Source organism: Camelus bactrianus, chromosome 11, assembly GCF_048773025.1.
Source record: "Camelus bactrianus isolate YW-2024 breed Bactrian camel chromosome 11, ASM4877302v1, whole genome shotgun sequence".
Lineage (NCBI taxonomy): Eukaryota > Metazoa > Chordata > Mammalia > Artiodactyla > Camelidae > Camelus > Camelus bactrianus.
The window spans coordinates 26,883,635-26,955,059 of record NC_133549.1 but is presented as its reverse complement, the minus strand read 5'-3'; the positions used below and the strand labels follow the sequence as shown (position 1 = coordinate 26,955,059).

Genomic DNA, 71,425 nt, shown 5'->3' with positions numbered 1-71,425 from the left:
GCCTAGTATCCCTTCCTCTGGCAACACGACCAGGTCAAGAGTATTGACCCAAGCCGGGCCCATCAGCATCCTTTTCTGGAACTGACATGGGGACCATGGGAGAAAGGAACTTCCTTTTGCTGTCTGCTCACCAGGTTGAGGCTGCTGGCTGCCATGTCTCCTGCCCCATGGAGCAGGCCTTCTCGGACCAGAAACCCAAGGGTTACTCTGTCCACCCCCTATGTGGGGTGAGGCACGAGGACCATTTGGCCAGATCTGAGGTTACATACAGCCACACCCATGAGACTGAAGAATGGTTCTTGCAACAACTTCAAGTTTGTGCCCCTTAACTAGACCACACCACATGCCCTATGGATATCTTTTAAACTAATTCTGTAATTACACTGTAAATAGCACAATTAGATGGCGCTTTATTTTGTGTGTGGGCTAGAAGTATGGAATTTGTTCGGAGTCACCATTTCTTTTAATTCTACAAATTATTTATCCTTATGGGCATTCTTTATTTTCTTTCATCTAAAAGCTTTAAAATGACCAGACCCAGGCCTCTCGTTCACTCTAAGAGGTCCGTGGAATCTCTCAAAGATGTGCCAACCCTCCCCCCACCGACCAACACACACACAGTCCTCACCCAGCCCCGCACCTGACCTGCCCTGACTCTACCAGGAACCATCTGATGCTTCAGGTGGACAGTTCCGCCTCCCCAACATTCTCCTGGCTGATCCACACCCAGGTCAGAGCCATAATCTACCCCAGCCAGGGCAGAGAGTGGATAAATGAATTTCCCTCTAAGAGAAAATTATCCGTAAGTACCATAAGTACCATGCTTTTCCTGTGGGTGACTGTGATCTGGTCTCAGTTTGCTGCCAGCTGCGTGACCTAGAGCAAGTTTCTTCCACTGGGCCTCAGTTTCCCTACCTATAAAATGAGACTGGATAAGCCCTACCCCTCCATTCTCAAGCTGGGGCACAGAGCTGTGACCGCAGTACACAAGGGACATTTTTCCAGAGCCTCAGATTTGCTCCATGGTAACTTGTTGAAAATATTATTTTTCTATATCCATAAACCAAAAATTTATGGAGAGAAATTCAAGTTTGCATGAAATCGTAAGATAAACCAAATGACTCTGCAAAATACTTGTACTTGCTTTGGACCATTGGGGCAGTGCCCCTGGCTCCCTGCAAGTGTTCAGGACCCTTTCCTGGTCATGGGAGATGGAGAAGTACTGAGCTTAGACGACAGGGCAGTTCCTCCCAGTTCCAACGATCTGCCTGACGTCTGCAGCTTGGTCTGCTTTTGTCTCCCACCTAGCCTCCTTTTATTTTCTCATTTACCTAAGGGTTGCCATCGCTAATAATCATTGTCATCAATGAAGAAATGAATGAATGAAGGATGAACAGTCCCAAGGGTACCATTTACATTGTGCTCTACGTACTCCCTGGGATTATGAAAGCCAAACGCTCTGTGACTATAGTTGGGTGGGTGGCCGGCCATGGTCCTGTGAACAAGACATGCCTTGTATGCAGATCCAGCAGGGGAATCTGTTGTTACAAAGGGAGTAAGAGCCCAAGAAAGGCTGGATTTTATTACCATGATCTCAAGTGATCAGCACAACTACCCAGCAAGGCAGGGCTTTTACCCCATTATAGAGACGAGCAAACTGTGGTTTGGTTGCTTAAGTCACCCACCCAAGGTCACACAGCTAGGAAGTGGCAGGGCTGGGACTTGAACCCTGCTCTGTCCAGCCACAGAGCCCATTCTCTTTCGAGCACAACAGGAGCTGAGCATCGTAGTGTCGCCTCCCATACGTGAGCTGTCTTCCTCCACGGTCTCCCTGTGCCTGACACCCTGACGCAGCTGGCCAGAGAAGGATGCAGAGGCTCACCCGTCCCCACCGCCCTCGTAGGCTCTTAGCTGGGATAGCCATCGCTTCTGGAGGCTTCGCTCACGCTGGGGACTGAAGGTCTTATGTGGCCGCAAGAGACAGGAACCTTGTGGCACTCCAAAGTCAGAATGTACTTCCAGAAGTCTGGGCCAGGCTCTGAGGTGGCCCAGGACCCCTGGCCCCGATGCCACCGTGGACCTCCCCTGCTGTGGGACCCATCTCCCCTCCTCTGGGCAGTCAGCTTCTCCCCCTGTTCTCACCCATCTCACCCTGGACCCAAGCGGCTGCTCTTCCAGTCCTCAGAGCCTCGCTGACTCCTGCTTGGCATCTCCTGACCCCTCCCAGCCTCTCTAGATCATCCTCTTCTCCTGCTGCCAACTTTCCCAGACCCTCCACATGTCCCACTTCAAGTCCCAGAGAGAGACAGAGCTCGATGGAGAATGAGAGGAGCCGGAACATGGTGGTTCTTTTTGGGAGAAATGTGCCCCCAAGGCCATCTCGTAATGCTGGCAACCTGCCCCTTGGCTGCCCCTTCTTGGTGAATCCCTGCTGCCCCACGGTGGGAAGAGGGGGCAGGGAAAGTGGACTGGCCTCACGGGATGTCAAATATGGTTGCTCAGGACCATGCTGCGGGCAGGCTCCCAACGCTGGCTCCTGGACACTCCACCTGCCCCCTCCCCACAGTTCCCACCGGCTGTCTGGAAGCCGGGAGGATGGACATATTGCAGCCAAGGTAAAGGACAGGAGTCCAGTAGGGTCTCCTAATACAAAGTTTATTTTCATTTATGGTTTGCATTATTATTGTTTTAAAATACATTATCAGTGTGCTCCAGGCCAATACAACCCAGGCCACAGAGTCCCAAGTGTCAGTGGTTTCCAACCGAACTTGCCCCACCTGTCAGTCCCATCCTACAGCCCTGCAAACTGGGTTTAGATTTCTGACCTCCGGAATAAATTCGTGTTGTTTTCAGCCACCAAGTTTGTGGTAATTTGTTACAGCAGAAACAGGAAACTAATGCAATTCTTGACATCAATATTCATTGTATTAACAGTGTCTTACCCTCCTATTGTGCTTTATTATTTACCAAACATTTTACATCCTTGTCGCCCTAACTAGACCGTAAATTCCTTAAGGATGTGAAGTGTCTTTACTTCTCTTGCACCCCAATACTGTCGGCCCTCCGTATCTGGGTTCCACATCCTCGGATACCAAGGGCAGACTGCAGTGTCTAGCATCTAATGGCTCTAGGAACTTAGAAAAGGAGGAGGAGGGAAGGGAAAGAGAGATGCTTCTTCAGCATACATTGTGTCCCAGGCACTATCCTAAGAATTTCACATGTTTTATCTCATTAAATCTCCACACTCCTTTAAGGGGGGGAGGCGGGGGCGGGGCGGTAATGAAACATTACGCTGTACACCAGAAACTGATATAACGTTGTAAACTGACTCCTTCAATTAAAAAAAAAATTTTTTTGAAAAGGAAAAGAGACACTCATTTTTTAAGTCCTCATGTTTCCCTTGTTTATTTCCCTTTGGGCCTTGCGGGTTGTCACTAAAGTTCCAGTTGAAAACCTCTGTCCTTTAAGCCAAGGGAAACACAGAAAAGGGACCACTTCGACCACACTTGGCCAGAGAGAAGAAAGAGCCGGTCCAGAAGGGGGTTGAGAACGAGGCTTTGAGCCAAGAGAGTTGGGTACAAGACCAGGCTCTGCATCTCACTGGCTCCATGAACTTGAGCAAGTTACTTACGTTCCCCAAATCTAAGTCTCTTCTGCTGGAAAACTCATGCAACCTTCACTCCATGAATGTGTAGTGAGTTCTTTCTGTGTGCCAGGCCCTGGCCCTGGCCCTCGAGATGAACAGCTGAACTAAAAAGGCATAAGTCTCTACTTCCATGGGGCATACCTTCTAGAGGGGGATAGAAAATAAATAAGACACATAAATAAATGTGTAGCATCTTTGTCAGCAATGCTGAGGGGAAACAAACATCCTTCAGTAGGTGAGCAGTTAAGTAAACAGCAGCCCACCCAACATCAGCAATAAAAAGCCAGGAACACACAACAGTTTGCATGCGTCTGAAGGGCATTCTGCTGAGCGAGAAGAGCCCATCTCAAAAGGTCCCACGCTGTGTGATTCCGTTTATATGTCATTCTCAGAAAGTCAACATTGTAGACATGGTGAACAGATTAGAGGTTCCCCAGGGTTAGGGGTGGTGGGTATGTGGGTGTGACTACAAAGAGCGGCATGAGAGAGATCTTTGCAGTGATGGAATATTCTGTATCTTGGTTGCAGCGGTGGTTACCACGTCTACACAAGTATTAAAAAGGGTCTAAAAACAGCACACACACATTGGACCAATGTGAATTTCCTGGCTTTGACGGTGCACGATGGTGACGCCACTGCGGGAAACGGGGTGAAGGGTGCTTGGGGCCTCTCTGAACTTTCTCTGCAACTTGCTGTGAATCTAAAATTAGTTCAAAATTAAAAGTGTCTTTAAAAATATGTAAGAAGATATAAACTAAAGCAGGGAAGAAGGATGAGCACTATGTGGGCAGCAGGTATCGAGATTTTTGGACAGGGCATCACAGCCTGTAACTGCCTCAGGGGGTAGCAGGTGGTTTAAATGCGATGTGATGTGGACCCAAACATGCCGCAGATACTCAGTAAATACTTTATCATTTTTTTATTAGATAGTTTAGGGTTCTGTTTCAGTAACTCCATTTTTTTTTTTTTTTTTTTGGTTTGATGAAATTGCTGTGGTTGTATCTTTTTAAGTCCATAGTTTTTGGAAATGCATGCTAAAACATTTACAGTTGATATGATAGGAGATCTGGGAATTCAAAACAAAACACAAGGCTGAGAAGTAGAGGGATGTGGATGGTCAGGACTGGCAAGGGTTTTGGGCTGGGAGGGGCAGGCTGTGAAGGTGGCGTTGTCCCTTGAATTCCGACACTAGGACACAGCAAGCCCTGGTCCCAGACGGACTCCAAGCACAGCCGGAGCCACTTGTCCTGTGGGTCCCTGAGGTCGACACCATGCTGATGTCATCGGCTTTTGGTGTTGCAGAGCAGGGGACGTGCCCTGCCAATCCAGGGGACCCACGTCTTTTGGGGGGTCTTTAGGAGTCGATCTGAAAGGGCTCCTCTTTCTGCTTTTTTGAGGCCCTTTCCTGGTTTGCAGTTTGAAGCTGGTTTTAGGGTTCATCCCTGTCCCTGTTTCATTTCTTGATCTGTTCACTAGAAAGCCAGGTTCTGAGGGCAGGCAGGACAGCAAGATGTGTTTTCCCCAAACTTTTCTTCCCACAAACAAATCTTTATGAGGCAACCAAATGTATAAAACAGATCACCTTCGACACTTTTACTGCACGATCTTGGGGAAAGTGCTTCTCCTCCCCTTCGGTTTCTGCACAGCACTGCACTGCACTTTACAGTTTATCAGTTCGGCTCCAAAAGTCAGGCAGGCTAGACGAGGGCCTGGCTTGGAGTCCAGGAAACTGGGAGCAGAGGTTCTGTTATTTGCTCCAAGCCCCGTGGTTGCTGAGCAGTGGGGCCACTTTCTTCCTGCGTCTTCGACCGTGGCCGTGGAAGGGCGGATGGGCGGTCTCATCCCTGCAGCCCTAAACACAGGGCCCAGCGACGCATGTCAGGGAAATGACAGTGTGTGCTCCAGGCAGTCAGAGCCAGACCATCTCCAGCTGGAGAGAACCACCTAGTTCAGGCCCTCAGTCGGCCACTGGCCACCCAGGGGACATTCGTGGCACCCACGTTTCTTGGAAAGAACGGAGTCTGACACAGCCTTCAGGCCTCTAAGGAACAGTGGCTTGTGCAAGGGGTCTTTATTAATAAAAATAATTAGCAGTATTTATTGGGTCATGTGCTTAGCATGCATTTCGCATTCAACTCTCCCAACCAACCGCCTCTTTGGGTGTCACTATGATTATTAACCCTATTTTACAGATGGGAACACTGAGGTTTAGACAGGTGAAGTAACCTTCCTGAAGTCAGACAGCCAGTAAGTGTTGGAAGCAGGACCCAAAACTCTGGTCCCGTCTGATTCCATAGGCTTTGCTTTTCCTTTTCAATTTTTTTTTTAAATCACAGAACAATCCCCCTCCCCAGTGGAAGAGAGTTTTCCTTCTTGTGTAGTTCTCTGGAGCTATTCCCTGCACATATATTCCTTTTAAATCTTACTTAAAGTGAGGACAGTACACAGTACTCTCCACTTGACTTTTTCATTCAACAGTGCATCTCTTTTTAAATTTTTTTAAATTTTATACAACTTTTAAAGATTCCTTCTCATTTACAGTTATTATAAAATATTGGTTATAGTCCTGTGTAGCCTTGTAGCCTGTCTTATACCCAATAGTGTGTACCCCCCTCCCCGACTCCCACACTGCCCCCCACCCCCGCCGGTAACCACTAGTTTGTTCTCTGTGTCTCAACAGCGCATCCTGAGCAGGGTCTGTATCAGCACGTACGGATTTGCCTCCTCACTTGTTACCTGCTCGGTATTCTGTACGTGTGGCCATATTGATTCTTCTCATCAGTCTTCCATAAATGATCGCTTAGGTGGGTTCCAGACTTCTTACCCCTAGCACTACCAGTGCTGATGCCCACACTTGGCCAACACTCCTGACTGCCTCTTGTCAAGCGACGTGGCCATGACCCAGCTCTGGGCTAAGAGTCCTTCCAGTCCTGACTACGGCCTCTGATCCTTCAGCTGGAGAAGGGCTGGGGCAGGTGTTCTCAATCGCTCCTGGTGTGAGTCAAAGGTCCTGCGGGAGGGGAAGAGGGCTGGTGAACAGTCGGCTGGTCCATTTGCCTCCTCCGTGCCTGGCCGCGTGCAGACATCCCCGAGGAGACCCACTGGGCACACTCCTCCCATAAAAGAAGAAACACGTGGCACACACCGAGGGCCTCAGGCCCGCATCACTGTTTCCTGCCCTTTTGACTTGGGCCTCAGCCTCTAATCCCCCTTTTGCATCTTGTCACCTCCGGCCGACTTTCCTTCCTCATTTCCTCATGTTCCCTCTGCAGAGGGTGGAGCAGATGGTGACACAGTTCTCCAGGGTCAGCGCGGCCTCTCCTGAGAGGTGGCCTCAGATGGCTCAGGGTCTTCACGTTGAAGAGGGGCTGTTGGTAGACAGCAAGTTTGGGGCCTGGGACAGGAGCCACTTGGGCACAAAGCAATGGCAAGACAATGTGGCCACAGGCAAGTTGGAAGTCATCTCAAACCCAAAGTGCCCCCCAGCGTCCCAGCCAAGTCAAATTAAGCACAAATTGAACCACGCCGAAGCTTTAGTAGTTCTCTTTCTATTCCTACAAAGTTTAAGAGAAGCAGGAAGAGGGAGAGGAAAGAATGTATCCTTCTCAGTGTGATGCTGAAAAATACGCACCTTGGGAGCAGAGGGATCTGGGCCTGAATCCTAGCTCGGCAACACGCTGGCCATGTGACCCAGAGTCACCCACTCTAGGCCTCAGTTTCAACAGCTGTAAAATGCGGTAAGAATATCAGCCTTATCCTGTGGAGAAAAGGGAACCCTCCTACACTACTGGTGGGAATGCAGGTTGGTGCAGCCTCTGTGGAAAACAGTTTGGAGATTCCTCAAAAAACTAGGAATAGACTTACCATATGACCCAGGAATCCCGCTCCTGGGCGTGTATCCAGAAGGAACCCTACTTCAAAATGACACCTGCACCCCAATGTTCATAGCAGCACTATTTACAATAGCCAAGACATGGAGACAGCCTAAATGTCCATCAACAGGTGACTGGATAAAGAAGGTGTGGTATATTTATACAATGGAATACTATTCAGCCATAAAAACTGACAACATAATGACATTTCCAGCAACATGGATGTTCCTGGAGAATGTCATTCTAAGTGAAGTAAGCCAGAAAGAGAAAGAAAAATACCATATGAGATCGCTCATATGCGGAATCTAAAAAAAAAAAAACCATAAATACAAAACAGAAACAGACTCACAGACATAGAGTACAAACTTGTGGTTGCCAAGGGGATGGGGGGTGGGAAGAGACAGACTGGGATTTCAAAATGTAGAATAGATAAACAAGATTATACTGTATAGCACAGGGAAATATATACAAGATCTTATGGTAGCTCACAGAGAAAACAATGTGACAATGAATATATATATATGTTCACATATAACTGAAAAATTGTGCTCTACACTGGGATTTGACACAACATTGTAAAATGACTGTAACTCAATAAAAAAACTTATAAAAAGAAAGAAAAAGAATCTGAAGCTGTCCACCTGAAACTAAAACAATATTGTAGATCAACTAGAGTTAAATTTAAAAACCAGCTTAAAAAACTTCACTAATAAAATTAGTATTTTGAAAAAAAAAAAAAAAGAATACCAGCCTTATCAATTACTGTGACAAGGCAGGTAAAGCATTTTCCACACTGCCTAGCACCTAGTAAAAACTCAGTACGTGTGAGTAATGTTGCTGTTTGTCTCAGGTCAGGTTCTTAGAAGCAGAGCCTGAGACCAGGATTCTCGTGCAAGTGCAGGCACGGGCACACCTTGGAGTTACTGCATGTTTGCTTCCAGACCACTGCAATAAAGCAAGTCGCATGAATTTTTTGGTTTCCCAGTGCATGTAAAAGTTATGTTTACACTATAAGCTATTAAGTGTATAATAGTATGTCTAAAAAAGCCAATGTGCATACCTTAATTTAAAAATAGTGCTGTTGGAAAAATAGTGCTGATGGACTTAACACAGGCTTGCCACAAAACTTCAGTTTGTTTAAAAACAAAGTTAATATCTGCAAAGTGCAATAAAGCAAAGAGCGATAAAAGGCGGTATGCCTGTATTGAGGGAGTAAAGGAAGTGGGACAGGCAGTGGAAGAAGCTGGGCAAAGATAATGGTTTCAGGGGAAGTCCAGCCTCACCCCAATCCCATGGGGAGCTCTGGAGTGTGTGTTGCAGCACAGAGGTGGTCCTGGGGCTGGACTGTTACAGCCCTGCTTCCATCAGCCATTGGCCAAGGGTATCGTTGGGGGTGGTGGGGAGCTGTGAACCTGCCAGGCATCTCAGGATGAAGATGCAGGGGGCAATCTTCCAGAGAAGAATGTAGCTGTGAGTCCTTAACAGCCAAGCTCTGCAGCACTTGGGGTGTGGGTGCACCCCCCTGGTGGAAAGGCTTCTGCACTGGGCACCAGCATCATCTGGTGTGTTGTTACTATCATCAGTAGGAATGGCTGCCTGGTGCACTGTGCTGAGGAAGACTGTGAGGCTGAATGGTGGCTCAGTGGAAAAGAATGAGTCAGTCGATTAGTAATGTCTGCCATGGGCGTGGGAGGGGAAATGATGGCAGTGATTTGTCCATAAACTCGAGGGCCTCCCAGCCCTTTCCAGCCCTCCCTCTCTAGAATTCTAAATGCTGACCAGCTACTCATTCACTCACCATACACTGATAGAGGGATACTGAGTGTAAAGTACCGGACCTCTGCAGGACCTTCAAGGAGCCTGTTGTCCAGGAGGGAAGAGAAGACCCGTTCACACAGAAATAGTACCGAATCACACATGAGTGAGCACAAGCTAATAGTTGCCATCACTGCCAGCCATTCAATAGGGCCAGTCAGGAAGGGCTGTGTTTTCCAGCCATGCAGAGCCATTCTCAAAATTAAGTCTAAACAATTCAGTCCCTGAGTTTTGCTCATTTCCTCTTAACATGTGTCCAACTCTTTGGACCTCTTGCATTGTTCTCCAGGTGCTGTACAACACGTTTATTAAGGCCTCCGGCTTTGGCCCCAGAGAGAGATGGGGTCCAATCCTGGCTCTGCCACTTACTAGCTGTGTGACCTTGGGCAAGTTACTCAGTCTCTCTGTCTGTTTCCTCTTCTGTTAAACTGACCTTACAAGCAGCCATACGGCCAATGTGACATTTGCAGTGATGGCATTTGCTTGCCAAGGAGGACATATGTCCCAAGTGGAACAAGTGTTTCTGCAGAAGTAGGGACCTCCCAGCTCACTAAGGGTGAGAGGCTGGTGGGATGGCCCCTGAGAGGCCAGGAGAGGTGGGACCACCTCGGCTACTTCTCTTCCACTCTTTCCCTCTGCTGGGGGTCAAATATCTACCCCTGCCTCTGTGATTTAGGGGCCTGTCCCCCAGCAGGCTGTGATCTCAGCCCAGTCGGGTGAGTCCCTGTGCCTGTTCCCTCAGTGCTGTCTGGGCTGCAGCAGGAACCTGGGAGCCGCATCCCTGCTGTAGCTGCCAACAAGGCCCCCACACCCAGAGAAAGACCCTAGGTGCAGCGCCAGACTTGGAGGGGCTCGGAGAGCCAGGGAGGCCCTGGAAGGGTGCCGCCCACTCTCCAGCGAGAGGGACTGGGGTGGAAGCCAGAGGGAGACCCCATCGCAGCCAGGTTTGCATTTCTCTGGGAAGTGCCAGGAAGGAGGGAGTTGCTGTGAGGGGTGTGTGCAGCTGGGCTGGGGGCGACCTCTAAATGCCCTTCACACCCCACGGTGTTCTCCAGGGAGGAGAAGGGGGGAGCTGCGTCCAGCCCCCAGGGGACATTCCTGGTCAGTAACTCCAGGAAGCCCACCTGCCTCATCAGACAGGTGCTGGGAGGGGCTGGCGGGAGGAGGGGCGGGCCTCAAGCTGGCCTGGATCGCCTGACAGCTCTTTCTCTCTCGCTGTCTTCATCTCTGTGGGTGTCAGTCTCTGTCTCTGCTCATTTCTCTGCCCCGTGTCCGCTTCTTCTGCCTGTCTCTGCCTCCCCTGTCCCTAGCACCGACCTCCCTCTCATGCCCTTTCCCTCCCACCCCACTTCCCTTTAGCCTCCCCTCACCCCTAGGTTTTTCTCTCTCTGAAAAGAACCCCAGTTCCCTGAGGTTTCGGGAAGGCGGGGTTTGGGACTCAGAGGCCAGGCCCTCAGGACCTGAGGAGTGACGCAATCACCAGCTCCCCCGGGGGCCATGGCCACAAGAGCCACGGCTGTGACCACCCTGTCATTTGGTCTATTTAACTACCTCATTTCTAGCGCGTCCCACATGGAGTAACAAACAACCAGCCCATCCTCTCCCCCAAGGCCCCTTCCTTGCAAGGAGCTTTGTCATAGAGAGCTTCTGGCCTCCAGCACAGGGAGGGCAAGGAGCAGCGAGGACCCAGCCAGCAGGGCTGAGGGCAGCTAACTGGGCTTTCTGGGGTTTTCCCACAGCTCATCCAGCCCAGCTCGGTTTGGAATCAGCCATGTTTGGCACACGCTGGGCTGGAATGGTGTAACGTGTGCTGAGATGCCAGGGGCCGTGAGGATGGCTTGTTAGATGTCAGGAGACCCTCCTCATCGGCTGAAACATATTGGCTGTTGCTGGGACTGGGAGCAAAGGGTGGTCCCTGGTGGGACGTGCTGACCTGTCCTGGCCCTAAGGCCCTGGCTGGTGGCACGACTGGCCCCGGATTCAGTTGGCAGGGTTGGGTCATGTTTGTTCCCTCTGCACCACCCAGTGGCACCCGCTGCCACCTGGCACAGTGGGCCGGGGCCCCAGGCACCTCTCAGCCGCTGGCCAAGACCTCCTTTGCAGTTTGCAGGTCTCCAGCTGTCCAGGACCCACTTTAACTGGAAGTAGGTTGGCACAGAGCTAAGCAAGCACTCCCCGCCAACTTCCTCACCGCCCAGCTTTTAATTCTAAAGCCATCTTTATGCCAGTCCCATAAAAGGGAGCCCGCGTCAGCAACAGCAAGGAGGGAGAAAACAACAATCAAAACGTGATGGACTCAGTGGGCTGTTGCACCAGCGCCTGGGGGCCCGGAGAGGTCCTTCTGTGCAGCCTGGGCTCAGCTTGTGACAGGGACGAAGCATCTGGGCCGAGTTACTGGCCCGGCTGCAAAGGCGTCCCCTTCGTAGTGGCTCAGGACTCGCCAAAGATTCCAGAAACAGCAAGAGGGTTTGAGGTTGAAAAGTGTAGTTCAGGGTTTTTGTTCATGTTCTTGTAAATGATACACAAGTAGTCATCCGGGTGAATGGGGAAAGCTTAGGCGAATTAAACATAATGCGAACAAACAGGAGCAAGGCCATCTCAGTCCCTCGTGGGGCCCCGGCCGTGGGCAGTGTCAGAAAAGGCCTGCTCCTCTCTGCAGCTGATCTTGAAGTTGGGAGCTGGGACATTTCTAGAGGACTGGGGGTGGTGACATCACACCTCTTTGCAATGTAATTTGTAGAAATTCTGAAAAGAAGAAGGGATAAATTTTTAAAATAATCTTTATCCTCTAAATAAGTATGGATTTGAGTTTTATCTCCGTCCTAAATCTGCTTATTACGTGTTTGTTCGTTTCTTCCCCATCCTTCACGTACCCACTGCTCTCGTCTGAGTTCATCATTGGCCCATTTTTTTTTTTAATTTGCCCATTGCCTAACCAAGGATGTGCTGATGTGTTTTTTTTTAATGATCCCCTGCCCCCCCCCACCCTGGTCCTATAAATTAAACAGACAGGTAGTTAGATATCAATATCAATCTATCTCTCTATATCTATTTATAGCTCTATGTGTCTATATCCACTGATTGATTGACAAAGGAAACAATCAGAGACCAGGAATTCAAGGTTCTGTCACTTACCTGCCCAGAGCCCCCGATGGTCTTCAGCTGTATCAGAGACCACCCCTGCCTGGGACTGCCCTGGGACAGGGCTGTGCTGGTAAATGTTTAACAACAGGCTCTGAGGGGAGGAGGCTGAAAAGCTCTGATTATAGCTTTCGCCGATTTCTGTGGTGTAAATGTGCCCACCGTGGCTGACGTCACACTACCCGTGTGACATCCCTGAGTGTGAAGCTGGGAAGACATGCACATGATTGGCTCTCACAGGCTGTATTTGCTGGATCCTGCACACCACGTGGGAGATCATTATGAGGTGGATACGCATGGCCCCTGAGGCCAGAAGTCCATGATCCCTCCTCTGTCCCAGGGGTTTGGAAGCACTTCCCCTCAATTCCTGTCCACCTTCCGCCCCTCCTCTGCCTCCAGCAAAAACAGACCAGGGAGGTGACAGTCCTTATCGAGCCGCCAGCCGGACCGCAGCCAGAATAACAGGCCTTTATTTTGTTTTTAACAGGACTATCAACCAAATCAAAAAAAGTATTGTTTTCCCCAGATATGTAAAAGGAAAGAGAGCGAGGGAAGGGAAAGGGTGGTGGTGGCTGAGGGAACAGACCCGCTGAGGGGGCCCAGCCCCAGAGGGTCATGGCCTGTAACTGCGGGGTTTGTGGCCGATGGGGCGGGGAGGCCTCAGGAGAGGCGGCGGCGGCGGGCTGGAGCCCCGGGAGGCCACCCGGGGAAAGGGAGGCCGTGGTGTGCCTGAGGGCCGGACTTGGGGAAAGGAACCCCTGCACCGAGAGTCTCGAGTACGAGGCCACAGCAGAGGCTCGCTTAGTATAGAGATTCAGCTCCACCCACTCGAGAGCGAGAAGCGACCTTTCCAGTAGCTGAGACAATTCCACGCATGGCCCCCCGCGGGGAGCAGACGCCCCGCGTGAGCCTGAGCGGGGCCGGGAGTCTGAGCAGCTGGTCTCAGGCCCCGCTGCACGAGGACATCTTGCCGCTGCGTGTAGTTCTGCTGTTTAAAGACCTGCACATTCCACCCACCCCTGTCCCTCCGCAGAGGTGGCTGCTGGGTTAGCACTTGTCCTCAGAGCCAGGAGTCTGTCCCACCCTGGAGGGAAGCCAGACCGGTGGGTCTTCAACATGGCGCCTTCTTGGGGGGAGCGGTTTCCAAGGAAAACTTTGACAAAGCACAGTTCTCACCTGATGTAAAGGCGCAGGGGGAGGGGCCGATGAGGCTCGTGGACCTGAAGGTGGGAGAGGTGAGGAGGCCATGGTGTAAAGTCAGTCCCAGCTGACCCGCAGTCACCACTTGTCCCTTGTCCCTTAGGGGGCTGAGTGATGCCACCCCCGCACTGGACTTTTGCCCCTCCCCACTTGACGGTGAAATGAAGAGTATAAGGTCCCTCCTTAGGGAAGTTGGGGACCCCTGAACCAGATGGGCACTGTTTCCACAACATAGGAAATGCTTTGGGATGCTGCTCAGACACAGAGTTAAACAACATAAGTCAACATTCTAGAAAAGTGATTTCTTTTCCATTTATTTTTTAATCTTTCTGGTTACTTTGCAGGGAAAGCCTGTATTAGTCTGCTAGGACTGCCACGCACAGTCCCACAGAGCCGGTGGCTCAAACAACAGAAATTAATTTTCTCATTGCTCTGGAGGCTGGAAGTCCCCGAGCAAGGTATCTGCAGGTTGGTTCCTTCTGAGTCCTCTCTCCTTGGCTTGCAGACAGCTGTCTCCTTCCTGTGTCATCACTTGGCCTTCCCTCTGCATGTGTCTGTGTCCTAATCTCTTCTTAAAAGGACACCAGTCAGATTGGACCAGGCCCCACCCTAATGGCCTCATTTTAACTTAATCACCTCTTTAAAGACCCTTTTTCTAAATAGTCACATGCTGACATCCCGGCGGTTGGAACTTTAACATATAAATTTCAGGGGGACACGATTCAGCCCTAACACCTCAGTTTAGTGCTGGCATCACACTGTCTCTACCTTCTCTCCTTTATTGAAAAGAGAGACCTCAGGTTGAGAGATGTGGGGAAGCAAGAGAACCTGAGTCAGAGATAATCAGGTCATGTTTCCATCCTTCGTACAGGACATGGGACACTGATTTGTCACTGACAGCAGTGATTTGATTTGATTTTTGAAAATAAGTACACTTGGGTAAAGCAGTGAGTGAATGCTTCACTATGAGAAGGGCATTATGAAGGCGGTACCCAGAGGACTAAAGTTTGGGGAAATACGATCTAGCCTAAGAGGATCAGCAGATGTGACTGGGTGTGTTAGAGCACGAACAGGAACCCAGGGCCCTACCTCCGAGCCCAGACCCTTCCCAGCATACTCAGTGCTATGCCAGTTGGCCTCTGGCTCCCTGCTCCAGGGCAGTGGAGCTCTGTGGTTCGATTTCTGTTTATGCTGCTATAACAAAATGTCATAGACCTGATGGGTTATAAACAACAAACATGTATTTCTCACAGTTCTGGAGGCTAGAAATCCAAGATCAGGCTGCCAGTATGATTGGGTTCTGGTGAGAACCTTCTTCCAGGTTGCAGATTAGCCATCTCTTTGGGTCTCTTGCATAAGGGCCCTAATTCTTGATGGGGGCCCCACTGTCATGACCGAATCACCTCCTGAAGACCCCCATGTCCTAATCGCGTCCTCCTTTGGGGATTAGGTTTTCAATATATGATTTTAGAGGGGAACATAAACAGTCAAACCATAGCATTTAGAGAGCATGTCTTACAAGTCTTGACCCCACCACATCCATCCAGGCTGTGACACACTGGACATGTTCCTTAAACAATATGTGTTTCTGTGTCTTTATCCACAGGGTTGTGGTAGAATTTAAAAAGCCATTATGGGGGTAGGGTATAGTTCAGTGGTAGAGTACATGCTTAACAGGCATGAGGTCCTGGGTTCAATCCCCAGTACCTCCATTAAAATAAATAAACATAATTACCTCCCCCCAAAAACAAAAAAAAATTTTAAAAAGCTATTACACATAAGTGCATAGGTTAGTACTTTGTCTGTAGGGAGTCCTTGATTAATATTAGCTTTTGAGCACGACCATAAAAAGAATCACGGAACACCCTGTAGAACAACTGAATCCCGAGTGTGCGTATTTTTTTAAAGAAAAAAACCTAGAAACCAACATCCTGTGAGCGCATCCCGTATGACTCCAGCACGTGCAAGCACTCACTCTGAGGAATGAATGGAACCAGTGAGCAATGAACGAGTGACCAGTTTCCATCTGATGCGCCTGGGCATATGTTAAAATGCAGATCCCTGGGCCCATCACAGAACAGGGACCCTCTAGGAGGAGGGCTTGGGAATCTGTTTTAATGAGTGCTCTGTGTAACTCTCATGTGCTCTATGTTTTAGAACCACGGACCCAGAGCCAAACTCATCTGCCTCCATGGCTTGTGGGCCCGTCAGCCTTACCCAGGCCCATTGAGGGTCCCTCCTAGCTACCAGATGAAAACCACCTTTCTCAAAAATGTGTATTGTTAGGAGCATGTTTCCATAATTGACTGTAATATGGAAATACAGGGGTTTTTTTTGTTGTTGTTGCTTTGTTTTGTTTGTTTTTTAAGTGAACTCTTTTATTTTGAGATAATTGTAGATTCACACACAGTGGTAAATAAAAGAGTGAGATCCCACGTAACCTCTACTCGGCTTCCCCCAGTGGTGACATTTCACAAAACTCTAGTACAAACCACAACCACGATAGCGACATGGATGCTGTCAACAGGCAAGACATCCCCATGACCCCAAGGACCCCTCAGCTGCCGTTCCACAGCCACGCCCATCTCCCCTGCCCCGTCAGATCCTTAACCCCTGGCAGCCACAAAGTAAGTGGCAGAAAGGGAGGCCACTGCAGAGGGCACACACTCACTGCAGAAGCACCAGCTCAGCGGCAGGAAGGAGAACCAGTGGGTTGAGGGCTTGGTGGCCTGAGCCAAGGGGGCTCACGATTAAGGAAAATACTTCAGAGACAAATTTATTTAAAAGGAAATCTTAAACAGGGTGTGGGTGAAATCTGCAAAGACCCAAAGGTGCAGCAGGACAGGTATCAGGGCCCCATGCTCTCGGCCGGCAGGGCAGGGGGAGGTAAGATGATTTCTGCCTCTCAGCATCTTAATGAAGGAATAAAGAGATCCATCAGGTAGTAACATATAGTGAAAAAGAATATGAAAACAAATATAGGTATGTGTATGTACGGCTGAAAAATTAGGCTGCACACCAGAAACTGACACAACATTGTAAATTGACCATACTTCAATTTAAAAAAATAATAAAAAATTTCAAAAAAATCAGTCAGCCTCTTCCCACTCTAGACCTCTGTGATACTTAAAGTCAGTTTTGCAAGTTAGTAGCATCTTGGAACCTGTTTTTTTCTACATTAAATTAAAAAAAAATATTCCAGTGAACTGGTTCCATCTCTGAAGAAACTCTGTGGTTTCTACAGCTTGAACTTGAGCAAAACTGGAACATCAGGAAATTCTTCCCTTCTGTGGCATCTCTTAAAATCTTCCAGTGTGATGCCGGATCTATTCCCTCACCCTGTTTCCAGAAGGAGAGCTGGGTGAATGAAGTTTTCTCAAAAATACATTTTATTGTCCCTCTTTCTGCTTCCTGGGCCCCTTCCACCCCCCCAGCCTCCTCTGGGACCCACAGAAGGAGGGTCCTGTTGGAAGGGGAGATCTACGCGCCAGTCGTTTTGAGAGGAGCTGCCAAGTAGTTTATTTGCTTTGCTTTTTCATCTCAACTCCAAACACCGCAGAACCAGCACCTGCCATTTTCCCTAGCACATCCTTTGAACTTGCTGCAAGTTAAACCATAGAAGGTTTCATTTCTCAGTTGCAATGTATGTCGCTTTCCCCGACCCCGTTTGCTTCCAAGAAACAACCCGTCCCTCCTTTCCTACCCCACCTCCCAACAACAACAACAGAATGGGAAGACGAACTTCAACAACAGCACACTTGGCTTGGCTCTGTGTAAACAGCAATGGTGAGAATAAAGCCCTGGCTCCCTCGCCCTCCTCCCTCCCGCCTCTGAGCTGAGAACACCACAAGCAGCAACCAAGCTGAGGGGCACGTGGGCACATCCAGATGGGACAGATGTAATTAGCGGCATCGCTCCTTTGTGTGTGCAGAATGGATAGCAGGATGCCGCCACCCACGTGATGCTTTGGCAAACGTTCTCTCACTCATTTTCACAAATAATTCAGTGGGTTTTTAAAAAGTGCCTACAACAAGCAAAGAAAGGCACAAGGGCAAAAAAAAGAAAAAAAAAATTTTTTTTAAATCACAGAATGACAATTCAGCCTGTGTTCCAAAGTTACCTGAGAGTTGCTCTGGGGACAATGATGCCAAACGAGCTTGATAACTCTTCAAGCCCAAGTTCAGGTGGTTAGAGAGCTTGGTCCACAGGGCAGGCAGTGGGAAAGCACCTGATTCACAGTCAGACAAATTAAGCTTAAATACCCTCATGCTCTTTATTCAGCTAGCACGTGCCTCTGAGTCTTAATTTCCTAACTGCTTAAAGGGCATATCGATAGCAGTGTTTTATCTCTAGACTTCTGGTGAGGCTCGAAGGGGACCACTTGGAACAGTGAGTGCTTTGGGTTCTGTAGGATGGGGGTTGTTGTTTAGGGAGCCAGAAAGGCAAATCACACCTACGACCCTGAGCAGGAACTCCTCCGCGGTGGCAATCCCACTGGCCTCCCCTTCTAAAGGGCAAGGATTAAGAAAGCAACCTTAATAAACCCCAGAACCTACATGGTCCCATCTCAGAGCAGTTGCACAGTTGACAAGGCTCAGTTCAATGTGTTTTCCTTTTATTTTCCCCAAACTCTGAAGGAGCTCCAAACACCAAGTGCTGGGAACTTGTTAAAATCCCATTTCTCTCCCATCCTCCTCCCTCACCCCCCTCCCCCGTAATCACCCTGGCACCTCCCTCTGCTTCCCTCTCCCCTCCTCTCCACCCTCCTGTGTGATAGAGCTTAATTTAGCCTCTCTGGGCTAGAAAGAATCCTTTTTACGTGCAGGGTGGTGATCCAGCTGGCAGTGATGGGATTCTTGAGAGCAGCTGGTGGTAGAGGAAGGCTCCTGGGTTAATATTTATTCATTATGTCATTGTGATTGTTTCTTTTGATGGTGTTCGCAAAGCTCTCCATGGCCCAGACTTAAGAGCTTGTGTAAATGTTGAAAACAAATTATGCCTCTTGGGTTTTTTTTTTCTCTTAAGTCTCCCTTTTAAGCTCATTTCCTGCTTTCCCTCAGGGTGAAAAATGAAGATTTGAGTGTCTGCCTTTCTTGAGAAGTACCTTCAGAGTTGTAAGAGGTTGCAGAGTTTGGCTGGTCCCACGGCAGGTGATGTGTGAAGGCCCCGTACCACGTCTCACAGGTGGATGCCCAGCCTTTGTTCGGATGCCTCGAGAGAGAGGGGATTCTGCCCCTCCCTGAGTCCCAGCAGATGACGTCTGACTTCTCCCCAAGTGAGCCCTCCCCGAGGGGCACTCCAGCCCCCACTCCAGCCTCCATACCTTCCCACCCGACATACCCGGCTCCCAGGGGAGGATGTAGGAAGGAATGACCCAAAAGTATCCACACAGTGCCCAGTGTACAGGAGGTGCCCAAAACGTTCAAGCAGATGAAAGTTTTTAAGAATGATTTAACCTTGATCAACCAGAATGCCAGTGGTTTCTCCCCAGATTCACAACTGAAGTTGTTTCTGAGATGGGAACTCAAAAAGCACTGAAGTCAAGAGCGTGGACCCCAGCCAGGCCCGCTGACGGAGCCGGCGCCTAACACTTCAATTGAGAAGTTTAAATAATTCGCCAACGAAATATTGATACTTTCATGGAAAAAGAGCCCTTCAACCCCCACTGCCCACTGAGACTGGGGGGAAATGGCCTCATTTGGTATGGGATGGGAGAGTCAATATCCCAGGGTTTAAATCCACCCTGGCACTAAGTCACACCTGGAGGAACATTATTTGTCTCTCTGTCCTCTTAGCGGCTGGAGAAACTCAAGGGCAGGGCTGGGCTTGTTCATCTCTGGGTCTGGCAATGCCCAGAGCTCAGGGACTGTCACATGAAATGTATTCAACCAGCACCTAGCCAAGTGAACAGATTTTCTAGTGAGGGACATTCACAAGTCCTCTGAACTCACTCTGTTGGCTGGATCAAGAGCCAGGCCTTGTTCACTGAAACTTTATCCTGTCTTCTTCCATTTTCTTCTCTGAGCGTGAACTCTGCATCAGAGAGGACCTCAGAGGACTTGTCCTAACACAGTGGTCCTAGACCTAGGGTCTATGCTATGCTCCCTTTTTAAACGGATACCTGAAACCCCCGGATCAGTTTCCCTGGGATGGGGCTCAGGAATGTTCCTTGTAATAGGGTTCCCAGATGTTTCCAGAGCATAGCGAGGTTAAGAAGAACGGCTCTAGATAAGGAGGTGGTGTTCTCTGTTTATTTAGGTGAGAAAACCTGTGCTTGTTCACTTTGTCTTCAGGATGTGTGTAATCCTTGCAGCTGAAGTTATCAGATGCTAGACTCCTACTACAGTTCCCAAACTGCCTACCAAGGCACCCAAATGCCACAGCAAACTGACAGGGGTGCCAGACGATATCTTACATTGTAAAGGGAAACAGGGGGAGAGTTGACACTGAATTAGCTCAAGGTAGTTCACAGTTTCAAGGCTAGATCATGCTACATTCCTTCTGATGGAGTCGTATCTTTCCAAAGTTGGGCTTTCAGTGGTTGCTGTGGTAGATAAAAAAGAAATACCAGGGACCTAGTTAAACTTTTAAGTTTAATTCTTTTGCATAGCAAAGACCATAAACAAAACAAAAAGACAACCTACAGAATGGGAGAAAATATTTGCAAATGATGCAACTGACAAGGGCTTAATTTCCAGAATATACAAATAGCTCATACAATTCAATAACAATAATAACAAAACCCAATCAAAAAATGGGCAGAAGACCTAAACAGCATTTCTCCAATGAAGACATACAGATGGCCAAGAGGCAGGCACATGAAAAGATGCTCAATATTGCTAATTATCAGAGAAATGTAAATCAAAACTACAGTGAGGTATCACATCACATCAGTCAGAATGGCCATCATTCAAAAGTCCACAAATGACAAATGCTGGAGAGGGTGTGGAGAAAAGGGAACCCTCCTACACTGCTGGTGGGAATGTAATTTAGTGCAGCCACTGTGGAAAACAGTGTAGAGATTCCTTAAAAAACTAAAAGTATACTTACCATATAATCCAGCACTTCCACTCCTGGGCATATGTCTGGAGGAAACTCCAAAAGATATGTGCACCCCAATATTCGGAGCAGCACTATTTACAATAGCCAAGAAATGGAAACACCTAAATGTCCCTCAACAGATGACTAGATAAAGAAGTTGTGGTATATTTATACAAGGGAATACTACTTGGCCATAAAAAAACAATGAAATAATGCCATTTGCAGCAACATGGGTGGACCTAGAGATGATCATATTAAGTGAAGTAAGTCAGACAGAGAAAGACAAATATCATATGATATCACCTGTAAGTGGAACCTAAAAAATGGCACAAGTGAATTTATTTACAAAACAGAAACAGACTCACAGACATAGAAAACAAACTTACAGTTACCGGGGGAAAGGGGGCGGGGAGGGATAAATTAGGAGTCTGGGATTTGCAGACACTAACTACTATATATAAAATAGATAAACAACAAGGTCCTACTGTTTAGCACAGGGAACTATATTCAATATCTTGTAATAACCTATAATGAAAAAGAATATATATGTATAACTGAATCACTATACTGTACACCAGAAACTAACACAACATTGTAAAGTAACTATTCTTCAATAAAAAAAATTTTTTTTTAAGTAGCACAGAAAAATCACTGTGGGACAGGATCTAAGGGTGGTGGCATCAATCTGATTCCAAGGTTTGGGAAGCGGCTGGAGCCCACACGTGCACACATTCCATCAGTAAGTAATTTTGGTTATTTTTGACTAAAATAGAAATACTCTCTAGATTTCAATTTATGTATGCTATTTTTAAAATCAGCTATGAAGTTGTTAGTACACAAAAACTTGATACATTGTTTGGACCTAACTATTTAATAAATGGAGCCATTTGGGGCTTGCTTGCTTAACCTAAGGACACTGTGAGAAAATTTATGAGACGCCAAGGGCATTGTGAGCTGAGAAAATTCAGGAAACCTCTGAACTAAGGAGGAAAGTCAGCATAAGAAATGTTAATTTATTCTCAGAAGTAAAGGAAATACAAGCTAAATGACACCATGAAGAAACAATAAAACAAATCAAGAGTGCAGGGCATTTTATAATATATTTGGCCTGGTTTCTTCAAAAAAGGCAATGCCATTAAACAAAAAATTAAAAAGATTGGGAGACTGGTCTAACTTGAGAGACTTTACAATGCCAGCTCCTTAACTGGATCCTGTTTTGAAAAAAGGACATTTTGAAATGTTCTATAGTTTGAGAAGTCTGAATATTGAGTAGGTATTAGATGATATTAAGAATAACTGTTCATTTTATCAGGTGTAGTAAATGTTATTATATTAGGTGAACCATCACATCTAATTCTCTTTAAAATAGTTTGGCAAAAAAAAATATGAACAGATGGAGGAAACATGGTGAATAATTACTATTTCATAATTATTATGAGTGACATTATTAAGTTATTAAATACAGACAATGGTTTTATTGTAATCATTATTTTTACTTTTCTGAATGTTTTGAAACTCTTCCTATAAATTTCATAAAATGATGGGTTGTTGGTAAACTGAGCAACACAACTGGCCAGCACTGAAGACGCAGGGAAGTAGAGATATGGACAAAGTCACTGAAATCCAATTTTGCCTCAAAACTGTACAAGGCAGAATGGCACCTTGGCTGCTAACTATTTTGCAAAGTAGCTAAATTCCCTAACAAAACAAAATCAGAGGAAAGTCTCAAAGAGTTCTGTGCATAAAGGAGGGGACCCTTTATTCTCACTCCACACAGCTGGACAAGGAGTTGGGGACAGGGCACCAACATCTCCATCTGTAAGAACTGAGACAGGAAATACCCAAGGTAGGATGACAAATTCAGCGGGGGGTCCTGGGTTCCTCGATCCCCACTCCCACCGCCAGCATCACCACAGCCCCCTGGTCCCAGGGCTCATGTCAAATATTCCTCTGGGGTGGGCTTCTTAAGAGGATGCCCCTTAAAACCTGTACTCCAGTTGCTGGCAGTGTTCTGCAGCTGGACCTCGTGGTGGTTACATGTGTGTAAACAAATGTGGACAGTCATTGAGCTGCCCACTCAAGATTTGTATTCTTTAGGAAACAATTATTACTCCTCAGTTGAAAAAAAAAAAAAGTCCCTCCTCCCCAAAATAATAGTGTATCCCAGAAAACTTGGGAAGGAAAGAGTGAAATTTTAGCTTCTTATCTTGGAAGCTTCAGAAATAATAACTACATTTCAGAACAAACACCAGCGATAAATGATAAGGATTTGGAGATATACTTTTATAATCCACTGATGAGAAAGGGAGAAATTTAATATCTCAACCATTTTAAGCCTTTAAGCCTCTGTGCACAAAGCTAGTTATTTCCTGATCTCTTTGTTAATACGGTTTTAATACTGCACAGCTTATTGGATAAAGTCCTGCATTTCTTTAAGTAATAAACTCACATCAAAACATTGTTTCCAAGCACTTAAAAAAAAAATTAGCAGCGACTTTAGAAATGAATGAAATGAACAAAACAGCCCCCCACTGATGGCCCATCTGGGTCTTTGGGACCAGCAGAGGCCAAGGTGGGGGGGTGAGGGGACAGGATGGAGGTGGGGGTCAAGAACCAGTAAAAAGAGGCAAAAGAAAACCTCAGTAATAAGCCCAGGAAGTGCCTCGTCTTCCTGCCTTAACAGCCATGCGACCGTGGGGGCTAGGAAGGGTACCAGCGGCTGCCGCACATTCCTGCCACTCACATCTGGAAGCCAGCGCAGTGGCTCTGGTCAGCTGGCGCGGACCGGGAGGTTCCAGGGCTGCCCCATTCCCGGGCCCGGGCTCTGCAAAGCTGATTAACGCAAAGACCCGTTTACAACCGGACCTGAGGAGGGGTCACCGTAGGGGGCCTTTGGCGGGGGCACTGCCCCCGAGGGGCGGGGTATCCAGGGCCTCAGTTAGTCTTTCGGAGGAACCCAGCTGCTCGCTCCCTCCGCGGCTCACCAGCGCCCCCGTGAGCCCGAGCCGGGAACTTCAGGAATGCTGTCCTCGTGCCGGTTTCCCTCTTCTCAGGAGGAGTCCAGACATCCTGGAAAGCACGAGGGCAGCTCTTCCCGGGGAAACAGTAATTCTTGCATGCCGAGGGAAAGTCGCCGAGGATGCGAGCATCTCCCCAAAGGATACTCAATCCCAGGCCTACCCCGGTCTCCCTCTCCCCTCCCAGGCTGCCCTCCATGTCCTCCCGTGCTTTGAGACCCACTCACTTTCTACTTTAGTCATTTGAACATCATTCAGATCCAGCTAGCTGGCCCTGGGGCTCTTCCTGTGGCCACTCAAATAATGCGGAGGAAGAGCCCCCAACCAAAGAGTCAGGAATTAGCCCAGACCAGGAATCTGCTACACCTTCCCTGTGTGACCTTGAACAGACCACATGACTCTAGATCATTAATATTTATTGGCCCCCTATGGACCAGGCACTGTGCTATGCACATTACGTGTGTTATCTCAGTACATCTCACTGAGTCAATGGTATCCCCATCTAACAGGTGAGGAAAGATATGTCACTTGCCCAAAATCACACAGATAATAAATGATGGAGCTGCGTTAGAATTTAGGCAATCAAATGCCATGACATAATCAAAATTCTCATGCTAGCCAACAGTAAAAAGAAATGATAAATATTATTGAGAGAGATTCTTCCACAGCTAAGATTCTGGGGAAAGCTGCAATTTAGTAAAAGTGGACCCACTTTTCATGTCTCTAGATGGGCTGTGACCTTAACTACCTAAGAAAATTCAGAGAAATACTCCCCACAGGAGGGGCAGGGACAGCCTTCCTGGGAGATCAGGGCCTCACCTCTGCAATCACCAGAATCTGTAAATACAGATACTTACAAGGCAGCCCCTGGCACTGTATTTCTTCCCCCATTCTTCTTCTGAGGGTAAGAGGGGCGACATGTGGACCAAAAGCCACATACTTGTAAAAGCATCCTTCCTCTGGAGACCAAGAAGCAGCAAATTCTTTTCCTGGGAACATCTCTATCAAGCAGACATCTGTTACTCTTAGGCGATCTGCATGCCATAACAGTTTAAAAAACAGAGTTTAAATGCTTAAATAAGAAGAAAACAGTTTGCCCGTGTTGCAAAACAGCATATAAACTGTGCTGGAATTAGCACAAGAGAAACATTTATCTTCCCTAGATAATCTTGAAACTGGACCTTTTTCTTTTCTTTTTTTTTTTTTTTTTTTTTTGGTAGTGTGTAATTATGTTTATTGGCATGGAAAGATGGTCATGATATACAGCTAAAGAAAAAGAAAACTGGTTGCAAATATCAAACCAGGCTTTTTAAAGGAGGATTTGACTCTTCCTCCCTGGCTGGGGCAAGGCGCCCTCCGCATGTCCTGTAAAGGAAAAGAAAGAAGGGGTCAAGACTGGCTGGGTGGTGGCCTTCTCTCTGAGAGAACAGAGTCCCACTTTTTAGCTGGAATGACCAATGATTTTTCTGAGCTGAAACCTGGCCCAGCCTGGTACAGAGAAAGATGGTGGGCTGGGGGATCTAAAAGACCTGGGTTCCAATCTTGACACCACCAACCTTGAGCCATGGGATCCTGGTGCAGGCTCAGTGCCTCTGAAGTTCAGTCCCCATTGACTGGGGAAGCCACAGCCACTGCCCAGGTTTGATACCATCTTCAATGCACCTTGCACGATACCGAGCACATGGGAGGCACTCAGGAACTGGTGGGCCTCCCAGTTCTCCATTTTCTATGACAATCATGAGGGTTGACCACTGAGGTACCAGGCTGTGAATGAGATCAACCAAAATTTGAGATCCTAACTTACTTGGCATTCCTTTGCTCAGTCAAGAACCACATATTGAGGGCCTGTCATGTGGCTACAGGGGGGCCAGGCAGTGGGTTCGCCTCTGGGAACTCAGTGAAACACAACCAGTTCCAACTGGTAATGGATAAAGGACCACATGCCAGGACTCTGAGGAGGGGAAAGGGCAGGCGGCTGCTTAGCAGGGTCCTTGGGAAAGACCGCTCCCAGGAGCTGACACTTGGCCTGAGACTTGAAGGATGAGAAAGAACCAAGGTCAGGAGGCGGCAGCCTGTGCAGAGGCTGCAGCGAGCAGCATCCATGCCCTGCTCACCTCTGAAATGAGCTGTAGGGGCAGGAGGCGAGGTGGGGCTGGCCTCAGCTCTCCCAGCTTTGCAGTCACGAGGCCGTGGTCATGACCTGAATTTTTATTTTGCGAACAAAGAAAGGCACAGAAAGGGCTTACACAGGTGAGCAGCACGGTCAGGTTTGTGCTTTTAAAAGGCAAGTGCTGGGTGAAGATGGGGAGGGAGTGTGGAGGGCAGAGGACTGAGCAGCGAGGAGGCTCCACTGGTCAAGAGAAGGAGGGAGGCAGCCTGGTCAGGGCCCGAGGCTGTGGAGGTGGGAAGGATGGACGCATTTAAGCTAGATTTTGGAGAAGACTCTAGAGGCCTTGCTGATGGATCAGACATAGAAGTGCAGGAAAGGGGAGACCCTCAGGCGCCACTTCCAGGTGCCCCTACCCAGTGACTTTGTGGGAATTGGCAAAAGGCTCCCCTTCCTCCAGGGGCGTACAGCACTGTGGACGTGCATGCAAGTGCACAGCAAGGGTACGGCCTGCAGGACTCTCACTTAGAGGCCCCAAGAAGAGGGACCCCCGGGTCTCTGCTCGAGCAACTTTGGACTTGCAAAGCTTGCAGTGCCTGTGGGAATCCAAGGAGAGCCATTCGGGAACAATTTCAACAGTGATTCCACCCCTGCCCTGATCTGTGCATAAGATCTCTCCCCTCCCTGCCCCAGCCCCGCCATTGCATGTAGCTAACCTTGAGAAGAAACAGACTTTTAAAATCCTGGAAGCTAATGGTCCAACAAGACCATTTAGCACTTAAATAAATGCAAGACCTAGAACATCTGCAGCCAAAATGAAAGTAAATAATGACAGAATGTGAGTCATGACTGTGCTTGCCTAGTAGTTTGCAAAGCTTATAAACAAAGTGTGCTCACAAAATTCAGAGCTGGGACCTGGGAGTCGGGTACCAATTCATCAGCTCCCAACTCTGTAACACATGAGAGGACACATTAGCAAAACTGGAATGGGAAACGTAGTGAACCAACTCTTCATTCTCTGGAGTGCACCTTGAGACTGGAATTTTAAAAGCTTCTGCCCCTCAGAACAGAGAGTATTCCTTCTCGTATTTCTCGAATGAAATCACTTCACCACCAGTGTCAACATGAAGCTTAACATCATGATATTTAGGGAAAAGAGAAAACCACCGAGCGTGTAAACTTAAGAGATGGACACAACCAGCCAGTCATGTCCCATCAGTCCCTCCCGCAGCGGCTCCCTCTTTCTTGTAGCAGAGTTTGTGGTAAAGACCTCATCTCATTTCCCAACCAGTGGCTCCCTCAAAGTCGGGGTTGATGCCTTGTTCTTTCATCTCCCTCCCTTCCTATAGCTGGTATTTGGCCTGGAATGTAGTGAGTGCTCATTAAGTTTCTGCTGTGTAAGTGAGCATCTTTGCCAACCCTGGGCTCCCCTGGGCCCCCGTCCAGGCAGAGGATGGACCTGGGGTCAGGAGACAGAAGGTTTGGTTCCATCCTCAGATTCTGGCAGTCACGAGCACATGTGTGTGTGAGTCACGTCCTTTGTTTTGGGTTTCCCGTCTCTAACATGCAAGAAATGGCTCTTCTTCCACTTTAAGGTTTTGTGTATGAGGTAATGGGAAAGAAACCTTCTTCAAGTGTGAGTTGATTCCTGCCAGGCCTCGGAGGGGAGTTCTGTAATTGAGAAGGCAAGATCGTGAAGGAGCGTGGACGACAACGGACTCTGTTGTGGTTGAGGGTATGTCAGCAGAGTGGATTTGGAGGTATAATTAATGACTATAAAATCACAGAGGAAAATGTCACCCACACCGTGCTCTCTGCACATGGGAAATGGAGATCTAACCTTACATCCAGCGGATAACGTAAATATGTGGACGGCTTGGCATGCGGCAATAGGGAGTGACAGGGCCTGCGGTCGAGTGGAGATTACACTGGTGCTCTGCCCAAGGCAATTGCCCTGAAAGCTTTAAAACACATGCCCCATCACACACAACACCTACGGCCTGCAGGCTGAGATTCTGAGGCCCTGCAGACTGCTGTCTCAAGCGTGTTTTACCCTGATGCTTTCACGTCTGGGTCCTGGCTGGCAGTGGAGGGACTGCCCCTCTCAGCGCTAGCTAACTCCTAGAGATAGTAAACAGCTGTCCAACCCAGAGCTCACATCCCCAGGCCCCTGCTTCATGGGGCTTTTACACTCCAGGCCACCTGCCCTAATCACTCAGGCCCAGGTGCCAATTAGGGACAGCCCCTAAGCCCCAGAGCCCATGGAAATGACTCATACTAGCCAGTCCTACAGTGTACCCTGCCCTGCCTTTTCCAATGAAACCACAGTGAAGGCTCTTGCCCACATTTTCCCCTCACTCCCCCTGCCTCCTTATGGACCCTGGTGATTCCCATTGTGGCCCTGCCTGGCATGACCTGGCCCCTCCTCTTAGGAAGTGTAACAGACTGTCCTTTCAGTGGTAGTCATCTCCTGATCTGTTGGGCTCACCATACCTGAATCACAATAAAACCCACATTTTAGAACATCTGTAAGCAAGCAGCACCGGAGTGTGAATCACCACGGCCGCTGTATTCCCTAACACTATCCCTGGCATGTTGCAGACACAATTTAAACACTAGCCAATAAATGAATGGGCAGACAGACAGACATCGGGTGGAAGTGAAAAGCTGGGTAGAAGCATCTGGCTGCATGGGTTCCCTCCACTTCCGTCTCACTTTTGCCATGGCTGTAGGGAGCTGAATTCTGTAGGTGCCCCAGTTCTGCGGCAGGCAGGGGTGGAGGCAGCCAGGCAGGAGCAAGCTGGGGGAAGTGGTGTGAGGTCACGCTGATGGGAGCACGCTGGGGTTAAATGTAAGCAGCTCACCCTGGCGCTGACATTCAGCTTTTCAGGCAGCTCCGAAGCGAGAGGCTTTTCTTTCGGCAGACAGTCTTCCAGCTAAGTCTGGCTGTTTATGTGTTTATGACGAGATCACCACCTCAAAGGGTCTCTGAACCAAGTGGTAGAAAGGTAAAAGCCAGAAAGAGGGTTCCTAGCCCGCCTGCATTCTCTAGGACCCGCCCGGGGCAGACTCTCCAAAGGGAGCACCAAGCGGCTTGCTCAGCTCTGTGGCATCCCCAAGTCACCCTATATCTGCAAAGGTGCGGTGGAGTGGGGAGGGGTCTGCATCCCTGCACTGTTCTGCTGGTAGCAAGCTGAGAGAACTCGGGCTGTTTTTAACCCTTACTCTTTAAAGTGCAGCAGTCAGCACTGAGTGAAGATGGACTGGATTTCTCAGATGACACTGTCTCAGGTCAGCATCACTATCTCATCCCAGGCAGAGAGGAGGCTTGTCTGGGAGGTCCTGAGGGAGGCGGAAAAACCCCTTTTGGGGGATCAAGCACTTACTGTTTCTGATGCTCAGTTTGGTGGTTTGGTTTGCAGCAGTGAAGAGCTCCCTAAAGATTGTCCCTTCCCCAGGCCCAAGACGGAAGGACAGGGAACATTCGACCAGTGAATGGACAATGAGAATCTGGAGGACTGCCCAAGATGTCACGCTAGGAGAGGCTGGTCAGTAGGGTGATTATGTGAACTGGTTTCACCCAGAACAGAACCAGCTGATGCCTATTATCCCAGTTTAGTGATTAAACTCACTCCCCTTCTCTCTCAAGTGTCCTGATTTGATTGATAAATCATACAGTCACACTCAACAGCAGGGAATTCTGCAGATGGGAGCATCTCAGTTCAAAGGCTCTCAAGTAAGAGTCTGGTTGCTTTGTTTTATACAAACAGGAGTTTAAGGTTTGGCAAATATGCTGGAGAAGGTCTGGCGGCAGCAGATGGCAGGAACAATGAGCAGAAGGGAACTGTGCCTGACCTTGGGCTCTGCGGGGGGACCTGGGCAGCCTGGGCCCAGCAGGATTTCACTCACAGCCTCTCCACCCAAGACAGACATTGACTGAAGTCTCAAGCCGAGTTAACAAGTCGGTAGGCACCATGAAGAAAGGGTTCCACCATCCACCAGATGGGCTACAAGAGAAGGGAACATCCCACCAACTCAACATGGGCAGAGGACAGGTGCCACAACCCCATTCAGCGCCACCTTGCGTTGCCACGGGAACCCTGAACAATCTCCCGTTTGTCTTTCTTCCTGGTTGAGATCTTATTTCTGTCAAAATGAACCAGGTATCTGTGCTGTATGAAATGTCATGGGTTGTGGGCAAAATCAGGACATACCCACACATGAGATATAAGAGCCCTCTGCTGGCATTCAGAGGTCAGCTCCCCAAATCTTTAGAGGCTGTGATTAATTTTCTTTTTCCAGCACTGAACTTACTCTCTAGAAGAATTTAACCCAAAAGGCACCTGGTAGGCAAACCCCCAATGACCTGAGCTTGTCAGATCAACTTATTCTTAACCAGATTCACCAAGTGAATCTGTGGACACACATTACCCTCCTGCAGAGGCAGGGCAAAGGCTTCCAAGACAAGAGGTGGCTGTTAAGTTTCACCTGGTGGCCTCACATGAAATTTAATCAACTGTAAAACACTCAAAATGTCCAGTGTTGAAGGACTAGTCCACCTTTGTGTGTGTGTGTGAGAACTAAAACTTCAAAACTATTTGTCTCTTTATGTAAGATGAGCCATCATGCAAAACTTACTGATCAAGCAGGAAATAAAATACACTTATCCCATTGAAGGGTTTTGTACATTTCAGTCCTTGCAGATAACAAAGCGGTTATAAACCCTGCACGGTCCTGAGAGTGAGTTCCTTTGCTTCTGAAAGCTGCCAGTCCCACCAGCATCTTGAGGGGCTCATGTGTTATAAATTCTCGAAGCTCTTTTAGCTGCCGTCTGGGCATCGGGAGGGTCTTCGTCCTCTTCCTCGGTGCGCTTGTGTTTTAAGAACAGGTCGGACTTTAAGAAGCGGCTGTAGCTGTCATACTTCATGAGGTTGAAGATCTAAGGGAAAAGGAAACGAGTCTGAAGGGTGAGGCAAACCAGGCTTTGAATCATCCTATCAAATATTTATTAAATACCTACCGTGTGCCGAGGAATGCAAATGCATGCCAAACGCACAAAGAAAGCTCAGGTAAGTCGTGTGCTAGACGAGGCGGACTTTGTGGATGTTCCTGGTCATTGTGAAATAATCTCAGTGAAATATAAGAGCTTAGAGAGGCCCCCGAACAAGTCTGTCTGTATTTTCCACGGAAGTACAGATTCACAGAGTGCTGATTCATACTCTTGTATCAAGAGGCCTTTAAGAACCTCCACTTTACTCAGGTAGATAATACAAGGATCCATTTCTCCAGGAACTTCAAACAGCAGAATAGAAACCATTTCTGTAGAGACGCTGGTGTAAAGGCCACTGTCACAACAGGCGATGCCAATATTGTTAAGACCCCCCCCCCCCATAAGTCTGGCATCCAAGATCTCCAACGAACCAATCATTATGCCCAGAAACAAAATGGGGCTTATTCAATGCAGGGCAGGGAAGTGGAACGACAGTCTTAGCGAGGAGGGGCTTCGGGAATAGGCCCTAATTAAAGAAAATAGCAGTCAGCTGCAGAAGGCAGATGCCTGCTCGCTCGCCCGAGCCCAGGGGCGCGTCTGGGGAAGAAATCATTCTAAGAGATGCTCACTCATCAGGTGCGAGGGGTGGACCCCCACAGGTTAGAAAGTTGCCATCTGCCATACCCCAAGTTGCCCCCTCTCTTCTTAGCCATGGTCCCTATTCCCAGCATCTCCTCTCCCCTACTCCCACCCTATCCTATGCACCGTCCTCCTTTGCCCTACAGCGGGGTGGGGAGAGGAAAAGCAAAAGGGAGGGGCTTTCTGGATGTTGAGGGGTGCAGTCCCTTTAGAGAAATCTCTCTCCACCTCTCTCAGACCTTTCGACTGAACTTTCAGGACATTCTGCAGACCTGAACATCCACACCGTGCAACCTGCTGCCTTCACTTATCGCCCTATAATGGGCTCAACAAGTGGAAAGTTCCAGGGGTGTCTAGAATGTCGCTCGCTGCCAGGCGGGGTTACCAAGTGGGCGGTAAAACCCTGACATCTCTTAGATCTGCCCTCTCCCAACAGGCACACAGACTGGTTTGTAAATGAAATGTCTGATGGAGTCCCAGGACTCAGAACACCTGCCCGGGGGAAGGGAGAACTGGACCTGGGCCCTGACACCTTCTTTTCCCCAGGACAGCTTCAACCATGGGACAACTGCCTAAATCGTGTTGCTATCAGCAGAGTTTAGATTTTGGGTTTTCTTTAAACTCTCAGCTAGTGCCAGCCCTTCCCTGATGTCCTTCCAGTCCTGTCTAACTGCTTACAGAGACCACGCCTCCGTAAACCCCCACCTCATGCCCCTCTATAGCAGTTGTCTATTTTGTAGCGATTTTGTAATCCTAGACTGATTTGCTGAGGTTTGGAGAAATTATTCATTAAAAAAAATTCCCATAAAATACAAAAATCATAGCCAGGGGTGAGGCGGGGGATGAGGAATGCCATTACCATTTCATGGCCTCCCACAAATGTGCTAAGCAGGTGTCACTATCCCTCACCACCTGCATTATTCATCCCTTCCAGGCACAAGAGCCCCCATGGGAGACTTTGAGATGCCCACCTAATTCAAAGTTTGGAATGATGCTCAGAGAGTGACTAATGAAACCAGCTTCGTGATTGCCCCTCCTGGCGCCGAGCCCTGCACCACCTCCCACCCAGGTCCGCAGCAGATGGGACCCAGCACTGCCAGCAGGATGCGGTTCGACCCAAGTGTCTCGTCTGAGGCTCCGCGTGTGGGAGTGGAACATCCTGTTTGCCTGCCGTGGCTCTTCAAAGAAGAGAAGAAAAAAGACTGGGCTGGAGGTGAGAGGCAATAGGGGAGGGGGAAAAGGAGGTTGCTTCAGCTGAGGGGTCAGGGACTGGCAGAACTCTCAGCCTCCAGAAGGCTCTGCTCCCCCTTCAGCACTCCTGGTGCCAGCAAGCTTGAGGGGAGGGGCTGGGAACTATTTAACAAGAGCTCACGGGCCACTCCCAGCCATGGGAGGGTGTGAAATACCTGTGAAGTCCTTCCTTCTCCAAGAGCCTCCCCCCTGCCTGCCTCCTGGTGTAGCGCCTGGTGCTGCTGAGTCCTGAGGTGGCGGCTGCAGCCATCAGAAGGGATGGAAGGGATGCTGCTCCTAAGGGCCTCATTTCTGGGGTTGTGAGCTGCCAGGTATCTGCCACCAGCAAAGGGTCTCCTGGGCACTGGCCTAGGAGCACACAGCAATAGGGTGCTCCCATCCCAGGGCCCCTTACAGGTGGTGCTCAGCGAAGATGGCTTAGACAGTAGAGAATGCGCCTAAAAATCTCTTCCAAGAAAGTGGCCAAAGACCAGGTACCCAGCTGCTGACCACAACCTTCCTCATCACAGGGAAAATGGCCATGATGGAGGTCCAATACATGCTTACCCAGTGAATGAATAGAACCCACCCTCTGAGCAATGACGGAGGGCTGGCAAAACGAATCAAGGTGGTACCCACCCCACTGAGAGCACCTTCAAACCCTGCACCAGGCAACACACGGAGCATCCTCTCTGATCCTCACTGAACCCTAAAGACCCCAATCACACGGGGGAAGGAACGGGGCCTTGGAGGTTCGGTGCTTTGCCCCAGTGGCTGGTATATTGTCAGCTCAGCTGCCATGACAAGTACCAAGGACTGGGTGGCTTACATAACAGAAATTTCCTTCCTCAGAGTTCTGGAGGCTGGAAGTCCAAGAGCAAGGCGACAGCAGGGTTGGGATCTTCTGAGGCCTCTCTCCTTGGCTTGTAGGTGGCTTTCTTCACCAGGGTCTTCAACTGGTCTCTCTTCTGTGCGTGTCTATGTCCTAATCTCCTCTCCTTATAAGGACACCACTCAGGTTGGATTAGGGATGACCCCAAGGACTTCATTTGAAGACCCACGTCTCCAAACACAGTCACATTCTGGGGTACTGGGGCTTAGGAGTCCAACATATGAATTTGAGGGAAGACACAGTTCAGCCCATAACAGTAAGTAAAAGAGACAGGCAGGTTGCAAACCCTGGCCATCCAGCCCTTGAGCCCACACTCCTACCCACCAGGCTATCCAGCCACTCATCTAACAGAGCAAGAGGCAGTCATTAAAAATGAAGATCGCAGAGAGGGGAGGGTAGAGCTCAAGTGGTAGAGCGCACACTTAGCACGCACAGGGTCCTGGGTTCAATCCCCAGTACCTCCTCTAAAATATTTAAATAAATAAATAAAACTAATTACCTCCCCCCACAAATAAAAATAAAAGATTTCAAACAGAATTCAACAAGGAAAAATGTGTTAAGTGACTGAATGCTGGGTTTTTTAAACACACTAAAACAAAAAATGATGATCCCAAATATGTACTTTCATGTGTGTTTGTGTGTATAAATGGGAAATAAACATCCCCAAAGGTTAGTATAGTCGGCTGAACAGCATGTCCCCTAAATTTACGTCCAGCCAGAACGTCCAATGTGACTTTATCTGGGGATAGGGTTAGTTGCGGATCTCGAGATGACATCATCCTGGATTTAGGGTGGGCCCTAAACCCAAGGAGTGGTGCCCTAATAAGAAGAGGAGAGGATAGCTAGACACACCGAGGGAACAAGGACATGTGAAGACACAGGCAGAGACCGAAGCGATGCAGCTACAAGCCAAGGAGCACGGAGGATGCCAGCAGCCACCAGCCACTGGAAGAGGCAGGGGAGGATTCTCCCCTCCAGCCTTCAGAAGGAGCACAGCCCAGCCGACACCTTAATTTCAGACTTCTGGCCTCCTGAGCTGTGAGAGAAGAAATTTCTGTTGTTTTAAGCAATTCAGTTTGCGATAATCTTTTGCAACAGCCCTTGGAAATGAACACAGTCAAATTATTGATTTCACCTCACTCCAGCTTGCGCACAGAAAATGAGATGGCCCAAGGGGTTCCAGAAGGTTCCACAAAACCAGAATTCTCTGATGGGGATAACTGGACTCACCAGAGCTGGACTGTGACCATCCCCTGACCAACAACACGCCTCAAGTTGTCTGCAGGGAAGCGAAAGGAGGTGGTAGAGACAAATCTGGGCTGCAGGTGTGGCTGGCAGACCATCGGAGCAGAGCCATGAAGCAGACAGCCCTTCGCGGAAGACAGGAGGCCAGCGGAGCAGAAAGCTCAAGTTGGCAGCTAAGTTGCATTCCCTACCTTTCTCTTTTTTTCTTTGCCAGCACAGCTGTGGCCCAGCAGGTTTCAGGTTTTGGCAGCCCCACGTCTGGGAGCTGCATGCCGGGACTGTAAATCGTCCAGTGTCGTGGCCTTGGGATGCAGCCCCGGGGGCTGCTGGAGGTGGGACTCGCGGCAAAAACAGAGAAGGGAGCCTTCCTACGGGAAGGTCCCCCTACACGAGGTCATGACCCCACAGGGCGTCCCCCCCACCCCAGACCCTAGACAGCGTGACTGATCAGGGTTCACCTTTCTGCAAAGGGAAATATCCATGTGGGGCTCCAATCTGAGAGCGCTGAGCCTACTGCTCCGGAGACGGGCCCCTCACAGACACATCCTCGTCCGTGTAGAGACTGAGGAGCCTAACCAGCCCTGAAGGCCCCTCTGTGAAGATTTCATCCCTGTCTCCATCAAGTGCCTTTCAAGCCTAGTAAATCTTTTAACCCATCTTAGAAAACAAGGACATGAAATACTTAAACTGAACACACATCCTGCCTTCCCTTCAAAGCCCTCCGCCATGTTGTTTCAGCTGGGCACCAGGAGGAAATAGCGTGAATCCTGTACCACAACCTCAAGTTTTATTAATGGGATTGCATATTTGCTTCAAGAATTCAGTTCAGTTTTTACATGAAAATGGCTGAAGAAGGCACAGCTGTCCATGAACTGCAGTTCTAGAATGTTCTCTCCCACACGCCAGGACTAGAGGCTTTCACACCACACGAACAGACACAAAGTGTGAAGAAAGCCAGCCCCCACCCCGGCCCCTCCTGCTGCAGCGGCTGCTAGGCTGGTGCCGCCCACACCCCTGAGTTGAAGCCCACCTCCTCTGCTGGTGGCAGGAGAATGGGGTGTGCTTCCCAACGGAATGGGGGAGAAGGTCTGAAGGCAGCCAGCAGACAGCCGTGAGAAGACGAATCTCAGGACAGTCCTTGTCCCATGGCGCCAGGGAGGGCCACACAGAAGGTTCTGTCACCTGGACAGTGCTCCTGCTTCTTGGACAGCCGCCCCCCCCCCCCAGAGGTGCGAGGTGGGATCAGGACTCCAGAAGGAGGCTGAACACGGATGCAGACAGAGTCCCCTGCTCAGGGTGAAATCCCCTCGCAGGCTCATGGGTCTGGGGCTGTAGCCTTGTCTGGGGGTGACTTTTTCCTGGAGTCCTTAATAGTCAAATCTAAAACCCAAATGACATGCTTCCTACGTGGGGCAAAGGTGTTTCATTTTTGCCTTTTGCCATTAGGGGCAGAGTTAAATGCTATTCTGGCACCCATTCCCCACCCGCTCTTGGTCCCCTAAACACCATTTTCAAGTTGTAAAACAAAACAAAACAAAAAACTCAAAGTATTTCAAATGTTGTCCTCCCTGCCCCACCCTCAGAAGGCAAAGGGCTGAGGCAGACGCCAGGGGCCAGCGTTCCTTCCGTTGAATGAAAACCCACCAGCTGCTCTTTCTGGCTTTGCCCGCTGGAACAGGCCAGTTTCCGGACTGGGCTTGATCTTGGGGAGTGAAGGTCAGCTAGCCACAAGACTGGTGCCTGGAGTCCCCGGGTCCAGCCACCACTGCAGACTTGGAGAAATGAGGGGCCGGGGGAGGGAGTGGACCCCCAAATGACCCCCCGTAGGCATGGCGGCCCCTCCCCCACCCCCGGGTCCTCACAAGCCGGACCAGCCCTTCTCACTGAGGTCTGAAAGGAAGCGCTTCTCACTTCTTGGGTTCTGGGGAAATTCAAAGAGACGACACTGCTAAAAAAGGGCTTGATGCATGGTTCCTTTCTCTGTCAAGGATGTGGCTGGGAGCACTGACATCTCACTGAAGTGTTTCATTTTTTTTTTTACATCAGAGGTTGAGGACTTCCTTTTCAGTGGAGAAGGCTGCCTCCACTCTGCCTTCCCCAGACCAGACTTAACACCCACCCCAAATCCAGGTTGGGGGCATCCTGACGATACTCGAGATCCACAGTAAGCACAGGTTTTGCAGTCCCCAGGATTTATGGAAGAATGAGCACCTCTGCATCCCTTAAACCTGCAGGCTTCTCTTTCATGGTCCCAAAAAGCAATGACCTTGACCCTTCCGCCTTCTCCAGTCTCTGCTGTTTAGAGGGACCCCATCATGCTATGCTACAAAATTCAAACCAGAGGCTTCAGAGCAAGAAAGGTGTGTAAATTGGTGCCCAGAAACCTGTAGGAGTTCTAGCATGGGGATGTCCAGGCCACCAGGCTGACAGGGCCAGCACAGACTGGCACTGTCATTTCTTGTACAAAGAAAAGCATGTCAGGCTTCGGTGACTAATTTGATCCCTTCGTGTTGCGGCTAACTCTCCGTTCCCTAGTGACTGATGGGAATGTTCTAGAATCAGCCAGGGCCGGAGGCACAGGAGAGCACGACTGAGCAAGGGAGGTGAGGTGGGAAAGGAGAAGTTGAGAGTGTTGGTTGATCTTCATACCAGCGCCCAGGAAAGGAAGAGGGCAGCACAGACCAGGAGGTCAGTAAGAACAAATGCCACTGCTTCCCGAGGAGCACGGGCCTCACGGGGCGGTGGCGGGGCTGGGAGGGAGGAGCCCTGGGCGCAGCTCTGCTTCCCCTCTCCCAGCTCTGTGACCTCGGGCCAGTCAGGTCATCCTCCCCTCAAGGGAACTTTCTCCCATAAACTGAGGTGCCAGGTCCCACCTTCCCCAAGACTACTTGAGAGTCAAATGAGGTGCACATACAAAAGCAGTGTGTAAACATTGCCGAGGTTCAGTCTTCATGTTTTCCCAGAAGTCTTGAAAGTGCAGAAAACTGACCCAGGAAGGCACATAGACGCTGCTACAGTTTTGGAAGTCATATTAAGCCAGGGTTTCTCAACCTTGGCATCACTGACATTTTGGACCAGACACGTCTGTGTCGGGGAGGGGACACTGTCCTGTGTGCAATGGAGAGTGTTTAAGCAGCATCCTGGCCTCCACCTATGGGGTGCCAGTAGCACCTCTACTCCAATTATGAGAACCAAAAATGTCTCCAGACATTGCCCAGTGTCATCTGGCCAAAATCACCCCCCGTTAAAAACTACTGCATTAGGTTAAAATGCATCTTCCCGTAACATTGTAAAGGACACGCACAGTCAACACTCATGCAGGGCTGACTGCGCGCCAGGCGCTGCCCTAAGTAAGCACTTCATAGAAGTGAGTGCGTTTCACCCTCACAGATGCCTTATCATGACCTGCATTTCGCCAGTGAGGAGACCAAGGCTCAGAGAGGGATCACCTCTTGCCCAAAGTTCCACAGCTACTAAATTCTACAGTCAAAGAAAGGAGAAAAAAGTTGGGGCTAAAGAAATAAGGTTACGGCAATCAGGGAGCAACCGTTTTTAACGTCAGGCCATTGAAGGCTTGCGGCCTGCTTCGCAGTGTGGCTCGGAGAGGCAGCAGTGTTTGCCGAAAGCCTCGTGTTACCGACGAGGCCACAGAAGCCACACCAGGAAAAAAGGACCCACCCGGGGTCAGATGGAGGCAGGCCTGGAACAGAAGATCCCTCTTCCCTCTTCTGGCCAGCCTAACATACAGTGATAATGACAGTGAATCTGAGCTCAGTGTCCAGGAAGTGATGGGCGGGGAGGAGTGAGGGAGGAGGCAGGGGGTCAGGCCACCGGGCACAAATGATGAGCCATGGTCAGGAGACCGCGGGTTTGCAGCTGACTTTCTAGAAACAGAGATGGCTCTGCACCGAGTCATCTGCATTCTCCTGCTCGGCTGATGAGGGATGGACACAGCCAGAGCTGGGGATCAGAGCCAAAGTATCTGGCTTTCAAGAGGACCAAACCTTATGAGCCCAGCTGGCACATTCTATAAATAGTCACTGTCGAAATTAAACTGGTTACCACGGGCTCGGGGCCTAACCCCTGCCAGTCCCTCCCAACTTAGCTTCTCCCTTCACCCTCCCTCACTCCACTCCAGCCACACTCACCCCCATGGGTTCCTTTGTACCTGCCATTTGCTCTCCCCGGAAGGTCCTGCCCCCAAGTCTTCTTCCTCAGCTTCCCCTTGCCACTCAGATCTCAGATTCAAGGAGCCCTCTCTGACCACTAGACCCAAAGGAGGGCCCGTCCCAGTCACTCTTCGCCCATCACCTGTGGCATTTCCTCCTTAGCACTTATCTCTCTCTGTCCTCCTGGGTGGACAGGTGCTGACTTCCTCACTGCGCACATAGCTCCAGGCACAGTCCCTGGCACGCAGTGGGCCCTCCATCAGTGTTTATAGCATAAAGGAATGAAGGAAAAAGCAAACCCACACACCAGCAAGCCAGCCAGAACTGAGCTAGACCTGCCAGCGGCAAATCTTTACGATAAAAAGCCACTACAATACAAATGACTATGTATAAAACAGATGCACAACAAGGTCCTACTGTAGAGCACTGGGAACTATACTTAATGATCTGTAATAAACATAAGGGAAAAAAATATGAAAAAGAATATGTGTGTGTGTATATATATATATATATGTATATATATACGTAAAACTAAATCACTTTGCTGTACGCCAGAAACGAATACAATATTGTAAATCAAATATACTTCAAAAAAAAATCCACTGCAGGGAAGTGCAATTCACTGAAGAAACCAGCTCTTTGTAAGATCAGCTCTGCCTTCCTCCTTCTCACAATGTAATTGTGTCCAAAAGCAGACTCAGACTCTAGGCTAAAGTTCCAAAGAGGTGCCCTTGCCTCTGCTGGCCTTCCCAGCATGCGCTGGGCACACAACTGGGCCACGTTAGCAGAGCTGAATTAAATCACAGAACAATCTCTCCAATTATGAATTTTCCAGGTAACAAAGTTTTAAGCCCACAAACTTCTCTTCAGATATCATTTTTGATGAAATTCTTATTAAAACATCTAACACATTCTTCACGGAATACGCCGACCACAATTCAAGTTTTGCTTGATGCCCTGGGGTCATTAGAATCACTAATTGCACCACCATCCTGCAGCACAGGGATGCCCCCAGTGTGGTGTGTGGGGTTGTGGGCCCCCACACTCGGTGGTTCCCAATCACTGTGCTGTGGTTTTGTGTTTAGTATCATTTTTCTGCCTCTTCTCTGGCTGTTAGCCATCGCCTCTTGGGGCTCATCACTCCACAGCCTCTACCAGCACTTCAAATCGGCTGTGAACTGAAAAACCAGAACCTGTTAGAATTGTATGTAAATCAAGAATCAATAGGACCTGAATGAAAGAATATGAAAACGAATATATGTATGTTATATGCATGACTGGGACATTGTGCTGTACACCAGAAACTGACACATTGGAACTGACTATACTTCGATTTAAAAAATGGAGGAAAAAAAAAAAAAAAAAACCCCAGGACCTGCCTGAATGAGGACCTGAGAAGCTCTCCTTTAAATGAAATGTCAGGTGATGAACTCATCTTATTTGATGTCTGGGAGTATTTCTCATTCCTCTAGGTTCCAGCTGTGCCCCCAAGACCACGCTGCCCTATAGGCCATCTCCAGGGTGTGGAGCACTGCCTGCCGTGGGGAGGGGCTGAGGCTCCCTGGAGGTTTCCAGGTGAGCCAGTGCTGAGAGCAGCCTGCTCAGACAGCTCAGTGATAAAGCCAAGTGGTGCTCAACAAAACCAACGCCACTGAGGAGGTTTTTAAAGTTATATGAAATCTCGTGGTTCCAAACATGCTCCCCTCAGCCTCACACTTCTTCACTGCGGGAAACAGGGCTCTCGTGGGGGCCCTTTGGGGAGCAGAGAACAACAAACCATGCTGAGCACACATTTTGATAGTTACCAGCAAAGCCCCCGAGAGGCAGAGTTTTCTGAAGCCAAACAGATCTTAGAGGCCCTTAACAGGCACTTGCTGTGGAATCAGATTCCAGATGTCACGTTTGCACCCAATTATGCCTGAGGAAGAGAGCGCATATTTCTCCCTCTCAAATAAATGACACAGTAAGTAGTTTGAACTGCATTGTGCCACGTTTGTTAGATGTGTGTGTACACGCGTTTTTAAAGGAAAAATATGATGGAACGTCTAGAGATCAAATGTTATTTAGTGGTCACCTTCCTATGAAATTATCTTTTTTCATCTTTATATTTTCGTTTCCCAAGTTTCTTTTTCTGAGCATGTATGATTTTTCTAGTTAGGTGGATAAAAGTTTTTTTTTTAATAAAAGTTATTTTTAAAATGTCTTTCTTCGTCACTTAAAAAAAAATCTTCCTCTGTCCCTTGTATTTCCTCCTTTCTGTGTCAGCTAAACCTCCTACGGTATGAATTCAATGCGGGGCAGGTGCGGGAGGGTGGTCAGAGGTCCAGCTCTATTTTGAGATGTGTTGCAGGCCTAACAGCAAGTGAACTGGGACCTTGGGAACCCAAAGTGCCACCACCTGGAGTGACATCAGCCTATCCCATTCCTCGCTGCTACCTTGGCTTCTGCGGTCCCACAAAATGCTGGTACCACGTGGCCTTCCAATCCTTCTGCTCCAGCTGGTGTCATGGGGTTGTGAGGAGCAGTGAGAGGCTGCCCACGAGCCTGGGACAGCTGCGTGGGCTGCATGTGTGACAGAGTACAGGCTTTGAAGGCAGGTGCACGGGCCTCCAGTACTTCCTACTACCTGTGGGTCTTTGTGCTAACAATCCACTCAATCTCCCTGGACTTTGCTTTCCTCATCATCAAAATGGGAGTAATACTGCTCACTGGAGATTAAATGAGATAATGCAGGCCAAGGGGCCCTGGGCACAGAAGGGCACCTCTGAAGGGCAGATACTACTCTTGTTGAGAGTACCTAGGACACAGGGCCTTCACTGCAGTTTCCCAACCCTGGCTGAACTTCAAAGTGCCCTAGGAAGCTTGCAAGATTGTGAGGTGGGGTTGGGGGGTACCCTCATGTGGCTACAGCCACAAAAACTGCCTTTAACCACACATTTCCCCCCTTTACTCCACAAAGCCATGTTCATGGTATTCCTCCCGTTGGCTCAAAATCACCACCTCCAGGAGGCCCTCAGCAAGTCTCCCAGGCTAACTGGAGTTCCTTCAACACTCAAACTTGACTCAGCATTCATGTGCAATTTGCGCTTGCCACTGTATCAGCTGGAAAACATTCTCAAGCTGCTTCTCATACGTGTACTTGCTAACTGTCGGTTTTCTATCTGATGCTGAGCAAATGAGGCCTGGCAGGCCAGCCTGTCTCTTTCATCAGCCACGGCCCCTCAATGGGCCTCCAACCTGCCCCGCTGGATGGGATGACTTCCAGGGTGTCTAACATTTAGTTTCAACTGAATTCTTCCAGGCTGGTGGGGGGCGGGGCAGGGGGAGTTAATTTTCAAATTAAAGTGCAGGTAGGGAAGTCAGGTTACCTGGTCCTGGAGTTTCTGGAACATCAGAGGGTGTGGTTCCTCCAGGATCTTCTCATTGAGCCGGGACTGGCCCTCGACATTGACTTGGGACGAGGCCTTGCTGGACAGAAAGGTCGTGTAGATCTCCTTTGCCTTTTCCTGCATCTGAGGGAGACACAGAGAGCCTGTCTGACATCTGCAAGCACAGCCCTTCCCGGCCTGAGCCCAGCAATCCGTTCCAGCCCAGGAGGCACCGCTGCTACAGGAACCCTGGGGGATCTGGCTGCGGCTCCAGAGCTAAGCCCAATCTGGGGGTGCTTGTGGTCGGCCTAGCCCCTCCCTCTCCCGCTCCATGCATCTGTAGTCCCATCTCCTGTCTCAAAACTACTGCACCACCCATTCAGACACGATGACGGAAAGAATCCTGGCCCAGAGGGAGTGACATTCAGCAGCATTCATGACCATCCTGTGAATTCTTCAAATTAAGGACTCATGGGAACATTCTTCAGCCATAAAAAGGAGTGAAGGACTGACACTAACTACAGCATGGATGGACCTTGAAAGCATTATGCTCAGTGAAAAAAGCCAGACACGAAAGGCCACGTGTTATATGATTCTACTGATATGAAATATTCAGAATCGGCAACTCCATAGAGACAGGAAGCTGAGTGGTTAGCTGGGGGAGGAGGAAGGACACAGGGAGTAGCAGCTTAATGGGTAAGGAGTTCCTGTTTGGAGTGATGAAGGAGCTCTGGAACTAGACGGTGGTGACAGCTGTTCAACATTGTGAACGTATTTAACACCACTGAACTGTACGCTTTAAAACGGTTAAACTGGTAAACCCGAGAGCTCTAAAAAGTGTAAGTGTGGTAAAATTTATCTTATGTCTATTTTACCACAGTAAAAAATAAAATCAAACAACAAGTTTATACTGTATAGCACAGGGAACTATATTCAATATCTTGTAGTAACTTATGGTGAAAAACAGTAAGAAAATGAATGTGTATGTTCCTATGTGACTGAAGCGTTGTGCTGTGCACCAGAAATTGACACAACATTGTAAACTGACTACACTTCAATAAAAATACATTTTAAAAACATCAAGTTAAACCGTGAACACATATCCCAACCAGTCATCAAGTCCCGACTATGCTCCAGATACATGCTAGGTGTTTTACAGCCATGGTCCCACTTTCTTAATCCCCTGGGCGTCCAGCACAGTGCCATTTTCCTGTCAGCGCCATGTCCCTATGAGGACACGGAGGCCAGGAGAGGTGACGTGGCTTATCCAGGGAGCCCGCAGGGAGGCACAGGACTGTTCAGCTCCAGGGCCTAACGTTTCTGCTCAGCTCCACGCCCGTGAGATGCATTACCCTCCAGGTGGTGCACTCTGTCAGCCTTCCGGGGCAGGGGCTTGTTTTCAGGGAACGACGTGAGTATTAGCAAGAGAGAGAGCACTGCTCACCTGCCCTGAGTCCCAAGTGCTGTCGAGCGGGAAGGTATCAGCCCTAAGCAGGCACCCGGGAAGGCTTATCAGCGGGGCTGGAAAAGGTATGCACACCTGCACTTAGGTTGCACCAAAACCCAGCAGGGGCTGGTGCAGGCATGCTCTCACGGTGAGTGCCTTGTCCTAAAAACAGCAGGCCTCCGTGCCTGGGCTGTGGACAGGAGCCCGTCCTACAGGGCGTCCCCTGCGGGTTCTACTTTCTCTAACTTCCTGTGTTTGCACTTTGCAGGCAGCAAACGTGAGGGCTGTTTCTCTAAACATTAGAGTCTCAGTTTTACCTCACCCTACAGAGGAAGCCGGATAATGAATGCCTCTGAAACGTAGCCACAGAGCTACGATTTGTGGGAAGAAGAGGGGGTGCTTCTCGGGGTCCACCTAGAAAACTGCCATTCTCTCCAGAGAGCCCACCACACATGCTGCAGAGCTTAGCTTTGGAAACCCCAGGCTCTGAAAACCTCTGGCCTCATGGAAATCACCAGAAGGCTTCAATACCTGGGGCTTGAAAGGAGGGGAAAAGCAATCCTTCAACTTCTTTTGGTTGCAGGGACCAGTTGACAAAAAACCCCGTGAGATTGAGGCCTGACCTTCTCCCATCCCCCAGAAAGAAAGCCTTAGCAAGACGTGCAGAAAGACTGCTTAGGCGGGGGTCTTAAGATAATATGGCTGTTCCAGGGGGCAGGCCTGGAGACCAGCATGGAGACCAGCATGGAGACCCAGGTGGGGCAGAGCTCTGAGGCTAGAAGAGCCACTCCCTCCACGAAGCCACGAGCCTCCCTCCCACCACCCCCATTCTGTCAGGAAGGAACATCTTTGGAAAACCACTTCCTGTTTCAACAATACTTCATAAAAGTAGAATTTCAGCCAGCCAGACTAGCAAACTCCATGTGGGGCTCTGGAAGCAGAAATCACTTTAGGTCTCCCCCTCTCCTTGAACATTCACACACACACATTTTCTAGATGGATCCAAGTCGTCTTAGGTGGTTGTGAAAAGAAGTACCTTGAGGCTTAGAGGTGGGGGCGGGAGGGGGGACAGGAAGCAGGTTTGGGGAGGGGCACCTGCAGGTGCACAGATCTCAGGTCTCTCAGCCGTGCCTGCAAGTCCCCATCCCCCCCCCCGAGTCTCTGGGAAGAGTGATGGGCCCCCCAAGGTGCCCGGACCTGGGCCACCCTCATCTCCAACTCTGAGCGATGGCTTCGTGGGTAGAGCTTATCTGGCTGGGGTAGGAAGCGTGACTGAGAAGGGAAACCCTGAGACTGCCGACCGCAAGCCAGTCACGGGAAGGCCTGATGTCCGTGCAGAGAACACTTAACAAAAAAGAAGAACCGGTCTCTTGAGTTATTTTGGTAAATTTTCCAGAGCTTTGTTAACCCTATTCTAGCTCCCATCAGGATACAGTGAGAACATTCCCCGCCCCCTCCCCGGGTGCAGCCGCCACATCCTTGACCCTGGGAGAGACCTAGAGGGATGGCCAGCAGCTCTCCTCCCACCCTGACAGCCTCCACCAGAGCAACAGCCCTGCTGTGGACAGCAAATGTTCAGGTACCTGCAGTGTTGGGGGCCATGGGGGCAGGAGGACAACAAGAAACATCTAAAAATGGCAGGAGCTCAGGGGTGTCAGGAACCCTGGCGGGAGGGATGAACAGGGTGGCAGAAAGAAGCTGTCAGACCCCCCCCCCAGGTCCTAGACCCTCCGAACCCTGAGCAGTTATCTCCCTCCCCTACCCCACCCCCCCGGGAGACTGGGGTTTTCTTCTCTAAAGAAATTGACTCAGAGAATTTGCAGACAGAAGCTCAAAGAAGGCAAGGAAGACACCAAACTTAGCATAAGGGTTAAATGAAATTCCACATACAGACCCCCAGCAAATTTCTCCCCACCCAGCTGACTGCAGATATGTTTCGTTTATAAATACATCGGGCTTGTGGCCGCCAGGAAGAGGCTGGAGGACTCCCATGTATAGAAAACAAAAGCAGGAAAAATTCTATAGAAAGATTTGAAGATAAAGTTGAAATCTCCGAAAGAAAAAGTAGGAACCAAAAGCCAAAGAGATGAAAAAATAGGAGGGGAAAAAAAAGGATAAAATTAAAGGCTCAGTCCGGGGGTGGGGGGGAGGGGGGAACGCGCATCACTGGGGAAGAAACCAGAGAAAATGGAAGGAAAGAAGTTACTAAAAAATAACATAAGAACATTTCCCAAATTTCCAGATTAAAAGGCTCCACAAAACACCCCCCATGATGAATGAACCTCACCCCCTCCAAAGCCTCTGACCACACAGTTTTAGAATATTGGTGATGAAAAGAGGATCCTATGCTCTTCCAGAGAGAAAAAAGGCAAAGAAACCAGAACAAAACCGCTTACATGTAAGATACTGATTCTTAATAAAAATGGAAGCTAATGGGACAATGTCTTCAAAATTCTGAATGAGTTTCAGCCTAGAATTCAATTCTATGCTCTGTGAAGTGGGAAAACAGTTGGGGGAAGAAACAACACTTTCACTCAACAAGATGTTTAAAGGTCTACCTGCCAGGCCCCCTTTCTCAAGAAATTATTGCTGGTCGTGTTCCACCAAAATGAGTGAGTGACTCAGGGCAGAGGGGGACCTGGTCCTGGAGGCGGGAGAGGGAGTGGCCAGTGGTGGCAAAGGAAGACCTGGGGATGCCCTGGTGGGAGCTGTGGTCAGAGGGCCCCAGGAGGACTGTCCCTAGGGCAACTCAGACTGCAGAGCTGATCTGAGGGGCCTGCGTAACACTGTATGGAGAAGCATTTTAAAGAGTTACCAGGGAATATAAAAATAAGAAAAGCAGAGAGAAGGTTTAGCTCAAGCCGTAGGGCGCATGTGTACCTCCTCTAAAAATAAGCAAATAAATAGACCTAATTACCTGTCCCACCCCACCGCACCCCCCAAAAAGCCACAAAAAATAATAAGAAAAGATGCTCCAAGAAGAAATCTCAGTATCCTCTTTGGCTCAGCAGCAAACAACAAACAATAGAGTCTTAATTATGAAAACGCAGTAGACAGGGATGCAAGGTAAGTACAACCTCAGTTATTGTACGAGGATGTCAGCAGATGACACCTGAAAGTGATGAGGTGAGCCAGGAAGGGACGGAGGCGCAGGGCAGCCCACCCCACAAGAAGCTGAGCTCCCATCCGGTCCCACCTGGACCTGGCCGAGTCCACGTCGAAAGGCAAAGATGGGAAAGACAGCCCAAACCAGAGAGAGAATGAAATCTGGAGGGTACTGAGGACTGCCAGGAACCCACCCTTCTTACCCCATCTGGTAATGACATGAATGAATTTCAAATAAAGAGCGCTCATCACTTTTGGATCATTTTTTTAAAAATAAAGAATATGGCATTTTAGCCTTTTAGGAAGACCTTTACTATTACTTTAAATAAGAATATCAAACATTCTAAAATCCAGGATTGAGTTTTAGTGTTAAATTAAATATGATAAAATTAATAAATACCATAGACCACCTCCCCCTCATAACTGTTAACTCCAAAACACTATCAACATGCCTGGTACTATTATATTTAAATACCAGTGCGAGTTGCTCTCAGAGCTATGATTATTAGAAATCTTCCACCACCCCACCACTCCCCCACCCTCAACTCTCAGTCTGATTTTTACAAATCTACAGGAGCTGCTGTATCCATCCCAAAAGCAGGCCCAATATGCATGCACTGATGGATGGATGGATGGATGAATTCAGGGGTAGCCAAAGAATGAACACCTTGGAGGTCTTTCTGAGGTTGCTTTGTGTTACAAGATAGACGTATCTCATGTGCTAATTCATGAGGAAGAAGCCCTTTAAAAAAATTTTTTAAGCCATAAAGAAATTGCAAAGGGAGAGAATTGCTTTGAAAGCAGACTGCTGCATATGAACACCTGGCAGTTACAACCCCAGGAACTCCAAGGAGGGAAGGTAGCAGGCATCACCCTCCCAACTCCCTAAAGCTCCAGCACCCCCACCGTAAACACAGAGCGCTGAGACCCTCCCAAACTAAGAGGCTGCCTTCCTGCCTGCCAGGGGTGCAACACAGACCAGGGAGGGCAGTGAAGACACAGCACTGGTCCACTATTTGGAGCTTCTGAGCACATGAGCCCCAAAAGAATAGACAGTGTGTTCCTCTCTCAAGTCCACTCCTAAGGCAGCAAACTGCAGCTCAAGATGAGCAGGGAGGCCAGGACCCCACTGATGGCAGGTTCTTAGGTGTTGGCTGACCTGAGCGGACAGCAGGAAGCGCACAGTGAGCCAGGCACTTCATGGGCACGCAGATACAGTGGGGAAGAAGACAGACAAAGACTACAAACCCTAGAGAGCCTGTGTGATAGAGGGAAAAGCAAAGAGTACAGAGAGAAAGAAATTATATACGGTACCAGAGAAGTTGGTAAGCACTGTGGAGAGATCTGGCTGGGTAGTTATGGGAAGAATGAAACAACAAGCCAGGCTTAGTTCACTGTAGAGAGAAACCGTCGACAAGCTTCCTGCTGGATCAGAGGTGGTAAGTCTGGTTGTGAAATTTAGCTGGGCTGACTTCTCCCTGTCTGAGTCCTCCACTTTTTTAAATTAGTGAAACAGAACTTCCTTCTGGTTTTACTTCCCCTGCAGTCAGACCCACTAGAGAACACACAGGCCCTGAAGTCGGAGACCTGGGCCTGCACCCCGGCTCTGTCTGCACCAAGTCGGGCGGCCGTGGGCCAGCTGCAGCTTAACCTCTCGGCCCACGGCCCCAGCATCTGAAAGGGTAGGAGTTGTCACGAGGCTGAGTGCGATAACCCAGACTGAGGTATGGACACCACAGGCCTCAGAGATGATGCTCCCGCCGTTCCCAGTGCTGTCTGTATCCTCAGAGAGCTGACGGGCGAGGCAGCACTCACTGCACAGAAGCAAAGACCAGGCACGTCCAGCTTCAAGGAGTCATATGCTGGGTATCGGGGTGGTGGGTGCAGAGAGGAGCTGTCAGATTCTGGAAGCTCTGGCTGTAGGATGTGGATGGGCCAGTGCAATCCAACACAGGGCCCCCCAGTGTTCCCTGTGCATCCACGTTCTCCAGGTGTGGCCCCACCTCAAACACAGCAGAGCCAGCCTGCCCCTCCACACGACCCTCTGACGGCTCTTGTCTCCAGGCCTTCCTCCCCATGTGCTGGCCCCTCTCCCAGGAACACTCCTCCTACCCCCAAACTCCACTCAGATGTCAGCTTAAGAGTCACTTCCCTCAGGGCCTTCCTGACACCCACTGCCCGTGCTCCCACGGAACCTGCACTTCCCATTTCTGTCCTCGCCATATTTGCAAAGGCTTGTCTAACAAGCAGCTGCCCCTCCCCAGGCCTGTCCCCTGAAGAGGCTTGTCTGTCTCGTCCTTGTGTGTCACCCGTGCTTTTCACAAGGCCTGGCCCTGGCAAAGATCTGGCAAACTCAGTTGAGTTGGAGGGCGCTCCAGCACCACGTGCAGGGCAAACAGCCAGGCGGCCCAGGGTGCAGGTGCGAGTCCCAGCTCGGCCGTGCAGGGACCCGACTGGTTTGCACGGTGCAGGGGTGCGCTGGCTGACCCATCAGCCCCTCTCACCTCCAACACACAAGCTGAGGCAAAGGAACGGACATCTGTCCTCCTGCTTGACTCCCAACCAGGGGATTAGGGTGAGGCCGGACAAATCCATTGCACAGGCCAGCGTCTATGGACAGTTGTCCCTGGGCCTTGTCTTGGGTACTGGGGGCAAAGGACAGCAGTGGGCTCGCCTACCTGAAAGGGCACAGCCAGCACCCAGCTTTCCGAAGCCGCGCCTCCCACCTGAGGCTGCTCACCACCCCTCAAGGGGCTCAGGCAAAGTCATCCAGGAAGGAGACCAAGCAGGAAGGAAGCAAATGGCCAAGAGTCATGCCTGGGACAGCTTTCTAGGCTGACCTAGGAAATTCAGCCAAGGGGAGCTTGGAATCCATCCTTGCCCCTGCAGAGGGGAGGGCAGCAGACACGCTGTTGCATCCAGGGGAAGGGTGTCTGAGTCAGAAAATCCTTTGAATAAGCCTGTGAGTCTGCAAACACTGAATGGCTTTGGCCTCATGGATTCCAGCTTGTGGAGCCAGAGGCTCAAAACCTGGCAGCCCACAAGCTGCCTCTGCCCATGGATGTGTTTTGTTTGGCAGGCAATGTTTTGCATTTTTAAAAAATTAGTTCCATCACTTATAATATCAGATGGGTTCATATAAGAATTCAAATGCCCAGCTTCTCTGGATAAAGCAGCAGCACTGGGCTGAAGACAGGAGAAGATGCCTTAGGAAGAAACCTCCCTTAGAGCTCCAGGGTGAGGGTGGGGCAAGCCAAGACCTAGGTGGACAGAGCTCAAAGCAGGGAAAGCTCAGACAGCCTAGACCCTAAAGCATTCACTGCCAAAGTCAGCTGAACAACCAGCTACAGCCTCTGGAGGCAGGGCTGGCTACCCCCAAATGGCCCTAGTCCCCACCACTCCCTACAGCCTCACACCAAAAACCTCACTCATGCACAATACTTACCAGCCATTGTAGACATTTAGCTACTAGCCTCTTAGAAATACACAGGCAGGGGCCTCGTAGACACATCCAATTCACAGGCCTCCTTCCCCATAACCTCCTTCACCTCCCCTGACACTCAGCCTTCAACGGCAGAAAATCCAGCTGCCACTGGAATTAAAGGCTACCTCCTGCAAAGAGCACACATCCACCCAGAGAACAGTCAGAAACCCTCTCTGTGGGATGCCTGCCAACTACGAGCTGTTTTGCAAAGATAGACTGAATAACTGACAATCCATCTGTTGCACGTTGTGCTTTTATCAACACGTATCTGCTTTACTACGTCCACACAAAATGCCAACATGTCAAACTCTGCAGGAAGCATTCACATAACTTATTCATGAAAAAAAAAATCATACTCAGTGACAAACTCTAAATGACTTAAATGGTTATTTTTGCTTTAAATATTTGTCCATCTGAACATCTCCATTTAAAAATGGATAACATGTTCTTTTTAAAATTGTTAATATTTGATCAACACAAGATGCCTTATCTGAAGCTTAAATCTTTCCCCAAATCCAACGGGAATCAGATTTCTCCAGGCAATTTCAAAACATATTGGAAAAGCAGCTGTAACTTTATAAAGAGAGAAAAAAATTACCAAGAACGTGATTATGGATTGGAAAAAGTACCTGCTTTTTATCTTGCGTTTTCTTAAAATCTTCGCATGCTAGCCAAAATAAAACATTTTCTTCACTGAATTCTTTTTTTAAAAATTCCTGTGGATGAAAAGAAGAAAAATATCAAGCAGTAGTCTACTTAGAAAACAAATAATGCATTTCCCTTCAAGAACTGATAAGTCCAAATTCAACAAATGAGCATATTCAATCACCCTGTGAAAGCTCCCCCTGAAACACAAAGTATTAAAGCTAGAATTTCATATGTGTTTGAACTTGATGGCTTTGACGCTGTGAAGAAGAGTGAAAATGAAGCCGGAATCTACTCCCAGTCCTCAACTGACAATAAATTACTAAAAAGTAAATTAAAGTGGAAGATATATTAGTTCCTTCCAGACAGTGTTTAAACAAAGTACATTCCTCAAAAATCAGGCTCATTTTTTTTTTTTAAACAAAAGAGAAGAAGACATATTGAGCATGCCTTACAAACATCGCGAAGAGAACTCTTTTAAGTTGGAGGTGTGTTCTTTTGGCAGATGTTGAGGGGTCAGTGGCACAGCCAGCTCTCCTGCTGTGCATGGAAGTTTCCTCTCTGGAATCTAGACGGTGCTCACAGTGGCCTTGTGTCCAGGAATGTTAGTAGCCCTGTCTGGTACCCCACCTCCTCAAGGTCTGCAACAAGGACCAACAGCTTGAGGGCTTATCCTGGCCTGACCCAAGACTGAAAGCCAGAAGTCAGTGGGACTCGGGCAGATACGAGGCATTCTTCAAATTCACAGATGTTTTTTCTGACACCTGGGGTTTCTGCGTGCCATTTCTAGGCAACACCAACATCTCCGCATCCACCTGTCCTCCTCTTTGAGTTCAACTTCACTCTGCCAGCTGTTGTTCAGCTGCTTTCACTCTGTTAATAATGTGTCCTGAGGATCCCTAACACACAAGAGAACAAACCTTTACATCAAAGAGACCCAGACACCCCCTCCCAGGGCTCACAGAGCTGGAAATTCTTTGTAGACTCTGCCAATGAGCACAGTACTGATCCCCCATTACCCTCATGCCCTCCCATCGAACTCTATAAAAACCAGAGACAGTCTGTGCCCGTCCTTCAGTGCTGGTCCATAGCTAGTAGGAAAGCGTTTCCATCTTAGTCATAACTAGGGAGAAGTTCTTATTCTCAAGTTGGGACAGACAGTGTTTAAAAAAAAAAAAACCTGTGTTTCCCTCACATACATCTCAACTTCTTTGTATGATGCATCAACCCTGGTCAACAACAAAAAAATGCAAACCCTAAATCTTTTCACGCCTTCTGGGTCTTCAAGCAGATTCTCCAGAGAAGCCGCCCATTTGGCTGTGCTCTTGGGGTTCTGGTGGCTGCTGCTGGAACTCCCATCACTCTCATGGATGTCTGCAAAGCAAAGTTCAGACTGTGTATGTGGCCCAAGGATTCTATCATTTTATAACAGTCATTTTGATCATCATCACCATTATGGCTAACATATAGTATTAAGTTACATGCCAGAATCTACTCTAGGTGTTTAACACGCTGAATTCATTCTAGTCCTGACAACAACCTTAGGCAGTAGGTGCTACCATTTCCTTCATTTTACAGATGCAGAAAACTGAGGCTCAGAGCTAAGAAGGGACTTGCCATTTCCCAACAACCCCATACATTCTTCCCCTACCCATGTGTTCACTGGCTGACCCCCAGGCAGCCCTCAAGTCTCACGCAAGCCCTCCTCCCTGGGACCTTGACTCAACAGCGACTCTTTCCCATCGCATTCTGTGCACGGTCTTATAATTATCTTGCTGTGTTGTGACTATGTCTCACTTGACCGGCTCTCACTTGTCTGAAAGCTCCTGTGTATCTTGATCTTATATCTCCTGCCAGTAGCTCATTGCCTGGCACACAAATAAAAGTACGTACCAGGGCTGGGACTAGGGTGGGGGAAAGGAGGCACTGGCTGCAAGCACAAAATTTAAGGAGGGTTATCAGATAAATAAGATTTTCATGCAATATTCTGAAACATCAAAAGTAATGCAAAAAAAAAAAAAAGTTCCATAATGAGCAAAATACCAAAAATTTAAATAAAGGCAGGATGGTTAAAACTGATTTTTTTTCCTTGTGCCTCTCAGGCTCCAATAGGACTCAGCATCACGCTGTTACTATGTGTGTAGACGGAATGAATAAGTGACTTTGCACCTGCACATCTGCTGCACTCTTACTCTTAAAAAGAGCCTGGGTAGGGGGGTGGCATTGCTCAGTGGTACAGCACGTGCTTAGCATGCATGAGGTCCTGGGTTCAATTCCCAGTACCTCTAATTAATTAATTAATTAATTAATTAATTAATTAATTATTAATTAAATGAGCCTCTTGACTAAAGGAAAAGGGACAAGGACTTCCCACTAACACACTCTGGCTACTTGCCTAAAGAAGGAAGTAACAACATGAAGACGCGTCATCTATAGAATTTGGCCCCTTTCTGGAGTGAAGAGGAAAACCACGGAATGCCACTTCCATGGGCCCAGGTTCCAAAACCAGTTTGGCCAATTGGAACTGTGTGACCACAGGCAAAATTCTGTGTACGAGGGAGATCACCCCTGATCTCTCAGGTTATCGGAAGAATCAGAGGAGGAAGCACACCAGGCACCCAGAGAGTGGACCCTCAAGAAATAGAAGTTCTCTCTTGAAACAATGATCTATCAAGGGAACTATTTTTACAGCTAATACTTTTTTTCTCCATTCCTTTTTCTCCCCCCAAAGTAGAGAGACATATTTCTCTAAAGAAAAGATTAAATTTAGGAGAAAAACAAGCTTTAAATTAAACAGGAAAGCAAATCACTTTAAAAGGATAAATTTTTAAATTCTTATCAATATTAATTGCTGCAAGTAGCTAAGGGGCCATATGACTTAAAATTTTTGGAGGAAAGTTGTAGCAGAATATATTGGACTTAGTAGTATCTCCGCTTCCGTGATCGCAACTGTTCTGTTGGGTGTCAACACACAGGTTAATTTCTCAAGCAGCTGAGACTCATCTCTCAGCATCTGGGAAAACTATCTAGATTTTTAGACACTGATTGGCTAACTTGGGCTAAATAAAGCAGAAGCCAGAAGCCCACAGGGTCTGTGTTTCACACGCATTGGCGATAGAGCAAGTAAGAGAATGAATTGTTGGGGACAAATCCATTCTTTAATTGAGAGGCAAACTCATTCAAACATATCACAAAGGTACCTGATGCTTCTCTAAAGTGAATCTTCAGTTCGTGGATGTTAAATTAGTTCCCCACTCTCTTTGCAAATGCTAAAACCGGCAAGCTTCTGAACACTGCGTTTCTTCCCAACAAAGTATGAATCAAATTAGAAGATCATTATTATAAGAAATTTCTGCAACAGGGCTCATTCTGCCAAGCATTTCACAAATTTACTCTCTGCTCTTTACGCAAAGCATACAGCTGGACAGTTTACTCCACTTCCCTAGCAGATCTTCTCTTAAATAAATACATGTAGAGACACAAGTTTGCTGTTCCAGGAACAAGCTTAGGCAGTCCGAAATTTCTCTCGCCATTGCAGGCACTACTTTGGCTATAAGTTTTCAACCCTGGCCTGAAATTACTCCAAAACTGCTAACATTCTTTTCAATAATAAACCAAACACATTTGTGTTTTCACGGCCTCACTCGGAGGATTCCCATTTAGCCAATAGAGTGCTCTAGTTAACCAGGTCTTCTGGTTGGTTAACTGAGAGATAAGATACCTGTCCTCATCACCAGATAATTGTTCCCTCCCTCCTTCCTTTTATTTCATACTCTAATCATTTTGCATATTAGGTTTCTGTGCCAGCTTTCATTTGAACAAAAGGTTTTACAACTCAAAACCCACTCACCTGATCTATTCCCCTAATTTTTTGTTTGTTTTGTTTTGAGGGGAGGTAATTAGGTTTACTTATTTATTTATTTTTAGAGGAGGGACCGGGGATTGAACCCAGGACCTCGTGAATGCTAAGCATGCGCTCTACCACTGAGCTATACCCTCCCCCTATTCCTTTAATTTTATAGACTGAGAAATGAAGGTCCAGATGGTAAGGTGACTCAGCTAAGGAACTGCTGGATGGAATCACTACTGGGATTTACAAATAAGGGCAACTGTCCCTACACCCCCATCCCCCGAGGTCCACCTCCATAGAACCCCAGGGTTCCCTGGAACACCAGAGTTTGCACATGGTTGGCCCTTCCTTTCCGTTCTCTCCTAGGCTACCATCTCCCTTCCAACGATGTCGTGAAACACATCTATAGCTGACACTGTTACAGAAGGTACAGAATTTTCAGGGCTGGCTCAGAAATTATACCAAGACACAGCTACTCTCCACAGCCGTGGTCACTGGTTTCTGGCTTTGGTGCCCTGGATAAAGTGAAACTCCTCCGTGTCTTTCTGCCCCCCTTCCGCCCCAGCAGTCCTTACCAGAGGAATCCTCTGCTCACAACTCTGTCATGTGTTTTCACTTTCCCCAGAAATATTAGTTTGAATTTTGCTAAGACTTCCTGATTGTCTTTCAATTTTGATTAAGACTTTTGGCTGTGCCTTATTTTAAAAGCCTTTTTAAAAAATTTAAAAAATTTTTAAAAATAAAATAAAAAGTCCTTCTTGATTGGTATCAATATAGATAGCTCTGGATAGAGCAGTGTTTGCCAATTCCACTCATTAAATGATGTCTCTCTTCTCTATATCATTTTCCCCAACCACCAGTGAGACTGGCTGAGGTCTACCCCATTTGGCACTGCCCCAGAGATTGCCCCTTAAGTCAGGGCATTTCCGTTCCTCAGGATCCTCTGCGCAAGGAGATGTCCACTGTTTTCTGATGCATGTACATAAGGGCTTCCTAAGCCATCTCGGCTCACTTTAAATGTTATAATCAGCCCAGTGATGTACAGGAGAAAGAAATAACCTTTCCTCATAGCAAGCAGGCTTACTTCTGAGCTTAAGAATAGCGCAAAGCCAAGAGCTCCCAGTTTCCCAACTCCTTCTCAATTCCTGGCACTTGAAAACACAAAGATCCAATACTCTTCTTTCCTTTTTCATTGATAAAAGTTTCCATTTTAAATTTTCATCTTTTTTTTTTTAATGGAGGTACTGGGGCTTGAACCCAGGACCTCATGCATGCTAAGCATGCACTCTATCATTGACAAGGTTTCTGCCCACTCACAAAGTTTCCATCTTAGATGAATTACACAAGAAGGTAGGTTTTGAAAGCACCGGTGGGAAAGGAGTCAAACCTATCTTTCTAGCAGCTTGAAGATCAGCTCAGGCTAGTAAGGAGCTGTTGGTGACAACATTGGTTTGTTTCAATTTTGTCTAGCTCTGTTTATTTATTGTTGCCCTTGAGATCAACTGTGAAACATTTTTGCAATGAAAAAAATAATTTTTTACCTCCTTGGTTCTTCAAAGCATTTTAGATCTTCAGATTTTTGAAGGCCCAGTGCTTACTTTTCAATAAATTTACCTTCAGAAGAATCTGTCATTGGCTAATAATAACAGTTAACACTTCCAAATTATTCACAATGTGCTGGATACCATTCCAAGCTTTTTCCGTGGGTTGAATCATTCCATTCTCACAATGACCCTCTGATGTGGTTAATATTACCCCCACTTCACAGATGAGGAAACTGAGGCACAGTAACTTGCAAGAGTCACCTAGCTTAGGAAATGGGGAGTCATGGTCCAAGCCCAGATAACCTTGCTCCAGAGCACATGCCATTTACCACAAGGCTCTAGCACCATTTTTATTTTTGATATCTGCTGATCTTCACACTCACAGGGGCCAGAACACAACAGCCTTGAAGAGAATGATAGCAATTATGCTCTGGGTGGAGACTGCAGAAAACTAAAAGTCCATTCCCCGCAGACAAAAACCCATGTGAGACTGAGCCAGAATCATCCGGCAAGCAAACACAATCTACACACGCTCTCCATTCACGTTTAGGCTGTTCTGTGTGGTCTCTGACTTCAGCAAAAGCCATTATTTCAAAGCCAGTGCAGCATCAAGGTGCAGAGGGCTGAGGCTGGCTGCTTGCAGCATATTGTGCGATGCATTATTTATAGATGCTATGATGTCATATCTATCAGAGATCTTCTCCAGACCTAATTCCTTGGAAATCCATGCTCAAAAGGCATCTCTAACCCTGATCAGAACTGAATGCTTACAGCATGGATTCCTGTTGTTGGTCTGCAGGAAGGTCCAGGTCACGATCCTGCCTGGACAATTTCCCCACGTCAAAGAGGATTTTAGTAAAATCTCAGTGTTGAGCTTCCTCAACAGCAGAGTCAACTTACATTTGCAAAGGGTTTTCGCAAAGTACCCCCCAAACACACGGCATATTAAAGAAAAAAACGAGGAACATTCAAGGTCAGGAAAAGGCAAAAATGTTGACCATAAATTCTATAATGGTACCTACCCCCAACACATACACACACACTCTCCTTTAAAATACTCAGGGAAAGTACACACCCCACAAAACTTATTTAAAATCTCTTATCGTCTAAACCACATCAAACATTACATTAAAAAAAAAGTTATCCCAACTTAGAAGCAGAGAATCAGTTGGTTACAACTGGTGATCTATGTATGGCTCCGGAGAAACTGGGTCATGGAAACACTCTATCTAAATATTACTTTGAGTGTTTATCAGCTCCAGTATCTAGTTTCTGAGAATAACTACCCTTCAGGCATGCAATTCCCTTTGTGGGGAGGTTTGCGTGAACAGCCATTAGCAGAAAATAATAATAAAAATAAAAACGATTTGAAATAACCACACTAATTGCAAGCATCAAAGACCAGAGCAGGCCAATAGGCTGGAGAGGTTGGCTCAGCTCAGAAACGGCCTCATGGCAGTTTTCACAGGAGGTCTGAGGCCCCCTGTGCACCTGTGTCTGCACCCACTCCCCCCACCCCTACTCCGCCTGCCAGCACCCAGCGATGGGTGAGCTGAGGGCAACTGTCAAAGCGGCAGGGGTCACTCCTTACATGCCATGCTCTGGGGTCTGCCTGGGGGGGGGCGGTCCACGCAGCCCGAAAATCCGCTGTCTTCTTGGAGACGCTTTGTGCGAGACAGGAGGGGGCTGCGGGGCTCCTGAGCACCCTTGGGTCCAGAGAAAAAACAAGCCTCAACATCCTCTTTTGAGTGGACTAGACAACAGATGGCCACTGGTTTCCAGTTTCTACCAGAGGGAACTAAGAATGCTGGACTGTTATTTGTAGCTTCCCTAGAATCTTCACTTTCTAGGCAAAGGCCCAGAAAAAAATTTAAAAAATAAAAACTGCCCAGGAGCCCAATTCTGGAGGTGAAGGTGAAGACCCTGTCATTTTTTTTCACTTTCCAAAAAGCCCTCGTGCTTCCTCTGGGACCTGACACTGATGCAGAAATGAGCCTTCACTCTCCCCTGGCCTCTACCTCGGGGAAAGTAAGTTCTTTTTCTCTCCAGTGTCAGTAGGGTAGACTGTGTATTTCTTGAGAGGGAGGCTGTGTCTTCCTCGTGGTCAGCAGTGTCTGCCACTCACGTATGGATTTTCAGTGATGGCTGTTTTCTGATAGATGGTCAGCGGTGGAGGGGCAAGACACAGAGAGGAGGATGATGGCTGTAAAAACAGCTGGTATTTACTGAACACTTGCTATGCCCCATCTCAACCTCACAACCACCCTTGGGGGGTGTCAGGCCCATCACCGGCCCATTTTACATGTGAGGAAATTGAGGCACAGCAAGGTTAAAATCATTTGCTCCAAAGGAGCAAATCAGGAAGTAGAAGCAATGGGACTCAACCCTAGGTTGTCTGGCTGCAGAGCCTAGAAAGGGAAGGGCAGTGAAAGATGCAAGAAATGAAAGGCGGGCCCTTTTCTCACTGAACTTAAAATTAATTGAGAAGATGAGGCCAGCCTTTCCCAGATGGCCGTCTGCCCTCAATGCCACCCACTGGCATGAAGTTTTCTTCAGAGGTCCCTAAAGGAATGAGAATACGGAGAAGGAAATATTTACCAAGTGAGCTGTGCCGATCAAGTAAGGACAGTCTTGGGTTGTCTTTTTTAAGCGGATAATTACATTATTTATATGGTGCAAAAGTTAAGAGCTACACAGGGGAGCACAGTGGAACAGGTCTTCAGTGACCCAGAGCCTCTCCCTAAAAGCAATAGAAACGGCCTCTACAAGATTCTTGTGTACCAGGACAGTTCTCTACATGAGATGCTCTCTTTCCTGCTATTTGGGGTGTTGGAACAGCCTTCGACTGTGGGATGGTAAAGATGGCTGATGATGGTGTTGTCTGTTTTTAATGTCCTGACTGGAGACAGAAAGAAAGAAAGAAAGGAGGAAGTGAAGCAGGGAGGCAGGGAGGCAGGGAAGGAAAGAGAAAAGCCACGCACTCCATACTCAGAGATTTGAGTTCTCAGTTCTCTCCCTTCTGAAATGGGCATCTCTGGACAAGTCCCGCCCCTTGGTGGCCTCTGCAGCTGTCCGGGGAGATGGATAGGCTGCATTTCAGGTGCAGGGAGGGAGGGAGGCAGGAGGTAGGAGCCCAAGAAGAGTGTGCCCCCTGGAGCAGGGAGACCTAGCTTTGGGAGAGGACAAGGGACAGAGGCGGGAATGCCCAGCCACCCATGGGCAGAGCGGGGAGAAGGGGAGTGGGAATGGGAGAGAAGGCTGGCCAGATTCCAGGTCCCAGAGCACTCCACAGGGAGGGGGGCAGCAAAGCTGATCCACAGGCACTCAGCAGGGCCGAGAGATGGGAGCTTGTTTAGAAGGGACATTTGTCCCCGGAAGTCTGCAAGGGACTGTTTTGCTCGAGTGGACACCTCCTGACAGCTCTTATCAAGGAGGGGATGCTGCTGTCTGCCTGGGCCCCTCTGCCACCCCCAGGGTTGCTGTTTTGGAAAGATATCGGGGGGAAGCAGAAGAAATGGTGAGAGTAAATTTAGTACAACTTAAACAGCAAGTTCCCAGAGCCCAGCGGAAGGGGCCAAGTGGATTACTCAACCCCCGGGAGGGAAGTGACTCAGTTCACCCAGGAAGCTCTAGGAAATGGCCCAGCCAGGCACCTGCCTAGGTTTGCAAACTTTCTAATAGTGAGGAAAGGAGACATCAGTTCAAATATAAGGTCTGTGAAGGCAGGTAAAGTACCATTAGCACCCGTCCACAGGCTGCCTTTGGTGGTGTGCAGAGTTGGCACCTTGGACTCAGCTGGCTTGTGGGCTGACCACACCTGTATAAACCATGCCCCTGGCCCAGCCTAGCCTCTCTGTTCTGGATTTGCTCTCCCAGATCTCACTGGCCTGCGCCAGTGATGTTCTGCAGAAAGTTTCCCCAGCAGCCAAGCCTGCCCCGCCACTGGGTTGTTATAACAAAGACATTAAATTGTTTTGTCAACTGTCATCTTTAAATAAAAACTTAAGCCCAGCAATAAATTTGAAACTGGTCCCAGAGGTTTAATGGGACCAGTTAAAGTCTAACAGCCTGGCAGGGGAGGGGATCCCCCTGATGGGTCAGCCCTCGGTCTGGTCGCAGCTGTGGCTTTGGCTTTGCTTTTCAAGTGAACAGCATCCCAGTTACCATCACAGTGCCAGTCGTGGTTGGGGCAGGGCGGGTGCACAGAACCCTTCAAGGGGTCCTCACACTTCAGGGGCATAAGAATCAACTGAGTGCTTGTTGAAAACGCAGCCAACTCTTTCTCACCTCGGGCTCCCAAGACTGAATCAGGGGTTCTGGGGCATGATCCAGAAAGCTGCGTTTTATCAAGCCCACCCCCCCAACCCTTATGTGATTTATGAACACACTGAGAAACCACAGAAAGGAGAATAATCACACTTTGAATCATATTTCGAAACTTGGAATTAGGGGTTGGGAGCACCAGCGTTCAGCTTAAAGACATCATCTCCGATAAGATTTTGCAGAAAAGCAGGAAAGGTCTAGAGTAAAGGAAGCCAAGAGGCAGGACTGCGACAAGGTCCAAATCAGAGTCCTGTAGGCACTGATCCAGCTTTTGTGGGGTCAGAAGCTTATACAATTTGGAGAACCACTTAAAAAACAATTCAAAATTTAAAAAAAAAAAAAAATCAGTCCAGGGTCCTGCAGATTTTTTGGCTGGCTTTCCAGTGCCTTTGCCTCGGGGCCCACATTCCCCCTTTCTCACTGCAAGGTGGTGATGACCAAACTGTCAGGGGCTCATTTGTCCTTTCCCATCAGGGGACAGACTTTAAACCTAAAAATCGTAAGGAAATAGGGCTCTTGGAAGCCAAGAACCCAATTCCAATCCATAATTTTTAGCTACTGATTTTTCTCTCAGCGACCTACCCACATTTCATCAGTCCTAAAATGTGTTACCCTGAAACAGGTACACTCTCCACTAGTGTCCCTAAAACTGCCTCCAGTCTTTCTGTGGTACAACCTGCCCACACATGCAATAGCACCCCAAAACCATGTATGTCATAATTCAGTTGTTCTATTTGGAAGACTTCATCCCAAAAGCAACCTGTGCAGGAATGTTCCTATTTATAACAGGAAAACTCAGAAAAGATAACAGCCAACCATTTATTACTCTGTAATGCCAGGCACTGTACTAGTATTTCATGTATACGCTTTCATGTATTTAATTATACAACTCTATGAAGCCCACTTTATAGATAGGAAAACTGATGCAGAGGTGTGCTGGTAGATCAGCTCTCCTAGGGGAAAAACAGACAAACTTGATTTTTAGCATCTGCTGACTTCCATGGTGAAACTAGCCGCTGATAGCCAACTTCAAGCTACCTGTGGGTTAGCAACCAGCTCCCAAATATCCTGAAGATTTAGCAGTTGGCTCAGAGGTCAAGTAGCTTGCCCAAGGTCACCGAATGATAGAGTCAGGAATCAGCAGTTTAACTTCAGAGACCAGGCTCTGACCACCTACCACTCCACGGGCCTGTCAATATCTAACAATAAGGAATGGCTAAAACAAACACCCACAAGGGATTCCTTTGACCCACAGGAAACAAAGAAAAGTGTACATGATCACTAACACTAATATAAGCAATTTACAGTTGTTCTAAATATTAAATGCAATAATTTGCAAATTTTGGTGGATGGGAAACCAGCTTCAATTAAGTTTTAAGAAGGGTATTTTATTCCCACTTTGTAGACCTGTAATCTGGACAGAGAGGCTCCACAGGTAGTCAGTGGTGGAGGTGGGATTTGGATCCAGCCAACCTGCTTTCAATCCATCCTCTTAACCACAGTGTCCCTCATAAAATAGTGATACTAGGGTGAAGGAAAAAAAAGATATGCACAGACTCAGTACTATGCAGAAGCAACTCCTGGATTGGGAGGCAGCAAGAAAAGTCTCTGAACTTGAGTCAGGCCAAGCTGGATTTGAAAGATTCTCCATCACCTAATTGTGACCTGGGGCAAGTTACCTAACAGCACCTGGCTTTCAGTTCCCTTCTTACTGAAGTGGGGAGAACAATGCCTATCTCAACGGGTGGCCCTAGGGGTGAACAGAGAATTCATAGAACAATGTGACCACAGATCCGGGCCCACATTAAGTGCTCAAAGGGGCATAGCTATTATTACGAACAAAAAACGTAAGATGGTTGGAATCAAGGGCATGCTTTCATCTTCTCTGTGGGTTCTTGGTCCCACTGAGTTGCTCCGAATTGTGGCTAACGCTGGTCCAGAGTGACAGTCAAGCCGAACCCTTAGTAAAGTCGGCTCTTCCCTGGCGCGAATTGCAGATGTGCCCTTCACCTTGTGTTCACCCTCCTTCTCCGCCCCACATTTCAGCTCCGCAGCGCAGAAAAGAAGGTGCTGGCTGCCCAGTCGGATACCCGGAATCCAGGCATGCCTTTCCCGGGTGCCATGTGGGCATCATTCGCAGAAACGCCAGCAGCAGATGCAGAGAACTCCAGAAAGGGGGTGGGGGGGGTGCGACCCGCGCAACGTTCTACTTTTGGAATCTAGAGCCCATACTACCTCCAAGTTTGAGGCGGGGATGGATCTCCTTCTCCTCCCAGACCATCACTAAAAAGAAAACTGCTGTTGTTCCCCCTTTCAGACAAACTTCCTCCCCTGCGCGCCTCTCCGGGCTCTGCGTTCCCGCCGCGGCTAGGACCGCAGGGACGCTGGACCGAGCAGGGAGAAGTGGCGCGTTTGGCCGGGTCTCCCGTCGGCGCGGCATCTCAGAGCCGCGCCCGAGCCTGGGCGGGAGGGAAGGATGCCCGGGGCGGGCAGTGCCGACCCAGGCGGCTCATCGCGGCCCTTGGGGGCGCCCCAGTCTCCAGATCCCAGCTCGTCGGGCCCCAGGAGCCGCTTACCTGACGGCGGCCGCTTCCTGCTCAACCGGCTCACGGCGCGGTTAAACATCGCCGCGGGCACCCCAGGGAGGAAGGAGGAGCAGCGGGGTGGTGCGGCGACAGAGCCAGAAGAAGGCGAGGAGGAGGAGGCCGAGGAGGAGGAGGAGCCGGCTCGGCACCGCCCCGGAGGGCGCGGCCCCCGCCCCGCGGTTCTCCTCCAGACCAGGCGCCGCGTGGCGCGCTCCGTGCTCCCTGCCTGTCTGCCCGCGTGGGGGCTCCGCGATCCTGCCCCGGGGTCCCGCCCTGGGTTACCTGGGCGGGCAGGGAGCACTCGGGTGACTCCCAAACGCTGGGACCCGGCCCAGCGCCCAAGATGGAATGCATTAGAAACCCTGCTCAAGCGGTTCTCACCTCCTGGGAACCCCTTGTTGCGCCTGTCGCGCTGCGAGGCTCGCCAGAGAAGCCACCCGAGCCCCGTCCTGCCCTGCCAGACTCCCAGCTCCAGCGTCCATCCCGGGCTCCCGCCCTCTCCCTGCAGCCCCAAGAAACACACTCGGTGCCGCGGGCGCGTCGTGCTTCGCGGCTACATAGGCTTTCGCCTGGCAACAGGCGAGGGTCACCTCCTGGTTCAGAGACCTGGACGCCGAGGCCTTGGAGTTCTGCAAAACCCAGGCGCGGCCCACAGCCTTCGCCTCCTTGCCCCCAGGACCCAGGATCCCTGTACGCCCGGGCCTGCCCATCCCGCGACTCCGTGGGCGCTGGGCCTTCCCACGGCTGCGAAAACTAGTGGAGCGTCGCCAGGGCCCGGGCCGCGCTGTCCGTGGGAGGAGCGAGCCGAGCTGCCGCCGACGGGCGCCCTCTCCCGGGCCGCGCTGCGCGGGCGCCGAAACTTGGGCGCCTTTTGCCCTGGGTCTTGAGACTCCGAGGTCGGACCTCGGGGGAAGTTCTGTAGGAATCCCTCGGGTTCCAGCGAGGAGCAATGCCTCTGCGCCGCACACCGGCTGGCCCGAGACACCAACTGGGGACACGTGGCGCACCTTCCCTCGGGGCCTTGGCGCTCAGCGCTCGAAATCACTCGCGTTCGCCCTGCGCTCCAGCTCTGATTCCTCCTCTCCCGCCGCCAGTCACCTGCTCGGCGCCGCCAGCGCCACTCGAATCTGTTATCTCGTTTCTTCTGCAAAACAGCCCAAGACGGGGTGTCATTAGCCCCATTTTCTTGAGGATCTGGTTTGCGAGGAATTGTCTTTCTGGCGAGTCCTATTTTTCTCCTTGTGTATCTGGCTTTGTCTCTAAATTGGTCTTTATTTTTAGCTGTACTAATTGCTATTTTTCTAAACTGTTCCCCCAGTCGTCGGTCCCCCTCCACCCATCCTTTCTCAGTATTTTCACTAGTTGGCAATTTCTTTTATATCTTCTATTCTGAGCTTCCCATTCCGTTCATTTTTCCTCCCTCCCTCTGCCTACCCCTTCAGTCCCAATCCCACCCCATCTCTGGCCTTCTATGGTTGCTTCTCATTACTCTCCCTAACCTTCCCCTCTCAAAGCATTTTCCTCAGAGCATTTCTAAGCACTCTGCCCCTCTGCTGCGGAGAGAGGCTTGTGAAGGTTACAGGGATTTTCAGCTGCAATTCGAGGAGATCACTGTGACCAAGAACAGAGTTAGAACCTAGCTGAGACGCTTAATTTTAAGTGTCCCCTTCTGTGGTTGGCCTCCTCCAGACATGGGCTCCTGCCAGCTTCCTCTCCATCGTAAAAGGACTGAACTTTTTATAGGCAGTACCAGAGTAGGACTTTAAAACTCTGCAGAGTCCTGGATCCAAATGAGATAGCTCATAACAATAACCAGGGAATCTGTGCAGCACACCTCCCCAGAAAACTCCAGAGACCAAATTACAAGTTCTCCTAACACAGGAAGTGAGACTGCCCCACTGGATAAAAGTTAGGCACAACTAAATATTATGCCAGTTTCCAGTTCCAACCCAGCCGTGTCCTGAAAAAACCTGGTGTGACGTAGGACATCCTTATAAATCCATTCTGAGCTAAGATGGCAGCCAGGCCTTTCTGAAATGAAGGGAAAATGGAACAGCAAAATACACTTTTACTGTCCTGTTAGCATATCACATAATAAGTACAAAAATAAAGATCCATGTAAGTTAAGATTTAATGTTCATGGTTTAAAATTTGTTCTGAGATATTGAAAGACTGCCCTTATGAAATTGCTATAAACACCTGTTTCAAGTGTCTGAAGATCCAAAAGCCAGTTTTTAACATGCACTATGCAGCAGACCAAGTATGAAAGTATGGAGCCTCACAGTTCCTAAGGCTTGCCAAAATAAAACACACACACACATCCTTCCCACATGATTCAAGTTCTGCCTGTGGTTTGCAATGACTTAAGGTGCTCTCCATCCCAGTAGCATTGCTCACTTTCTGTAGCTGTCTCAAGCCTTTATAAACACTAGTAGCCAATCTGGGCAAGAAGAGGACAAACAGTTTGGCCGCTTCCTACTCCTGCTGGTCTCACCTTTGGTCAAACAACTTTCACTGGGACCAGGCAAGGAGCAAAAGACTAAGATGTCTTCTGGTAAAGTAGAATTTCAGAGCGGTCATTGGCTTTAGAGTTTGATTTGTTTTATTCTCAAAAACTTAAAAAAAAAACTGATAAGCAGGAAATACATTATAAAGTCTTTTGCAATAAAATATATTTTAGAGTCTCATATAAGGAATATTCTCAGCCATTTGAAGCAGGTGAGATATAGTAAAATAAGTAAATATGTAAGTGCCTATGTTGTAGTCAAGAGACCTGGGTACCAATCCCTGGCCATATAGCAGATCAGCGTGTGTCCTTAAACACAGCCTCTTAGGATTGGACAAGGAAATGATGCCACCTACACTCTAAGGGTGTGGTGTTCACTAGCAGTAAACAAGAAATCACCTGGCACAGTGCCCAGCACTTGTAGACACACAAAAAATATACTGGAATCTGAATTACTCATCCCTCTAATAACTAATAAACTTTAGCTTATATGCAGTAAAAAGTGACATTTTAAAAAGAAATCATAGGAAGTTGGCAGGATTCGTAACAGCATGATGCAACTGACACACACAGTGAAGGCGGGAAAGTAAATTGCTACAACCTCTCTGGAAGGTAAGCGAGGCAGATGTGTTAAGATGCATGTTTGGCAACATGTGTAAGAGAATGTTTATACCCATGAGATCAGTGAATAATTCTACAACTTATGCCAAAGAAAGACTGAGAGATACAAAGATTTATGTGCAAAATTGAATATTAACACTGCTTTTATCAGTGCTATTTATAGTAGCTATAAATACCCACTAATGGAATGACTAAGTTACAGTATATTCCTGTGATGAAATATTGAACTGAGTGAAGAATACTGGGTTATGTAGGGAACATGCTTATAAAGCTGCCATTGAAAAAAGCAGGATACAAATATAGAGACAATTTTCAGTGGGGAAAGGGAGGAAATATAGTATATTTATTGATAGAAAGCTTGCAGGAAACTATTCCAAAATGTTACTAGCATTTATCTCTAGATGATGGGATGATGGGTGATTTTAATTTTCATTAATATGTTTTTCTGTTTTGCAAAATTTCTGCAGTGAATATGCTTTTCAGTCGGGGGGTAATCAGTAGTTGGAAATGGGTCAAAATCCCTACTAGATTTAATCTACAAATATTTAAGCCCACATCTTTACAACATTCATTTGCTTTCTTTAAACTCTTAATTTCCTGTGGAAGGAGAAAGCCAACATCAACTGCCCATCTTTGATCTCTTTTGCTTTTCAAGTCACATCTTCATGGCCTATCACAGCTGGAGGGAATCCTTGGCGATCAGCATATTACTACACTGCAAGTCAGGAAACTGAGGCCCAGATGGCTTTAGTTGGGAGTGAGGCTAAGTCTCCTGAGGCATAGGCACGTGGCCTTCCCGGTACAGCACTATCTTGTACCATGCTGCATCCATGAAGATGCACCTAAAAAAAGGAAGGCCTATGTGTACATTTAAGATTCAAATCGGGATTCCTGCTAAACCAGGTAGATTCATTATATCAGCATGCAGACATATTTGTATTTCTTCCATTTCAAAACTGATATATTTGACGTGGGGGAACTGAGAATGAACAGTAAGACAGCGAAGACCTCATCTACCACAAAGGGAAGTCAGCAGAAAAATTCTAAAATTGTTGCATTAAGAAATAGCAGTATGTGTATTGTTCATGTTACGTGGAAGTAAGTATCAGAAGAAACAGCTAAATATTGTAAAAGGTGGCCTCTGAGGAGAAAGCTTGGGAGAGGATGGTGAAGGGGGTAGCTATTTTGCTTGACTTCTAGTACTATTTGACTTTTTAAACTATTATACATGTATATCCTTTTAATGAAAATAAAAATTAATTTAAAAAAATTCTAGTAACCGTCTGTGCCTCGTACATAACAGAAGAGGTCAGACTTGATTTCACCACTAACAGTAACAGCGAGAGTTCCCTGAGCACTTTCTATGTGCTTAGCATGATTCTAAGTGCTGTTTTAGGTACTTTTCTCAGTTACAACCCCTTGGAGGGGTCTTAATCCCAAACTGCCTCTAATGGAGGCTGGATCACCAACTGCAAGTTAAACTGTTGGTCTCTATGGGTTTAAAAAAAAAGTACATTCACACATATTTTCATTTGATCTTTACTACACCTCATAATAGAGGAATTTGTAGAGGTAGAAACTGAGTCTCATAGAGGTCTCAGTGTCATAGGTACAGTTGAAAAACAGGGCTAGAGTTCAGGTCTTTTGGCTCTTGGTGTTTTTTATTAAAGTGCCTCACACCCATGAGAAAATGATTTTTAAAAATCGCTGTTCCAGGTACCTACTTTGTAACACTGTTCCCGGGTCTTATTTCTAAATGTTAAAGGAGAAAAGGGTTTAGCATTTCCAAGAATCTTAACCCAGACCTTTCCTAAAATCCAAATAAAAAATGTCATCTGAAAAGAAAAAAAAAAGAAGAAGACGAAAAGGAAAGGAAAGGAAATGTACATTTGTGCACACAAACTAACACAGACACATATAAGGCGTGACCATAGTGTAATATCATGTAGTAATACCGTTCTGGGGTTTTTTGAACAATCGTATTGCAACACGTATCTCCTATTAAGTGCAGTCCTTTCACTGTGACCACACAGACACTCTCCTGAGGCAGTTGGGCACCTCCACTGCTCAGAACTTTTCAAGAACTTCTCCTAGGGTATTTCTAATAGTGAAAAACATCTTGTGGATGGAACTAGTTTTGGGAAACTGCTAAAAGCTATTCGATGAAAATCAGCAGAATGAGGTGGGTGATACAGTGGTGAAATGCTGGTGGGGGGTATGACACACAGCTATAAAATTCGCTGAGCCAGTTTACCTCTGTGGCTTGCCCAATACTGACTTCAAAAGAATTGGCATTTGGGAAGAGGATTACAGATGACTCTTTTTTAAGACAAACATACTTTTCACATTTTGGATACATGAAATCTAGCATAATTAAAAGAAATTCACTTTATAAAAGCAAAAAGTAAAGTTTATGGCCATCATATAACACACCCACAAACATTCCTTAGTACTTAACAAAAACAATGGACATTTTGTGAACTAATCAGTCCCATAAGACAGAATTCCATAGATATTTTAAAAATTCTTTTTTAATCCAAGTCTAATTGATACTGAAAAATACAAACATTTTAATGATTTTAATTAAAAGTCTTCTGGTTATTCATCTATGCTTATAAACTAACCTACAGAGAACTCTTTAAAATGCTTTTTAAAATCATAAAACCCAACCAAGAAAGTTAGAAAGCAAGTTTCAAAAGACAGATCATTTATCAAGATGTTCCCATTTACCAATTCCAAGTGCCATTTGATCAGCCATTAAATTTCACCTAAAAACTATTTTATACCTGTTTTGCATGCAGTTGTAGAAAGTGTCAAAAATGGTGGTAACCATATAAGAAAATCATCTGATAAAATACAGGGACTGCAAATCTTGTTGTTCTTGCCTAAAATTTTAGCCAGATAGAAACTTTTCTGAATCACTACTTCCTAGAAATTCAATGACCAAATTCTCAGGAAATGCACTTGGGCTCACAAGGTAGATATTTTATCAGGTATTAAAGACACGTTACATTTGAGCTTTTGCACCTTACACCAAAAAAAAAAAAAAAGCTGAAATAATATACAAAGTCATAATTCAGATCTTGAAGACCCTTGGGGTGGAAAAATACGTGTGTGTATACGCATACATGCATGCACACGTATGCATATATAGAGATACGTATTTAAATGACTTTGTAACGAAGCTAAAAAGCAGTAAAGGTTGGTTGTCCAGCAGCTGGATAAACACACTTTAGAGGCAGTCTGCACGCCTACACCTCTCAAGAGTAGGCATTAATTCCACACAGAGCTCTGGCAATCGTCAGATCAGAAGTTTTAAACCCATAAAGAGTTACATTTATGGAGAGGCAAATACCACATATTTCTGGTTATCAGGATCATTAGATGATCTCTATTGATGAAGACAGGAAAATCCACTAACAGTCCTTAGTTTTACATGCTTCCAGTCATAAAAAACTGAAATACTTTCTTTAATAACTGCAAATCCCATATATTCACATAATAGGCCATAAAGTCCCATTTTGGATCGGGTTCATATTTTGAAGGGATTTACAGATACAGGTAAAATCTGTTGCCAGGCACTATTTACAGCCTCAGACAATCTTTCCAGCTGAGGCTGTGTCTGTTCTCAGCCACCACTACCCTCAACCTTTTTTAGTCAGGGTCACCAGAAAGTTTTTTCACCCTTAACATAAACAGCAGTAAACTCTCCAAGTGCAAACACACCATTCTTGACTTTATGGGCTAAATGGATAGGCAGCCATGGAGAAATAAAGTCTGTCATCTGCTGCGTTTTGCTGGGGTTGATGGTCTACCGTATTTCTTCATGCCTAATATTTTTATGCCATTAGATAAATGCCAGTAGAGTAAAATCACCGTAAAGCAATTTAAGTCAAGAGGAAATCCACTAAACAGCCGATGCCTAGCTGAGATCTTAACTCACCTAAGGTCTTAAATAACTAAGTTCTGTCACATAAAATGGAAACTTGATAAAACAAAGATGTGGAGGAGTACTGTTTCTCAAGTGGAAAAGTGTCGTAAGAACAGTCACCTAACAAGAAGAAAGCTGAGTAAATTTACACGGAGACTCTCACTCTGTCAGAGAGAAAATGAGAAGAATTTGGAGAGCAGTGTAAACCTGAAAGGAAAATTGTATCTAGGCCCAAGCAGTAATGATTCTCCTGTTAACCATTTTTTAACGTGATCCATAAAATTAAAAAATTATATATTTTATTGTGTAGAAAGAACACAACATAAAATTTTCCATCTTAGCCATTTTTAAGTGTACAGTTCAGGAGGGTCACGTATATTCACATTGCTGTGAAACAGAGCTGCGGAACGTTTCATCCTTCAAAGCTGAAACTACCCCCATGAAACAATCCCCCTTTCCCTCTTCCCTTCGGCTCCTGGTAAACTCCATTTTACTGTTTCTATGAACTTGACTACTTTAGAGACTTCATAAAAGTGGAATTACACGGTATTTATCTTTTTGTGGCTGGCTTATTTCACTTAGCACAATGTCTTCAAGTTTCATCCAGGTAGTAGCATGTGTCAGAATTTTCTTCCTTTTAAAAAACTGATAATATTCCATTGTATGTATATACATTTTGTATAATCCATTCATCCATTGATGGACATTTTTTTTTAAGTAGCGTTTATTTGACTCCTTTCTTATTGGAGGTACTGAGGATTGAACCTAGGACCTTGTGCACGCTACACACATGCTCTATCACTGAGCTATACCCTCCCCCCCATCAGCGGACATTTGCAATGCTTCCATCTCTTGGCTATTGTCAGTGCTGTTATGAACATGGGTGTACAGGTATCTCTCTGAGAATCTGCTTTCAATTCTTTTGGATATACACCCAGAAGTGCGATTGCTGGGCCATATGGTAATTCTACCTGTAATTTTTTGAGAACGCTCCAGACTGTTTTTCATAGCT

The 71,425-nt window shown here is 47.8% G+C and overlaps 1 protein-coding gene across 2 annotated transcripts; it reads right to left on the bottom strand.

Moving 5' to 3' along the window:
* Positions 1-30,331: 30,331 nt before the first annotated feature.
* On the bottom strand, positions 30,332-63,505 carry RGS10 (regulator of G protein signaling 10). Of its 2 annotated transcripts, none has more exons than XM_074373544.1 (5): positions 63,347-63,505; positions 52,309-52,427; positions 51,038-51,124; positions 42,373-42,516; positions 30,332-30,778 (listed from the first exon to the last, which is right to left on the bottom strand). In XM_074373544.1, exons 1-5 carry the CDS (start codon positions 63,393-63,395, stop codon positions 30,632-30,634), a joined length of 546 nt encoding a protein of 181 aa, XP_074229645.1. In that variant the 5' UTR covers positions 63,396-63,505; the 3' UTR covers positions 30,332-30,631. The 2 variants fall into 2 exon arrangements, with proteins under 2 accessions (XP_074229645.1, XP_010968174.1); XM_010969872.3 differs by lacking the exon at positions 63,347-63,505 and adding an exon at positions 58,039-58,159.
* Between the last annotated feature and the right edge of the window lie 7,920 nt (positions 63,506-71,425).

Excerpts from the sequence above, each read along its gene's own strand:
- RGS10 (XM_074373544.1), bottom strand. The coding sequence starts at position 63,395 with ATGTTTAACCGCGCCGTGAGCCGGTTGAGCAGGAAGCGGCCGCCGTCA. Across the intron at positions 52,428-63,346 it reads CAGGAAGCGGCCGCCGTCAG|ACATCCATGAGAGTGATGGG; the intron begins GTAAGCGGCTCC and ends TTTGCTTTGCAG. Across the intron at positions 51,125-52,308 it reads AAGGCGTGAAAAGATTTAGG|GAATTTTTAAAAAAAGAATT; the intron begins GTTTGCATTTTT and ends TTTCATCCACAG.